At 33.0% G+C, this 72089-nt stretch overlaps 2 protein-coding genes across 2 annotated transcripts in view; both read right to left on the reverse strand.

Annotated features, from left to right (window-relative positions):
• LOC129219438 (rhoGEF domain-containing protein gxcJ-like) overlaps window positions 1-9808 on the reverse strand; it is a 108584-nt gene extending 98776 nt beyond the window's left edge. Inside the window, exon 1 of the mRNA XM_054853834.1 lies at window positions 9396-9808. Coding sequence (XP_054709809.1) covers window positions 9396-9512 — 117 coding nt within the window. The 5' untranslated portion in view covers window positions 9513-9808. The remainder of the gene's footprint in view (window positions 1-9395) is intronic.
• Window positions 9809-16662: 6854 nt separating this feature from the next.
• LOC129218747 (dentin sialophosphoprotein-like) lies at window positions 16663-47648 on the reverse strand. Its single transcript, XM_054853071.1, has 3 exons — window positions 47198-47648; window positions 41098-42711; window positions 16663-16736 (listed from the first exon to the last, which is right to left on the reverse strand). The coding sequence occupies exons 1-3, from the start codon at window positions 47646-47648 to the stop codon at window positions 16663-16665; spliced, it is 2139 nt and encodes a 712-aa protein (XP_054709046.1).
• Window positions 47649-72089: the final 24441 nt, after the last annotated feature.

Genomic DNA, 72089 nt, shown 5'->3' on the forward strand with positions numbered 1-72089 from the left:
TTTTCATCTCAGTAAAATTAGGAGAAATATAGAAGGAATACGATGCAGGAGAAACTCGCATACAACACGTAATCCGCTCATCTTAAATTAGCACATGACTGCAGCATTTAGTGAAGAGTTTTATGGGGTAGGGGTAAGGTGCCTCCTACACAAACTAAGCCCGAATGTAAAGAAGCCGTTGTTAAGGGGAGGGGGGGGGGCAACCATCCTGACATTCAAGGTCGTAGCCAGGACATTTTTTCTGGGAGAGACATGGCTGGAGGCAAAATTGGTGCCAGACATGTAATGGGAAAAAATAGCGTTTAAAAATTATGTTCATTATATTGTTTGCAAAAATTAAACTGCAATGTAATTAAAAAATTAGTTTTTAATAATTATTTTGATTAACTACTTCAAAAATTTCGTAATATATTTAGACTCGACAAAATAAAAGAACTAACTGCCTTATACGGTCTATAATACATGATACAGTGTTTATTACATGTCTACAATAAAAAAACTCCCTTAATGGCTGATCTACAAAATTACGCATTTAATCAAAAGTATGATTAGATTAAAAATGGTAGTTTTGATCATGTAAATCTGGTGAGTATTGTTGAAGTATACAGGGCCCGATCAAGGCAAACTAGTGTCCAGGTCCTGAGTAGATGTTGGTGCTTCCCCCCCCCCCCTTGAGAAAACCCACGCAATTTTAAAGTCAATGTTTCATACTAGAAACCAAATTACTAGAAACTACATTTTAAAGGAGCATTACTACATTTGAAAGGAAATCTGGGATTTGAAAACCAAACACTTGATAGTCACCAAACTAATCACAGTTAAAATTGCCTCTTAAGGCAAAAAAGAGTTAAAAAACAATTTAAAACTGCAAAAAAAAAAAAAAAAAAAATCTTACTAATTCTGACATCAAGCTTTCAAAAAGCTTCTTTCTGGCTTTAACAGAGACAAGTGTGTCAATCAAATAATTGAAATCTATGTTTGATGTCACAGAAATTTTAATGGTCAATAAGGAAAACACCTGTAAATTATCCTGAGAAACGCAGCTTCTCAAATGATTTTTTATTCTTTTCAAAAATGAAAAGGAACGTTCACTGGAACAGCTGCTGATAGGCAAGGTAAGAAGAAGCTGCAGGGGTGAATCCACATTCGGAAATGTATATGTAATATTTAGTGATCTTATCCTTTTAAAACATTCTCCAGGAAAAGGGTTACCTTTTGCAAAAATTTGAAAGTGTGTTAATTCTTCTGGTAAATGTCCATCTATGTCATCCGAGTAATTATTTTGAAATTCCAGAGCTAAGGGATAACGACTTCTTTATGCGAAATGTTTTTAACTTTATGAGGTTTTGAGCTGATTTTTTAAAAAAATTGAGCTTCCTCTCCCTTAAAGTTGAGAAAAAGTAAAATGAGCTTTAAAAAAAAGGAAGTAAGTAAGTGAATTTAGGCTAGGCTATTTCGGTGCCCCTAAATTTGTGGTGCCCAGGTCCGCGGACCCGTCGGACCATGCGTTAATCAGGCCCTGAAAGTATATATAAAAAAGAATGTTCTTAAAATGTTATTTTGTAATAAAAGTCATTAACATTCTGGGAAAGAACCAAGGTGTAAAAAAGTTAGGACGTTTTGAATTTTTTTTTTTAATGTGTATGTGAGTGTGGAGGCGGTGAGAAGGAGAAAGGGTCTGACTGGAAAGAAGATTTGTATAACAAGGTCAAGTGAAGGAGGAGTAGAGGGAAGAATTTTGATCAGATAGTCTTCGTTTCTTTATTTTTTAGAGAAAGGTTAAAATTTCGGGGGAGGATTTATCCCGACGGTCCCGACCCTGTCTACGGCCCTGCTGACATTTGTATAGAACAACCGCACCCACCGTTACTGGAGAAAAATGAAAAATAAAGTATCTGTTAGAAAGGGCTTAATCACTCAGAGATGAATTCCATCTTCATCCAGAATAATAAAAATGTAGTATGCTGAAACACTCAGTTTCATACAAAAATTTCAGTTATTGATGACAATTATTTACTTAATTCCAAACATCTGGTGTTCTTCCTAAAATATTTTACTATAATCAGTGCTGTATTATTGTAAGGCATACTTTCTGCTTCGTTTCAAAAAATAGCGTATAGAGTAGACCGGGGCACGTTTACGCAGATTTTTTTCAATGAATTTTCTAAAATTTTATGTTTTAACTTAGGAAATGTTAGACATTGCGGTTATATGAAGCAGTTAATAGAGTCAAAATTGGTATCTTCGGTTGTTGCTCAGTTTGTGTGTTTAACCGTTAAAAAAATTATTTTTGGGTCCAAATCGTTTGTGCAAACCTGCCCCAGACACGGGCACGTTTACACGTACTATTTCTTTTGACACCTAACGTGGTTATGTTAGTGTTTTGAACATAATATCTTACCATCGTTAAAATGTAGCAAATTTATTACAGACTGAATAGTGTATAAAAGTAAAAGCTGAACGAGCATGACGACAGCACTACATGATTGTAAGCTATATGATACGAATTTATAACTCAATTAAAAATTAAATGGTGATTTTCAAAACTAAATTGCTTGAAAATACTAAAAAGTTTTGAGACAGTTCGGAGCAAAAAAAAGCGTCAGTGCACGTTTGGAAGTAAGACACAGTAAGAACATGCGTGAAGGTGCTCAGACGTCAACGCGTAAACTTGCCCCGTCTCCAAGTTATGATTTTTTTTAACGTGCAAAAATATTTAATAACATTTCAGTTCATACAAATACTATTTTTAAAAAAAGGATAAAATTCTACTAATTTTTACATATTTGTTCTTTCTTAACTATGTATTATTTATTCACAATAAGCCTCAAAACGTTCAACTCAAAATTTACTCGGTAGAAAAGAGATTATTTTTTCTGCATGCTATACCGAAGCTCGACTGATGCTCAAAAACTTGTGAGGATATTTACTGGAGAGCAGCATCAATCTGTTAGGACAGTTGGCTCTCTAGTTATAATTCGTCGTGGAAAGGACTAAATCACTGAACGAGTAGGGCTAAATCATTCAATGCGTAGAACTTAATCACTCAGTGACGAGTTCCACCCATAGCACTCAGTTTCACACGAAACTTTCGATTTTGAATGCCATACCAATTTTTCATTTAATTCCAAAAATTTGATGTTCTCCCTATATTTACCGTTTTGAAAAATAGCGTACACCTTCTGTTTTTTAAACTAATTTAATGTTTTACTTTCACGATATTTTGAATAATATTAACGTAAAAAATATCGCCTAGCATATTTAAGAGACATAAATGTCAATTCTTCTAATTTAACACAGCATTTACTGTTCATTACTTATTAAGTTTATTACAGTTCCTAGATGAATATGCATCTCTCCTTGCTATATGTGATCCCTAAAAGTAAAAATTCTTAACACCAATTCTTTACATTTTAATCTACGCCAATATGCAAATGCGCTGCCAGTAGTAACCAGCGCATATGAATCTAACTATGAAACAGGGCTGTGGAGTCGAAGAGTCGGAGTCGGACTGATTTTGCGGTAAAGGAGTCGGAGTTGTTAGAAAACATGCCGACTCCGACTCCGGGCTTATTTTTTTTCTTTCCTTTTCCTTGACTCTCTTTGTATTTTTTAAAAACTGACTACCAATTAGTTCGATTACATGTATAAAAAGATACTAATGAAAAATAATTGCCATTATGGCAATCAGCTAGCTTGAGTGCTTACCGAACTTTCTGTAGCCGTCTCCTAGTTTGCTTGCTTTTTAACTTAACTAATAGCAACTGTCAGCAAACGGTTTTGTTGCCAAACATTTTCAAGTAATCATTTTCAAATAGAAATGGAAATATAGTGTTTCGTTCGATCTCAGTTATAAAATAGTAAAAGCAACGTAACAAATTAGTAAGTCGAGTCCCGTAGCTAAGGTTGAAACGTTTAAAGGTGATCGGCAAATTCAAAAAAGTTCTGGCGCGAAAGCACGAATCCAAAAGATCCGATGAAGTAATCTAAATGTTTTTTTCTTGATTAAGACTATTTCTATAAGCTTGGTTCTCACTAAAAAGTATGGAACAAAATAAACGAAATGCTTTCTTGATTACGACACTCAATAATCGCAGTTAATTTTAAAATCTTCATATTAAGGTTAATTCTAAAGCAGCCAATAAAATTTCAATTAAAAATTTAGCGAAGAAGAAATATAGGTATGGTAAAATCTATTCGTACAAATTTGTATACCGCCGCATTTTGTGTAAAATTAGCTCCTGACGTATATGTTCCCTATTTTCGTTGAAATTTTATTGATGAAATATAATTTAAAATATAATCGCGAAAATTTTCAGAATTAAAATATTTATATTTTTTATAAACTCTGAAATTAACTTTGGGTGTCATCTACTAGATGGGTGTCACCTGGGGCAAACCACTCCTTCTCAAGAACTTTGATTAAGAAAAAAAGCATTTTTTCTCTCAAGTTACAGCTTTCAAAAATTGAAAGCACACGATTTGATCAATATCTATTTGTTAAACATTAAAAGGGGGCAAATTACACATAATCCTTTTCAAATTTTTTAAAAGATTTTTAAGTCATCTCTCTTTTTAACTCCTAACTATTAAAAAAATTGATTTTTAAATTGAATTTCTAACGTTGTATGCGTCTTGGGTTTACAATAAAAAACAAAATGCGAAATTTTCATAAAAAGTAATTAATATTTCAATCTCTGTTTAGAGGTTTTCCCCCTTCCCCTGAAGGGAGAGAGGGAGTTGAAAAAATACAACTTTAAAAAAAATTTAAAAAATCAGGAGTCGGAGGTTTCAAAAATCCAGGAATCTGAGTCGGGGTCGGACATTTTCCTTCCGACTCCGCAGCCCTGCTATGAAACGCCGTTTCACAGCATCTTAAAACTGAACTGACAAACGCTCCACAATTCAATCTGTTTTCCTCTCGGGATTCGGATCCTCTACCGTTCCGCTCTTTGCATGGCAGATTAGTTCAATTCACTAACCAAGATACTCTTCACTTTTGTTGTGCAGTGAATCCCGTTACAACGAACTTCAAGGGGCTGAAAATTTTGCTCGTTGTATCGGGAATTCAGTTGTAGTGGAATTCAAGCAATGTAATGGAAATTAAATCGAAGCTGAAAATTTATTTCGGTGAATCAGACATTTCGTTGCATTGGTATTCGCTGTGACTTGAGTTCGCGTTGTTTATTTTACGTTCTGTAAATTAATTTCAAATTCAAATAGTATATTTTTAGCATCTACTTTGTTTTTACTGCTTAGTATTAATTTACGTACTGCATACCTTCTGCTGTTTCTGCAACTTGGGTATTAGCTACAGCATTCGGAACAAATTACAACCTTGGCGCCCCGACCTTAATTTTTTGGGAGGGCAAAAATTCTCAATCTGCCGAATGGAACTCCAAATTTTGTCGAAAGAAACTCGAAATTTTGCCGAACAGAACATTAAACATCGCCAAATGATGATAATTTTGCCGAATCATCGGACAAAAGTTGCCGAACAAGGAAATATTTGGGAAGTCACATTGACCTCCCATTGCTGCACCCGATAACAACACGAAATTAACTTAAAATGAAAGTGAAATCTTCGTAAACACCTCAAATAATAGGCAACATAAACAAGCATCATAAGTACTTTTCCATGTCACTTTCGTACCCTCCGAGGTTATGGGGAACGAAATTAAATAAAACATTCACCCCAGTGATGGCGGAACCCCTACAGATTTTTTCGCTCGCAGCTGGAATGGCGGATACGCTCATAGAGTAGTCACGCCAGGAGAACCGAAAACGAAACCAGCAGGACGTTTCTAAGTCATGTAATTATCGGATTCACTCGGCAATTTCTCACGTGCATAACATCTCGGCGATACTGTGATCTGATTTATGAGTGTTAGAAAGTGCATTTCTTTTTAACATGTAAGACCTTAAAGATGCAATTCTTAATCTTCACGTTAAATAAGGAAATTAAAGTGCAGCAAAAAAGAAATCATTATCTCTTCGTATTATGTTTATCCTTACAAAAACCTTCACAAAAGAAAATCCACGGGGGATTTTATTATGAAGTGTTCCTGTTGAGAGGAGTGGAACTGTTTTCTTATGTACTGTCAGAATTAATCAAAAGTCTTTAAAGAGTTCTTGGGGCAGCGGGTTATAATGACATTTGTGAACAGCAAAAATTCACCAAACTCAAGCTGTGGTAACTGTTAAACATAGCAACTACGAATCAACAAAAAGGTAACTATAAAATGGCAAAATAGTTACTACAAAACTGCGTAACACTAGCTATAAAACTGCAAAATAATAACTATCAAACTGCAGAAAAGAAACCATAAAACTGAAAAATATTAACTATGAAACTTCAAAATAGTAACTTAGACTGACTGCAAAATAGTAACCATAATCTGCGAAATTTAACTATGAAACAGCAAAAATATTAACCATAAAAGTATAAAATATTAACTAAAACTACAAAATAGTAGCCATAAAACTTCAAAATAGTAACTATAAAACGGCAGAATATTAACTATGAAATTGCAGACACAAGAATCGTGACTTAAGCGGTATTGTAGTATAGTTTAATCACTATATGAACATTTAAGCACTACCTTATATTCAGAAATTTATCATCGTCAAAAGCTATGACATTTCCTACAGGACGTTAAACCACTTTTAGGAAGAGAAGGAAAAAAAGAAAAAGAAACCTGTGAGAAATTTTATGTTTTTGCTTCAGGTTTTTGAGGGTTTAAATGAAAATTGGTGCAGCGAAAAATCCAGTGAATGAACACAGACAATAAACTATTTATTCACTCAGTTGTGGTTATTGATTGGTCAGGAACCCCTGCCAGCCACAATCGTATTTATTTGACCAAAAATGAAAAAATAGTTAAAATATGTTCAAAATAGATTCAAAAAACAGTGGGAATTACCTTTTTACTCAAATTATCTTCAACAAAAAATGATTGGTAAGCGATATTAGATTGCTGAAACTAAATATTTAATCCTTCGAACGGACCATCCCCGTCTATGATGGTTATGGACAGCACTATGAGCAAAAACTTCGTCAGTTTAAACACTTGGCGCACATACAAAATGTAATAAAAATGTTCTCGATATAATAGGGAGAGGAAAGTTAAATTTTCAATGCATAAAGGGTGCTTATAAATCTCGCACCGATGAAAAGAATGCATTAAAAAGGAGAACAACTTTCAAATTTAAATATATTTCTTTTCTTATTTTAACCCTTAACTCATTTTTTTTTCTCACAATGTTAATACCGGTGCATCTTTCGTAATTCTGAGAAGATTTGGATCATTTTCAACTTCGTGCCTGGCGCTAACGCAAGCAGAATTTAACTTCTGGGAGTAAGGGCTTGGTCATAGCAGTCCTTATGAGGATATAAACTGTCACATTATTACTGGCTGTATGCGTTAAAACCAAAGGTTCTGGGGAGCTTACCCCCAAAACCTTAACGCAGCGTCCCTGGGAGTTTTTTCGTACAAAGATACCATTTCCAGTTTTCAATATTAGCACCATTTACATGCTTTTAGCTAATATTTTACCAATTGGGAAAATTAATTAATGAAATAAGGATTTAAAAGAAATAAACTAAAATTATTTTCTTACAAATTAAAAGTTTTTGCAATCAAGAATTGCAGCCAAGTGCTTACTCAGTGTTTCTAATACTTGTAATGTTACGCAAATTTCAGTTTATCTTTTCGTAATCTTTTATTCGTTTTAAATATCATAATAAATATTTTATATTTCAAAGACTTCGTAGGAACCAATTAATATTTATCGTCTGCAGCTTTAATTGTTTAAAATTAATTTAAATTTTTTCTTTCAGCTGCCATTTCTTTAGAGGTCAAACTTGGTTTTGTTTATTATAGTTTGCTTATAACATTTATTAGTTTACTCTATTCTAAGAAATATTAACGCATGTAAAAATAATTGATAACGAATATTTTAATACAAGTTGAATAAAAATGGACTTCTTCACGACGACCTTATTTACTCTATGGCAGATTTTTTACATTTTAAAGCAACTTTTTAGGGTATCATCATAACTTGGAAAATGCCTAATTTGGGATAAATTTCCCATCCAGCATTCATTAAGATTTTTTAAAAGCACGAGAAGAAATGTATTATTAACGAAAAAAATAGTAATGAAGTAATAAAAGAATAGGACAAACATCTACGGTCAAGTGAGAACAATAATTTAGTGTTTGCTCAAAAAATAATTATGAATAAATCTGAAATAGTTTTTTTTTTATTTTTTTAAATAAGATTCATCATCAGTACAAGACTTAATAAACACCTCTATTCAGTCTCTATACCTCGTTAACTCTTCCAACTGAATTTAAAACAAAACTATATTCAGGTAAAATATACCGATACTTTCTTCCTATTCGTAACTTTTGCTGAAAAACGCGCAGACCAGTCCTGGATAAGCAAAGCGATGATAATAACCTCCACGAGATCACTGGTAGTTTGTAATTTCAAGAAGGGTAAATCAGGAATTGGCCGAGTGCATTGGTTTCCGCATATTTGGCTTCAGGGTTGAAAGTTTAGAATGCGAGCTGAACACGAGTCTTTCATTGCATGTTTGTAGTAAATCAAGCTGTTTTTCTCTTTTTTTTTTATTTTTTCTTGTTTGTAGTACGTAGTATCCGTAAAGTGGCAAGACTAGTGGTGGGTCAGTTTCTTACTATGATTGAATCGGTATTTACCTTCATAATAAATATTGAAAGGGAAACGCTAGTTCTGCAGGTATTCCTATGGATAGGAAGTATGAATGAAGTTTGAAAATTATGATGCATTTTTGGCACAAATATAAGTTTAATAAGTATACATATGTTAGAAAATAAACACAGTTTTTTATTTGTTAGCTAAGTGTTTCGTAAAAAACGAGTAGTAATTGACAAGCACGTTCAAGGCGTGAATTTGAGTTTAACAATGATTAAACAACAAAGAAATAGAAATAGGAGTTAAAAATAATAAATTTCTCAAAACCTTCTGAAACTTTTATTTTTAAAGGAATGTTAATTTTTTATTTGCATTTTATAACGACAGTATACTTTACAAACGGCTATGCTTTCTTTTTTCTTTATGTTTAGAGTCTCGGAAGAATTCAAGCGTTTTTGCTTTCGACCTGTAGTGACAGCGACAAAGTTCAGATGTGTCAACTCACGGAGTATAAAGAAAATGAACGCAGGGACGTACGCGCAGAACGGGAGTGACAGAATACTTGCCGCTGTTGCTCTCTATCTGCAGCCAACTTAGATGATGTGAAACCAGCCTTATTACAAAGTTCAATATGATTCATATAAAATTATTAAACATTAAAACATGAAAAGTTGGGCAAAAAAATTTTTGCACACAAAAAAGGTTATTATGCTTACTTTTTCTCTGGCGCCTTTTTCCAAGAAATCAAAACAGAAAGAGGGTACTTCATCAATTTCGCTAGGAGATTCTGGCAGAGAGCGGTGTGCCCTTTGAGTAGATACTGTCAGGGGCATATCATCACTGCTACCACCATTTCCACAAAACGAAGCTCTTGTAGGACACAAGAGGATGTGCAAATGCAAATCCGAAAACCGGCGCTTAGGAAGTGTAGTTCGCCTCCTGGAGCGACTGCTTTTATTCTTAATGTCAAGGCTTCCTTGATGCGCTCCTCTTACGTCTTCTAAAGACGAAGAAAGTCCTGGAGTAAGTTTGGTTGCCAAACTCAGTGGAAGACTAAGCCGCACATCATCTTCAGGGCAGTTGCTGTAGTTTCTATTTACACTAGTAGCTTTAGAATGATTCGCACCAAGTTGAGCCTTGCATTGCACAGAATTGTTTCCAATTTCATCTTCACCTAAAGGATTAACAAACATATAATTTCTTTACAAGAAACTTCATTCAAATACACAAATCGAATAAAGCAGAATATATGTTGAGAATCACGTTTTTGGAATCATCAAATTCAATGCATTTGCATGAATTGCATATTTATAAGCTTTATAATTGATTTCTGCATGTAAGCTACTGATTTTATCATCAGTTTAAAATTTAGCTTTTATATTTGACAGTTATATTAACAATTTAAAATGATATGTTAGTTTTTAAATATGTAAAACAACTGTTTATAATATTCATATAGTCTGCAACACATCAACGTATTTCCTTCTAAATTTCTTTGAAAATTCAACTCATTTTTAAGGATAATTGATAAAGATTCTTATTTTTATTAATTTTAATATTGCTGTACTTATTTTGCTAATAACACGATTGCAAACGCTTTTAGCCACAACATCATACTTTCATAAATTTGTTTTGAACTTAAATAAAAGAATTTAAATACTGTGAATAGTTTAATTTCACAAATAGCTCACATTTATCATGGAAACGCATATTTATACTTATTTAACGTTTAGATTTAATCACAATTGAAATACAACGGAAATATGTGGTTACTTTTTTATTTCAAACATAAAGCATAGATGAAAAAAAAGAAGGAATTAGAAAGTTTAGAACACATAACATTGGAGCTTTGATTTGTTTAAGTAATAGAAACTCTCCATATTTCACACACAAGCAAACCATTATAATAGTTCTGACAAAAGATCTAGGTAATAATAGGTATAAATATTATCAATTTCTAATATCTGCCAGATATTAGAAATTGATTATATTTATGAAAAATTGTGTAATTTTTATTTTTAGTCTAATACCAAAACTTTCAACCAAAAATTTGAAGAGTTTAGTACAAAAATAAAAAGGACCTACTATTTGCCATTTTACATTTCATCTCGTGGTGACACGAATTTACGCAAATTAATAACTGAAAATACTTTAAAAACATATTTGGCACCAAGACATCTTTTATTACGTTAGAAATGTACAGTTACTGTGCTCTATTATTATGCACGCATTTTGTCATACATGCATGAACTATCAATGCTCTGCCGGATGTAGATTTACTCCCCCAGCTATGCACTACTCTCATATCTCTTAAACATAGATTCGTAAAATGCTGAATATATTCTCTTAACACCATAAACAAGTTCACTCACATGGGTAAATTATCAGAATTCAAAATGTACTTAAATAAATACTCATAAAATTTCATGATGCCTCAATGCATATCATTATGAACAATATATGAAAGGTAATCTTGCATCGACAACATGCATCGCACCAAAAGAACAGAATAGCAGCACGCAAGTTCTGATGAACAAAACTTGAGCCCCGAATCAAGTGGAACAGAAAAAAAAGGAAAAAACCGAAAATTTCCAGTTTATTTACGGAACGTGAGGCTTCGTGATTGACGCGCGTGAGTTACGCGGACGTGTGAAGTTATTTGAGGTAAAAAAAAAATCTTTATTCCTGATCATGGCGTGAACTACTAATACGTCATGCATAAGGGAAATGCATAAGCTGACGAAATAGTGCAGTATGATTGACATTTATCTTCTTAGTTTTGTTTTTGGAATGGTTATAGAAAAGGTGTCATTAACACTTTTCGTGCAGATCATGAATTAAACGAGCTGATGTGTGTGCATCACATGACTTCCTTTTACTCCAATTTAATATCATTTCCCCATTACTGGCAATTTTAATGTAATTCAATAGTTTACTCTGTAAATATCACTAACAATGGCCAAATTGAAACAAAATTATAAAAAAAAAAAATCGCCAAATTTTTCGCCAATGGCGACCAAAAGACTGGCGATATATCGCCAAGTGTCCGCCAAATTATAATACCATTTGAGTTTACATTGAAATTTACAATGATTTTCCCCCAAAAAGGAGCAAAAGATCTCTTTAGAAACACCCGAATGCAACCAAAAGGAGAGGAGCACAATTAGACCCCACTAGGAGTCTACGTACCATATTTCAACTTTCTAAGACTTACCGTTCTTGAGTTATGCGACATACATACGCACATACACAGACGTGACGAGAAAATTCGTTGTAATTAACTCGGGAATCGTCATTATGGATATTTCGCGTGTCTATACGTTCTTAGGCACTTATCAACGTGTGGTCGAGTCGAAAAAAAAAAAAAAAAAAAAACTCAACATTCATTTGGGGGTGAGTAAAATGGAAATTAAGGTCGATTTTTGAGTGAAAATTTTTTCGCGAATACAATTCATCCTTTTTGTAAAAGGAAGTAAAAAGTATGATCTTTCTTGGATGTCCTTGATGGACTGCGTTATCTGGTGACATTTTAGGCAATCTTTGCTGTTCAAAATGATAAGAGTTTTGTACAAAAATAGTCGCTGTTTGTTTGAGGGTAAAAGATGGTACAAAAATAAAATAAAATCTAAGGTATTTTGACTTTCTTAACCGGTGTCCGATTGACATCAAAAATTGGATTCCATAAACTGACGTTTTGAGCAACCATTGATTTAAAATCTTACAATTACATTTTTTCAATACGATCTAGTTTAGGAAAATCGAAAACAGTTTCAATAGATAGTACACATAAGAAGCCTTTTTCTAGTTTACTGAACCTTTTTTAATGGATACTTATGTGGGTGTTATATTTAACGTTTTTACCAGTCAAATGCATTCAAATGACAATATATGACTGATATCAGAATCGCTACACTTGCTTTCCGTCTGATGAAGGGAAGCATAATTGTTTTTATATGTGAACCCTACCCACTTATGTTATCTATTGACAAAAAGCAAGTTGTTATCGGCCAAAACAGTAGTGTATTAAGTCAGTATCAGAACTGTTCCGATCAAAAAATTATGGAAGAAATTAACATGGTTGTCAGTACTCAATGGATCAGTACTCAATTATCATTACAATTATTTGCTGAAAGAAAAAAAAAAGACTGTTGTAGGTCTCCACCAGGGGTTCCCAAACTTTTTTTTTTAACCGAACATCAAACTAAGTTGAGAGCCGAACCTCAAAGTAAGATGATTCATGCGGGGCAGAGCACATATAAAATCTTTGAAATATTTTGATTTCTTCTAGATAGCAAAGGAAAACATGGAAAAGGAAAGACAGTTACAAGATGATAATTGTTATAATCAATACTTGGCGCTGATGTTATTGATGCGAACTTTGCATCTGTTTTCCAAAAACCAACTTCTGAGCATTTGTGTCTAAATACTGTGACATTATGACTAATCATGGTTTAATTTTTTTTAATATTGAACAAAACAACTGGTCAGCTTAGCAACCTTATGTCGTCCGTGTGACTTAGGTTGGGCACAATTATTTCTACTCAAATTTTCAAAATTTTGAGCAACAACACTAAAATATTCAACAATTTTAGTTGCAGTAAAATGTAATATTTTTGCGATAGGAGATTTCAACTGTGATGAAATTTGATGTTCAAACCTCAAAAGGTCGGTAAAGTATTCTTGGGAAGGAGGAAAATGCTTCTTGAAGCTTGAAATGGGGCGTAAATTCAGTACTATAAGTAGATGTTTTAGATTTTTGACATTTGGATTGTAAGTGATATCAGGGTCAAAGGTCAGTTAAGTCGATCGCTCATGACTTATCTTCAAACGTCAAAAGTTCAGTTCAAATTTCATCCCAGTTGTCACCTCCTAACGCAAAAGTATTATATTTTTACACTGTAACTAAAATTAATGAACGTTTTTAGTGCTTTTTACTCAAAATTTTCAAATCACACTCACAGAGGATATTATTTGATTTGAAAAGAAAAAAACAAAACCGTAACATCGCTAATTTCTACAGGTAACTCGTATATGCCTCTGAAAAACGTAAAATTATGTGTATTAACTAAATATTTCCTTATTTACTATCAACTAAACACGGGGAAGGTGGGTACAACTTTATGACAGATCACATTGGAAAACTAACTCCCAATTGTTGCTTAACCCACAGGTATTCAGTTTTTCATTAGAAAACAGTTCAGTAACAAAATCATCTGTTCAAATAGAGACGACGGAAAAGGATATTACTAAAGTGGTATATTGGTACAGCCGATGTTTTCCCACAACTCCATCACTTTGATTTCCGTTTCAATGTAGATTTAATCCATCCACTACAAAAATTTGTATTTTACTGTTAATAAAGCTGAGATTCATTGTTCCGAAAAAACCTGCATACGTTTGTTTATCGTATGCTTACTGGGAGCGAAAATTTATAGGGGAAACAGCGCTTGACGATTTCATAGTCATTCTTCGATCGTATTTTTAATAGTTAATCGATCCGATAGCGACAAACGAATTTTGTTTATGAAAATTATTTATTTATTTATTTATTATTTATTTATTAAAATTATTGCACACTACAGAAAGAACCCAGTTACAGTAGCGACAATAATATAAAAATATCAATTAAAACAAATTATACATTTAAAATATTAAAACATAAAGACTTAAAATTGTAAAATGACAAGTTAAAAATATCTAAATCACGACAATGAATGTTAAAGAGTTTGTAAAATTGAAAAAGAAATAAATTATCAACATAGTTCCGTCTGGTAAAAAATAAAATAAAAGACCGATTCCTAAGAGGGGGCTTGACTTGGGACAGCAAGTTGTGTTGAATTAACGATATCGGATCAGTCAATTAAATTATGTAAACCTTATAGAAAAAAAGAAGACACAAAAGTTCATGGCGTTATTTAAGAGTGGGAACATTATAAATAATACATAAATGAGTGTAAGAATAAGGTAAAAAATCTTGATTATTAGTTCTGTAACATAGGTAATAAACAAGTTTGGATTGAATCTGCTCAAAAGTTTTAGCTTTATTATTGTAGTAGGGATCCTGAATAAAACTGTATTGATCCCAAATAAGATTCTTTATGCATTAGAACTCTCAACAACACTTTGCACATCCAGTTCAATGCCGCCATAGGTGCACAATTTTAATATTTGATTTTATGGCGGTATTGCAGTTGTAACATATTGGCAAAAGTCCAGCGCTAACATGTGGTGGTGATAACATGTTGTTGGCTAAAGTCCAACATGTCAGCACCGCTATGCCTCAAAAATTAAAAAAATTGCACTCATGGTGATAGTGAACTGGATGTACGACTTCCAGGGTAATAGGTTCAGGTGGGTTGGAATGATTTATGTATCATGAATTAAACAATTTCACTGCTTTCGTATTACAGAAAACATTTAAATTATCCTTAAAAAATGAAAACAATCCTGCTCTTTATTTTTGGTTTGAAATTTCTAGTAGGGGAGATAGCGACAGTTTTTAATACATTATTTATATAAGGCTAGAATTTTTTTAAATATTAGATTAGTTTACTTAAAAGAAGAAGACGCGAGTCTACCAAAAAGTTATCGTTGCAATAATTAATAAAAAATTTTGCAATATGTTGCAAAAACTTGTGAAATTGTCTTATATATATATATATATAAGGCTGAAACTCGGTAATATTATTGATAACGAATAAACATAACAAAAAATATATGTCTACCGCGTCCGAAGCGTTGCCGTGCCGTGTCTACCACCCACGAAAAATGCGAAAAAATCAGTCAATTTTGACTTAAATATATAAGCCTAAAAATTTTTTTAATAACTGTTTATAATGTATAAAATATAAAAACAAAAGTCTACCAGTTGTGTTATGTTGCAAAGGCATGATAGACGCCACGGAATGTCGACCTCGTACCTCTATGTACCGTTTATCGGGCCGCTAGCGCTCGCTCGAAAAAGTTTGCTTGTCGTCGCGAAATTTCAATAAATAAAGCTGATTTATTTTTTAATAAATAGTTTAAATCCTGTTTTTATTAAAATTTTTAGTCTACCGTGACTAAGAGGTTGCTTAGTCTTTGGTAGACGTCGCTTAAATTATAAAGTAGTTGGAAAAGTATCAATGATTTAAGCATATTAAAAAAATAATTTTAACATTGAAACGAAATTTAAAAATATTTTATTAAAATTAAAATTAAGTACAAAATTATAGTGAAGTTTATTTTTCATTAATAATATCTTGACCTTTTAAATTATGCCTCTTTTATTTATTTATTTTTTTATGATCAAGTACTTATGAAATAAAATTTTTTGCATCGATCTTACATAACAATAAATAACTAAAAATAATTAAATAAACAGTTCTTTATTATTAGTTATAATAGTTAATCTTTACTAATAATAAAGCTGAAAGTCTCTCTGTCTGGATGTCCGGAGGATGTCTGTAGGATGTCTGGATCTCTGTGGCGCGCATAGTGCCTAGACCGTTCGGCCGATTTTCATGAAATTTGGCACAAAGTTTTTAGCATGGGAGTGTGCTCCTCGAAGCGATTTTTCGAAAATTCGATGTGATTCTTTTTCTATTCCAATTTTAAGAACAAAATTATCATAAGATGGACGAGTAAATTACGAAGTTATCATAACATGGAACCGTAACATGGGCGCAAGCCAATTGGCGAGATACGAAATTATCATAACGTGGAACTGTAACATGGGTACAAGCCAATTGGCGAGAAAATTCACCATACATTCTTTGTAAATATACAGGGGAACCAAAAGACCTTTTAATTTTTCTATTACGGGCAAATCCGTGCGGTTACCACTTGTAACCTATAAAACTGTAGCAAAGAACATAATTTTATTTAAACGAACTATTCATCAGGTGCACCGCCGCTCACGTCTGATTCGCCCAAATAATTTTCGTTTTCGCTGTTGAATTTATATTCAAAATGTCTTATGTTCAATTTAACATCATTGTCAGTTCAATAATCATCATCACTGTGAATGTCGGAACTATTATTAGCTGTCTCGGTAAAATCGGTAAAATCATCAATATCTGTAATAGAAAACAATTGATAAAAAAAAAAGAAAGAATTTTATTAAAAGCCAAGTCTGGTTGAAAAAAAAAAAAAATGATTACCTGAGGCAGAAGGCTGTGCTTCGAATGTAACATCTTTTATTGCTTGCGGTAATTGTTTTCAGTAAACCATTTAAAAACTTTTCAGTTGTCCTCAATTTTCCACCCACAATCAAGAGGTGATAAGCTTGTCGGTTTTTTTAATGAAAATTTGTCCGAATTTGCGAAATGCAAGCTGTTCTGAGGAAATGTTCACGAAGTTCAGACTAACATAGGGTTAAGGATGACGGATCAAAATTCTTCACGTTTTCGAGAATTACTTGATCTTTTTTCAAAATTTTTATAAACTTTTAAAAACGAAATAGTTCTTGCATCATTAATTCTTTCCATTTTATTTTCTCTGTACATTCGGTGCACAACTCTTCCGAAGTTTCGAGTTGTATTCGAATTTGTGACATGCATTTTACATTGTGCGATGGCTGATACTTAAATTTGTTAACGCTCCTGTGTATTCTCCGACTTTGTAAATAGAACGTAAGGCCGGACTTTCCTTTTCAGAAAAAAGCCGGATTTTGATCGCAACCAGTGATTGCGTGTAAAGCAACCAAGGCGGAACAAACGGTTTCTCCTAAATTCTTGTAAAGTTCAGAGACATTGATACATCTTAATGATTTTCCAACGCCAACTTCCATCCAGACCTTTATTTAAGAATTCAAAAACTTCATGTTAGCCAATATTATAACTAATACATCAGTATCTGAACATCGTAGGTGGACGTCATATGGAGGCTGCAGTTCTTCAAAAATTACAAAGATGGTAAATCATTTTTGTGTCGGATTCTTCGCGGTCTGGGGCACGATTGCGTATTATCTACTATTTTTACAACTTTTCTGTTGATGGTTTCAAATCTATAACACTGTTTGTAGTTAATATACACAAATTTATCTTCAAAATAAATCGCTTTGTTATTTCGTTCCCAGTTCTTTAGTAAATATTCTAGCAAATCTTTAAAAGTAATATTTTTTAATTGATTCAAAAAGTCAGAGGGACGTGTTGCAGAGTCTCCTATTTGAATATTTTAAACTCTGTGAGTTCCGCTTAATATATCGTCGCCTCAGAACAACAGTAAGATATCTTAGTGTTATTTCTGGGATTAGATATCTTACTGTTGCTCTGAGGCGATGATATGTTCATTATCTTTTATGGAAGGAAACGGGGTACGTGTCGAAAACAATTACTACGAATACTGCTGAACATATTTAATAATTTTCTCAATATCATAGCATAAGATGATGGAATTTCTTTCATTAGATATAATAAAAAGAATCCATCATAGATGAGAAATTTTGGTTGTTCAGAATTGATGTTTTTTTAAGCACTTTTATTACACTTGGCCTGATTGTCATGGAGTAATCTGAGGCGTGCTTTTGCTTATATTTCAGCAACTAGATTACTAAGAGACTTCTGGATTTTACTAAATGATTCGCTTAATCTTAAGGTACAACTTAAGGCTGAAAATTTAAAATTCTGAAGTAACATCATTATTTCGGTTAGGATGGAAAATAGCAAATTTGATGTAATTTCCCCATTAAATGTTTAAATATAAAATCCATTGTTACAAATTTTGTTGCCTTGCAAATGTAATGTTAATAGTAATCATAATGAAAATTTTGAATCAAGTCCTCTCTGGAGCAAGAATGAAATTTATTCACAGTCGTTGCTTTCTTAGAGTTTTTATCCTCATCTATGCATCTATGCCAATAATCGATAACGGGGCTAAGTAAAAACACGTATTAGGATCTTTATCCCAAGTTACTTATATGTTGTGAACCATTCTTTTGCGTATACTCAGCAACTAGACCACTTACAGACTTCAGAATTTTATTAAATGATTTGTTTAACCTTAAGGTACAACTTAACGCTAAAAAATCAAATTCTAAAGTAAAATTTTGTTTGAAAACGAAAAACTTTAAAATAATAGATTTAAAAAAAAAATAACAAGCACTTTTCATAATGCACTCAAAAGGACAAAATAACTTTTCTGGGTCAGAAAGGACAATTTAAGTGTTCCTGTATTTTTTAATTCTTTGAAGAAAAAGATTTCACAAACGAAGAAAAGTGCGCTCAAGTCATTTTAAACCAAACTTTCCAATTAAGAAAAAAAAATGCGTGTTTCAACATTCAAAACACTCAAATTTATGATTGAAAGCTAGATAATGGTAAAACATTCTCTACATGACTAGAACCGCACTTTTCTTCGTTTGTGGTGTCATTTTCTTGGAAATTTTTGAAAACTACAGGAATTCTTAAATTGTCCTTTCTGACCCAGAAAAGGTATTTTGTCCTTTTGAGTGCATTATAAAAAGTGCTTATTATTTTTAAAAAAATCTGTTATTTTCCAGTAAATGCAGTAAGGCAGATTTTTTAGTTCTGCAGATGGCTATTATCTGTTGACCCAATTTAACATATGCTAAAGAAATATAAACATCAGCAGCAATGCTATCGCCGCGAAGCACTGGATCAAGTTTGCTCCAAAATGGCGGATGCGTCGGCTCCTCCACTATCGGGGCCTTACTCATTCCCAGGCCCCAGACCCAAGGTTATTAAAGGTGTGTCTTTCCCCTCTTCTTTCTTCGCAGTAGATGAATAAACAGCTTTACTTTCCCTATTTACGAAATGTATTTGAAAAGGTGGTGATTCAAAATATTTTTGAAGAATTTAAAATATATATATATATATATATATATATATATATATATATATATATAATGTAACAAATGTATGAATATCAATTTAAATATGATAGAAAATTGTAATCATAAAAAAATAATAATAATTGAAAAATTTCCATTTATAAAGAATGAAAAGATAAAATAATCATAATTTTCCAACTACTTTATAATTTAAGCAACGTCTACCAAAGACTAAGCAACCTCTTAGTCACGGTAGACTAAAAATTTTAATAAAAACAGGATTTAAATTATTTATTAAAAAATAAATCAGCTTTATTTATTGAAATTTTGCGACGACAAGCAAACTTTTTCGAGCGAGCGCTAGCGGCCCGATAAACGGTACATAGAGGGACGAGGTCGACATTCCGTGGCGTTTAACATGCCTTTGCAACATAACACAACTGGTAGACTTTTGTTTTTATATTTTATACATTATAAACAGTTATTTAAAAAAATCAAAATTGACTTATTTTTTCGCACCTTGCGTGGGTGGTAGACACGGCACGGCAACGCTTCGGACGCGGTAGACATATATTTTTCGTTATGTTTATACGTAATCAATAATATTACCGAGTTTCAGCCTTATATATGTATAAGACAATTTCACAAGTTTTTGCAACATATGGCAAAATTTTTTTATCAATTATTGCAACGATAACTTTTTGGTAGACTCGCGTTTTCTTCTTTTAAGTAAACTAATCTAATATTTAAAAAAATTCTGGCCTTATATATATTGTCGTAAAATTTCGGTCGCTATCTCCCCTACACTGTTAGAACTACAGGAGCCGTTGAAAGGTCTTTTGGCACCCTGGGGTGAAAGCAAGGTGCATTCGGGTGAAAACGGAGGTTGGAGATGTCCTTGCGGTTCTTTTGGCTCCTTTAAAAAGGGTGCCCAACTGTCACGTGATCTGTCACATGATATTTATGATTTTAATGGCGGCGTTCATGAAATGATAAAAGTCATTTTCACGCATTTTGTATTATTACGTTTATTTTTCAAATTTATTCTTCGTGATTACAGTAGTAGATGCCTTCTTCTGACGACTCGATTTTACTAAAAGGAGCTTGTAACCCTGTAACCGCTGTTCCATGCTTGTTTACAAGTCAATGAAGTGAAACTGCACCGTTACTTCGTTAAGTTTTTTTGTTCTTATATTTATTTCACGTATGATTATTTTGTTTCGCTCGCTATTCTTTTGAACGATGAGAAAATTATATAGTTTCGCTCACAATTCTGTAAATATCTTTGACTTTTTTTCGTTTTAATGAATCTACATCGCGTTTTTTGACTTTGAGATATTTACCCACGTGATTTCATGCTGTCAATTGTTTCGAAAGCTGAATTGCTAGCATTTTTATTTTGTTTCAAACTATTTGGGTCGTTGTACAGTCAGAGATGTTTTAAGAAAATTTTCTGCCTTGCGAACGATCCTATTGGTTTGAAACGCTGCTTCTCCTTGAACGAATGAAGTTGAAATTTCTGAAGATTTGTTTACTTCTCATCAAAAAAGTTTTAAGACTAAAATTTAAGGTTTGTGTAGTAAATTAAATCTTGACTAACATGCTTCACTATAAATAATGATGTGAAACACCTCTTAGCTGCTGCATAGGTTTTAAATTCAAATTTGGTAGGTTGTGGCAAATAGAAAAACATGCTTTGCTCTGGCAACGGAGCAATTGATATTTTTTGTATCCCCACTGACCAAAATTGTGGAAGGATCCTGATTGAGGAAGCAGTCTTGAATTTACAGTCAAACCCTGACTTAAGGCCCACCCTTTAAAGCACCAATCCTATTATACCACCATAATTGTGTCGCTTGTTATGACGCAGACCAATACCATGCTCCAAAAAAATGCTTTTTCAAAAAATTTTCTGATGTTTGCAGTAAGTTGAAAATTATTTAATTAAAAATACTGTTTATTCCCTTCTGTATCTATAGTGTAATAAGCACTCCCACCCCGGTTATTCAAAAGTAGAGTACACCAAAATGTTTCCAGGCAAAAACGCTTTGTGGAGAGCTCGTTTTAAATAAACTTGTGGTCTACTCTCTACTGAAAAACACTATCAGTGGTTGAACAGGAAAGTGGGGCTTCGTTAACATGTGCCTGCATTTTTTACACCAGGGCTTAAATTTTACACAACCTTTACGACGCTTTTAGCTAACTGGGTTTATGGGATGAAATTACACCAGAAACTTGTCAATAGCTGTAGATATGGGGATTTAGTTGAAGGTGAAAAAAACAGAGTGCAGAGTAATGTTGAAATGAGAGATTCAGAATAACATCAACATGTAGATTTTTTTGCAAAATCTTCCACAGTAAATGAATACATAGATGCCGAAAAATCAGTTTCAACTTTTGAAAATATGGCTCTCGAGGAAATTATTAAGTTAGCGATTCCGATTCATCTGAAGGAGAACTTGAGAATGTAGAAGGGAATTTTAAGTCAGAAACTGTAAAACGAACGTCGCATTTAGAAACTAACAAAATTCTTAAAGGAATATGCGACTGATAGAAAAATGTTGAACAGCCTTCTTGCATTAAAAAAGAACAGAGCTGTCTATTTTGAGCAAAAAAAAAAAAAAAAGTCAAACTGAAACTAAAAAATATTAATATTTTGGACCAGAAAACAGGTAGTTTAGATAAACTAATTAATGTTGGAGCCTGAAATCTATTAATTTTTTTAACTTAAAGAAGTAAAATCGTGCTTTAATTTTATCACATTTCTTAACATTATTTGTAATCTTACACTTTATATTTCGATATATTGCCAAAATCGATATAACGTCACTATAAGATGGGATTTGACAGTGGAGTTATATCGGAGTTTTACTGTTACTATCAAACGGTCATATTAACATGATGACAGACTGCAGTGCTTTGTCGAAGCAGAAAGTGGCTCAATCACATAGGCATGATCTTACAGCATTGTATCCCAAGATGTCACGAAATAGTGCTCAAAGAACAACTCCATAACTTGAAGGTGAAAATTCTGGTTTTTAAAAGCAAAAGCATTAGGCTCAGAGCTGAAACATTAGGAGTATTATTTAGTAATTGTGGGTACTAATAATGCAATATATTCATTAGGTTTTTAGTTGTTGCTTTGTAGGAATTGAACATTTTTGTATTCTGTCACTTTTTTTTTACCTGGGTGCAATGTGCTGTCAGATAATAGTACCAGGCTTGATGGTGCACTGATTTAGTGCAAGTAAAAAACACCATAACAAGATTAAAAAATAACTTTATAAAGTGCACAAGAAAGATGTTGAAAAAAAAAAAAAAAAAAACATTGTCTAGCGTGCATCATATACAGGGCCCTTGCTAGGGATTTCAAATTGTTAGCCAACAAATTAGTCAAATTTCAATTGCATTAGCCAAAGACCTAACTTTAGTTAATTTTAATTCTGAATTTTAAAAATGTCTAGAAAATTTCAATTGGAAAACAAAGGAGTAATTTTATAAAATAGACAATGCAAGTGCTAATATTTTAAATATGCAGTATACACTAACATTTTACTAAGCACTTAATAACAATGCATACGACATGGAAATCCCAATTTGTTGTTTTTTTTTCTTGCAGATTTTCTAATTATAATTTTGAGGGTGGAGGGAAAAATCTTTTTTCTATTTTTTATGAAAATTTCCGAAAATTTTCCGTTTGCCAAGAATTTTAGCAAATCGGCTTCTTTTGTTGAATTTACAATTTTATCACTTTTGGCGCAGTGGCGAATCTTTAGCGCGGGCCCTGACATTTGTAAGTAAGTTTTCATTTATTCTATAATTCTGCATACATTATTTTCTTAAAAATTACCGCAATGATGTACAATAACTTTGTTATATTCAGTTGGACTAAGCAATGTAGAAATTTCTACATCGTGATGCATCGCCAACCTTACATGGCAATGTCACAATACATCACAATGTAAATTTTTTTTTTAAAAGATACAGTGAAATCTTGTCACAACAAATACCAATACAACTAAATATCGGTTTCAACAAAGGAAATTTTCTGCATATTTCATTTCCATTACTTTGCTCTAATTCAATTGCAGCGAAAATTCCGTTACAGTGAGCAAAATTTACGGTCCCTTGAAGTTCGTTGTAACGAGATTTCACTGTAAACTGCTTGTTTAAATTTTACAAAATATATTCCAGATGAAAAAATATAAATTATCCCAGATACTACAAACAGATTCTAACGCTAGCAGGAAGTTGCCAAAAAAAAAAAAAAAACTTTTAAAGGGACAAGATAGCAATAAATATTACAGGTGTTCTGGTATTACAATGAATCTATTTTCCTAATGCAAAAAGATGTGAGCAGTCTTTTAGCATTTAAAAAGGGGTTCATCAAAACACCAAAATATGTATATGCAATCTTAGTAGCTATTTTACACTTTAAGCGTTTTTTTTTCTTTTGTTGTTGAATGATTATAAGATATATATAAACTTTGTTCATCAATATTTTTTCTGTCAAGAGCTTAAAAAACTGCATTTCCTGCAAGTTTTGGGAAAAGTGAAGGTCTTCGTTCGCTTATGATACTTCCACGCAGAGATAAGAGAACTTAAATTTTTAATTGGGAAATTTTTTTAATTTGCTGAATTGTACTGCATAAGCTATAAGTATGAATTCATCTTATGAGAAGAGACATTAAACTTCATTATTTTTTTAAAAGGTAAGTTCAAAAAGTAATTGTTAAATTTTATGAATCATCTGAAAAAAAATTGTGGAATAAGGGCATTTTTGTAGGTCACAGTAACCTCCCATCAGGGTGCCCCTGCTTCTACAGAATTTTGAAACAATTAAGATATTGAAACGGTAACGATTGTGGAATGGTTTCTGAATATTGGTGGTAGGATTTGTAGCCAGTGCTATATTGATGAATTGGTTTAGAGAAAAATTCTGATCTGATTTAAAGATGTAGGATGTACAACAGTTTTTTGCGATGCATTGCCCAACCCTAATGTCCAGTAATATTCTATTGATGTTAATTGAGATGCACTAAGTAAAAAAATATTCAGTTGAATACCTGGTTAATTTTTTTTATCTGAAAAATTTAATTTTTATTTTATGCCAATTTGAAATATTTTGCAGTAAGATACCGCTTCTAAGCCAAGGCTAAGGCCCCAGAACAAGATGTAATGTACCAAACAGCCTGATCACATCCTGAGACTGCAGTTTGGATCTTTTTAGAACTCCTCGGTCAGAATTGGTGAATAACTGAGCAGATGGCAGATGATATTTCAATTGAAGCTGAGAGTGCCTACAAACTGGTAGATAAAGTGAATTCACCAGCGAGTGTTCGCAGCATGGTATGGTTCCACTTGTGAGTTGAAGACAAAGTATGGGTGTTTAGCAGTAAGTTACTACCCCTAAGCCAGGGCTAAGTCGGAACTGAATTGAGATGACATCCGAAACCAGCTCTGTTATTCACTATTCCTGACTGAGGAGTTCTAGTAAGAACGAAACTACAGTCTCAGTATGTGATGACCGGGCTGTCGGGGTATATAGCATTCAATTTGAAGTAGTTTATCTAATTTGTGTCTTATGTGAAATTTAAATGCACTTCCATCAAAAATCCTAATTTTATTTCCTTAAAAGCATAGTTATTAACTTAAAATAAATAAAAAATAAAATAAATTATTCCAAAAATAACTTAATGTAGTACAACTAATCTTGGCTATGTTTATCAGTAGAGACGTACCAAGTATTCGGTAACTATTGGGTACTCGGCTTGCTCGGACAATTTGCCGAGTACTCAGTACTCGAGCAAATTTTGATCAGGTACTTGGCCAATACCGAGTAGTTGTAAAAAATTGAATAATGTTCAACGCAGATGTTACAATTAATAAAAAAAGTGCAAGCATATAAATAATATACTGCAATCATTTACAATTCAAATTTACAAGTCAAATTCAAATTCTGAGAATAATGAAGTTTGTTATGCCTCAATGGAGTAAATCTTATATTTTAATGCCCCAAAATTAATGAAACTTATATATTAAAAATGGGGCAAAAAGGCAAGTACAGAAAATATGAAATTTTTATACTATTAAATGGATTTTTGCCACTAACAAAATTATTTATAAGAAGCATAAAAATACCCTTTCTTAAAAAATAAAACGATGTTAAAATCACAAATGTGCAGGAACACTGTAAACACGTGTTTTGGCATTTCAAAGAATGCTTTTTATAATGCACAAAATGTGAGCTTATGGATTTAAAGACATCCGACAAAAGTCAGATTTTTTTACGTTCATTTGCTCACATTTTATGCACTGAAAAAGATGTTCCTTGTAATGCAGAAGAATGTGTCTGCAGTGCTCCTGCACATTTGTACTTTTAACATTGTTTCATTTGCTTTAAAAAAATATTTACATTTGTCTGACTAGAAGTATAGATTGATATAATTTGTTTTAATTCCAACTTGATAATCCTACCTTTTATGTATTTGTTTATTTTTACTTTAAAAAATAACTTATTTGTAAAATTATTGACACAAACAAAATCTTTTAAATAATACATAATTAAATTTCAGCTGGAATTTTGTTTTAAAAACTATTTTTTTTTATATGGAGGTCTATACTACTATTCCAATGAGTTCACAATTTGTCACGTGTGTGTCCGTGGTTCTTCTTAAAATATAATTGGAACTCGGTACTCGACTGAGTAGCGAAAGGCCAAGTACTTGACTACTCGGCCAAAGTGCTGCTCGGTACGTCTCTATTGATCAGAAATTCTGCATAAACTGATTAGTTTCTTTTCTGGGGATATAGGGTTTCATAACTGACAATCATGATAACTGGTTATGTTGTAAGGTATAATAACTATGTTTATGTTTTACAGCCTGTACATTGTAAATTTTCATCTTTTCACGAGGTTACTTTGGGACTGAGAAATTTTCAAAGTTAAAGGGCTATAAGTTTACAGCCTTATTTTGGCTTTGGTTGACAAAAACTAAACTTTATAAAGTGTTTAAATAGTATTAGTTACACTATCTTTTTTTTAATTTCATAGCAGTTTAAAATAATATCGTAATCTTTTACTTAATAGTTAGAATGCATTGTTCTTAATTATCTATTTAATATATAATATTCTAGGATTGATATAAACTCATTTCCTTTGTTGTTCCTAGTGTAGATCAGGCACCTATGGTACAATGGTTCGAAGTCATGTTTCCTACTGTTATGAATTGGGATAAAGCACTGTTCCAATGTTATCCCAATCAATGGGGTAAGATTAGGACAAATTTAGATTTTTTTAAATAAAATATCACTATAACTAGAGTTATTCTTTTGCCATATCTTGTAAGAGGAATACTCAATTGACATATTTGTGATTATTTAGCTTTTTTCTTTGAAAATAAAGATAGGAACAGTTAAACTTTGAAAAATGTTCCAAAGTTATCCCATCCTACAGTACTTTTAATAAAAGGTAGTTTATAATGCTTAACTTTATTTACAAATTCTGGAATACAAAAATCAAGTTGAACAGACAGAAAACAATTGTTACAACAAAACGATTAGAATTCAAAATTGAAATGTGAAGTTGTTTTAACTGATGCAATTTTAATGTATTGGGTTTAATGGTTGATATCTAGAGTAGAATGTTAGGATCAGCATTTAGACAGCTTCAGTATATAGTTTTCGTTACTGCATAAGTTAAATTCAGATTTGCATATATAAGTTATGACAGTTGGAAGGACAGGCTTTGTGTTTTCAACAGCTGGGGTTTTTTAGTGTCCAGCCAAAACCAAAAATGGGTAAGCACAGACTGACAAAAATTGTAAAATCTTTGGAGGCAAGGAAAATTGGTGGACTCCTGACAAATTGTTTTTAGAATTTGTGAGGAAATTCATAATAACATGGTTTGTAGAATAATATTGTTCTGAAATAACTAATTGCCAAGGTATTTCTTTTTTAGTCAGACCTTCAAGTGAAGTATCTGTAAGGTAGATTTAAAGGTGCAGTTTGAAGTTATGTCTATCAAGCATTCATATTCACATGACGACAGACTACAGGGTTTTCTCAAAGCAAATAACGGTTCAACCACCTACGCATGATCTCGCCACACTGCCAGTGGCCAAGGGCGAATTCAGGGGAGGGTCAAAAGGTGACCCCCCCCCCCCTGTGGTGAAAAATATTTTTTCATTAGTTACAAAGTCTTTAGCATTACGTAAGAGAAGGTATAGTGGGAAAATGTTTCTATAAAATAAATTTAAAATCTTTTTTCCTTACTTAGTGTTATTATTGTTGAACTTCACTTTTATAGAAACTGTAAGCTTAAGTGATGATTGACTTTTCAGGCCTAACTGAAGAAAATATAAAGAAATTCTATTGAAATATTGCCAATAAAAACTTAAGTTCAAATTTGACTGGAAAATTTTTTTGGGGTACAAGCACGCATAAAAAAGGGGGAAACTTGCTGTTTACAATCCTGCTCTCCTTAAGTTCACATCTTGATTGCATTGCAAAAGAGTTTTATTTTTAATGTGTGTCTACATGAAGTTGTTGTACAACATTTTAATGCCACATTGTTGTGCCTTTCTTGTTTCTTGTTTTCATGGAACAAAAGTTTTCTCGACACATTGACTAAAAAAAATGTATAGAAATATGTTGTTTGGAAAATTAACTTTAACCATGAAGAGTGTAGCAATTAATGAATTTAAATTAACATTTTTTATGTGAATGATATTTTTTTAGAATACATATGTTTGTAATTTAATAGAATAACATAAAAATATTAATTGAAATGGCAATACAGTGGAACTGCAATTTTCCGTTTCAATTGAAACTGAACCCCATTCGGATGATTGGATTTTCATTAGTCAATATTTGTGTTGAAAAGGGGAGAAAAGAACATTTTTAGAGAAAAAGTCTTTGATTAATTGAAAGGAAAGTCAACACATTAACTTGTGTGTGTGCTGAGTATATTTACTTGTGCTGTACATTAGAAGCTTCTGCACTATGACACTGACTCTTCATCCCAATAATGTTTGTGCTGCACCTACACTAGGTTTGTAGTCTAATCTTTTTAAAAATTTATTTTACTTTTATCATCCCATTAACGTTTATGCTGCGCCTACATTAGATTGGTAGTCTAATCTTTTAAAATTTATCTTATACAGTGAAACCTGTGTAAGTTGACCACTTGCGGTGCACTACTTTATTGATCAATTTAAACAGATGGTCAAATTATAGAGGTTGATTTATACGATAAAGGCTAATTACGTTCCTGAAAAAAGGCGGTCAACTTACAAGGGTGATCAACTTTACAGGTTTTACTGTATTTTTGTTTCAGAAATTCTGAAAGTGATTCGGAAAGTTGGAGTTTGGATAATTGAAGTTCTACTGTAAGAGATATTCTAAAATCTGAAAAATTGATATGGCTTTCAAAAAACACAGTAGAACTCAGAGTTTACATATTGTATCAGATAAGGGTCTGCAGGGCTTAAAAATCTAAGCATATTATGAGGAGATAACATTTCCGGGCTTATTGGCCGTGGTCTAGTTGGAGTAGAAATTCCAGACGTTTTGGCTTGCTTTGCTGCAGCCATCATGAGCCCGGAAATGTTATCTCCTCATATTGACGCCGGCCGTGAAAGCCTTAAACAGTATCTAAGCATATTGTTTAAAAATTCGATTCTTTACCACTCGTCGCTCTAGGGTAAAGAATCGAATCTGTACCTGCCACTATTTGTAGTTTAACCAGTTGGATGTGACCCTGAAGATAGCTCTGATTTTCTGATTCAGACCAGAAAATGAGCAATCCCTGGTCCAGCACCCCCAGAGGTATCGTTTCACTTGGAGGAGTGTGTGTAACATCCCCCCCTCAACTCTTTACCAGTGGGCTATTGGAAGAAATCTGTAACACTTGCTTGTTTTTTGTTTATATGTATAATTTTATTTACAGCACATTCTGTACTAGCAACTTTTTACAAATTTGCTCCTTGGCTTGTATTTGCAATAAAATTTTTTATGCATTGACTAGCATTCAGAACCATTGGTGGTCTGTTGTACCGAGACGAGTAAAAATTGTTTCAGACCACCATTAAGTGGAATTCAGTATACTGTAGTGCCAGTGGTTGATCACAGTCAATTAAGAAATTTCCTGTTACAGTCAAACCACATTAATGAGTTGAGCGAGTGGCGCAGACTTCATATTTTTAAGGTTTGTTTTTAAGAAATTTTAATTTTTATAAGATTTCAGTTTTTGTGGTGATTTTCTTTCTTTTTTCGGGGGGGGGGAATTGACCCCCCTCGTTTTACTTAAGGGGGTTAACTTTTACTTTCAGGGAAGCACCCCCTTCCCGAAAGTAAATGCAATATGGAACAGGCATCGGCCTTTTGGATAAAAGAAATTCAAGCAATTTATTGCAATAAGATCAAAAGCAGTGGGTCCTACGGGGGGGGGGGTTGCAGCGAATCATGGCACAAGCTTCAAAATTTTAAAGTTTTTCCTTTAAAAATTTTAGTTTTTTGATGGTTTTAATTTTTTTTTCTAAGGACGGGGGGGGGGGGGGTATGCCCTAGACCCCCTAATACCTGAGGGGGTGAAATCCTACTTTAGGGGGAACATCTTCTACAAGTGACTGATATAGGGAAAAGCCATCGACCTTCTGGATTAAAAAAAAAATCAAGCTTATTATTTGAATAAGACCAAAAGGTAGTAGGGCCTACGGGGGGGGGGGGAGTGATGGAGCGGATCATGGCGCAGACTTCAAATTTTTAAGGTTTATTTCTTAAAAAATTCAGTTTTTATGGTGATTTTCTTTTTTTTTGGGGGGGGGGTTGACCACCCCACCCCCCGTTTTACCTAAGGGGGTTAACTTTTACTTTCAGAGAAGCACCCCCTTCCCGAAAGTAAACGCAATATGGAACAAGCATCGGTCTTTTGAATAAAAGAAATTCAAGCAATTTATTGCAATAAGATCAAAAGCAGTGGGTCCTACGACGGGGGGGGGGGGGGGGGGGGTGGAGCGGGTCATGGCGCAAGCTTCAAAATTTTAAAGTTTTTCCTTTAAAAACTTTAGTTTTTTGATAGTTATGTTTTTTTTCCGAAGGAGGGGGGGATGCCCCAGACCCCCCCCCTAATACCTAAGAGGGGTCCCCTAATCCTATTTTAGGGGAACATCTCCTTTTACAAGTGACTCTGCAATAGGGAACAGCCATCGATCGGCCCTCTGGATAAAAGAACGTTCAAGCTATTTTTGTTCCATTAAGACCAAAAGCAGTGTGGCCTACGGGGGGGGGGGGGGGGATAGTTGAACGGGTGGCGCAAACTTCAGATTTTTACGGTTGGTTTTTGAAAATTTTTAATTTTCATATTTTTTTGGGGGGAGGGAGGGGGGCCCCCACCCCCCACCCCCATCACCTGAGTAGGGAAAATTTCTATTTAGGGGGCATCCCCTTACGCCCTGTAACTCTGCAATAGGGAACTGGCATCGACCATCTGGATAAAAAATTTAAGCATTTAATTCGAATAAGGACAAAAGCAGTGTGGCTTGCGATGGGGGGGGGAGGGGTAGTTGGAGCGGGTGGCGCAGACTTAATATTTAAGGTTGGTTTTTGAAAAAATTTAGTTTTTTTTATTACTTCTTTTTTTGTGTGGGGGGGGGGGAATCGCCCCCCCCCACCCCCCATGAAGGGGGGGAGAATTACTATGTAGGAGGAACATCTCCTTCCGCAAGTAACTGCAATAGGGAACAGCCATCGGCCATCTAGATAGTAAAAAGTCTATTCCAATAAGATTAAAAACAGCGGGGTGTACCAAATGGGGGGGGGGGCGGAGTGGGTCATAGCGCAGACTGCTTCAGTCAAAAAAGGGGATGTTTTTTAAAAACTATCGATTTTTTAAGATATTGTATTGGGGAACAGCCCCCTGACCCCCCCCCCCCAAAAAAAAAACCCTCCCCCTTCCTGTACCACATGAGGGGCTACCTATTTTCCATTGGGGGAGGGGTAGCGCCCTTTCCGCAAGAACTGAATATTAAAACCTGCAATAGGGAAAAGTAAGGGTGCCATTTCTCACTCCTAGTATGCCATCACCTACGGTGATGGCATACTACTTTTCACCTACGGTTACCACTTTTCACCTACGGTGCACGCTGGGGTTAAGGGTGCCAGTTTTTCACCCATTTTAAGGGTGATATTTCGGCACCGAATAGGGTGTCGCTGGTGAACAAGCTTTACACCCTTGAAAGGTGCCAATCGCAACCTGTAGTTTTAACAGTGTACTATTCGTTTTGATTCAAGGGCTTAATAGTATTGAGTGGTCTTAATAATATATTTCTAAAATTAGGCACTAAGATTACGCTATTTATTGATAATGAATCTTTTCTACTACAATGTGACGTTATTTAAGGAGATTCATTGCCTGACAATAAAATAAAATGGTGAGTCTATAACCAAAATTGAAGATGTGTTGGAATGCACTCGGCGTAGGTTGAAGTTTGCCTCCAATAATTTTTAAAAGGATAACCTATATCGTGAGTTAGTAATAAAAGTTTCAATCCCAATATGTTGTCGGATGTTACGTTTTTAGAGGCGGAAGGTGTATTTTATATCAAAGTTTAGTTTCGGATGGCTACTTTCATGATATCTACATTTCTCGAGTTGGCCCAATTCTGTTGCTTAATCAGAACGACCCGAGGAAGTTTAAACTCAATGGAATCACAAAAAGGCTGTTTAAAGAAAGGTGTGACCCATCGCGTAATGGGCAAAATAAGATCAATGCGGTAACTTAAGTCACGACGAAGGAACTGTACTTGACCATTTCGTGACTTTCAAAAACAAGCGATTTCCGATGGCAATATGATCGCTGGTAAATTTTTGTTAATTAACAGTTTCATGCTCGCGTTTTTAGTTACCAAAATAAAATTACTCTCTTTTTTCTGACCAGATTAGAATCATTAGGAATTACATTAACTCATGCGTTCAGTCAATTTCGTTTATATCTTTATTTTCTCTATAAAAGGAAAAGACGCATTTATATATAGCAAAGCGTGAATTCGAAGGAAATATTTGATTTTTCGCAAAATTTTTCATTTTTACGTGGATTAAAAATGAAAAACAGTTGATACAATAATTGAATTTTGGATGAGATGAGGTACTCGGCGAAAGCAAACAAAATGTTATTAAAGTCAAATGATGGGGCAAATCTATTAAAAGAATTACTACTCGACCTCCCGCTTTGTCCGAAAATATCTATCCCTTCTAAGTCATTAGTTCTAGTATCAACTCAAAAGACATTGGGTCCAAGTTCCTGATAGGGAACTTCAATCTCGAAAGACAATCCTTTAAAATATTTCTTAAACTAATTCAGGAAAGATTTAGGAGCTGATTTGAAGACACATTTTAAGGTGATCTCTTAATAATTAGATTATTGATTTCAGTATGAACGACTGAAGTTAAGAATTACCGAGTATTTCTAATGGGTGCTTTAAACTTTTAAATCAGATTTAATGTAAGGAAGGCTTTTACTGAAGTCAGGTGCTGATGTGTACAGGACAGATTAACACTTAAATTCAGTAACAATAAATAAGTATATAAGACATAGTAAGAAAGACACATAGAAAGTAAGAAAGACAGAACTAGAGACACATCGATATGAGTCTGGAAATATAAAATGTATTCAACAATTACCAACTTACGAAACGTTCACATTGTTTATTTTTTGCATGGGTAGACAATTTTGTAATGCAGACTATTAACTAGTTTAAATACACTTAAGAAAAAAAAGAAGTGATGACATGTATCCTGGATTTTGCATCTGTTTTATGGGTAACAGTAAGCCCTCATTGATTCGGACCTTATTAAATCGGACTTCGCTTAATCCAGACAGCCATTTAGATGTACATACTGTATAAAAAAGGCGGGCTAGAGTAGTGATGTATATTTTCAGACCGTATTTTGTAGTTTCGTAATTTTCTCTGATGCAGTTTTATATTTCATTCGCTTGAATTTAAGCTACGATTTTTACTGTGTACAGTAGTTTGTTTGGCTCAATTTACAGATCATTTTGCTCAATCAGTAGTTTTATTAATTCGGATGCCCGGGATCCCCGGGTCGTCCGGGATTTTTTTTTTACCAGAAATCAGTAAACGATGATTTCTAACTAATACATGCGTAAATTTTGTCGATGCTGCTATTGATCCAAAGCTTCTAATTCAAAGCTACAGGCTTCAATTATGGAGAAAAGAAAACAGTACATACACCTTTGGTACAAATATTTCTTTGTTAATTATTTGAAAAAGTAACATTTCTCTCTATCTCACTCACACATACATGTATTTTAAGAGGCCGTAGCCTGTCCATTTCATTCAATTCTTTCATAAGTAAATACAAGCATGTTTTCATTTCATGGGCATGCTTTTATTGCACCACTATCTTTTAGAGAACAAAATATGAAAAATATTTGCGAAACTATCTAGTACCGTACAACCTCGCTAATTCGGATTAATAGGGGATACAGGTCGTCCACATTAATGAAAGTGCGGATTAGACAAAATAATCTGTAAATTGAGCCAAGGTACAAAACCTTCTACTATACACAGTAAAAATTGTATTTTGAATTTCAGAGAATGAAATATAAAAATACATAAGAGACAATTAAGCATAGTTTGTAATACATCATTGCTCTAACTCGCTTTTTGTTTATATAGTAACTGCATCTAAATGGCTGTTCGGATTAAATGAAGTCTGGTTTAATAAGATTCGGATCAATGAGGGTTTACTGTAATACTTTCCAATTCCACATAATCTAAAGAAGCTAAGAGGTACTTACATTAATAAACTAATGACTTTTTAATGAAATTAAGTCATGAGTGTACACCTTTTGAAAGAGCTGATTAGTTTGCTGAAATTTTCCGATTATTTAAAGAATGTACGACTCGTTTAATAAGATATTCCGCAATCCTGAGATTCACAAGTATAAAATCATAGAGTGATAAAGCATCAAGACATTTTATGGATTTACCAAGTTACACAAGTTACAGACATTTAAACATTAATTCAAATAAAGCATTATTTGCCACTAGGGCAATTCCATGGTAACAGACGTATCATTGTTGTACACAGGAGTGCCCACCTAGGGGGAGAGAAGGGGCGGGTCATGATGGAGATTGCGCTATTGAAATTTTTAGGAGGGTGTTTTAAGGGGTCTTTTTTATGGGGGGTATTTAGGGTAGGGGTGTGCCCTTGCTCTTGGGGGATTTAGGCATCCTTCATGGTACAAAACACTTTACCGAAGACCACTAGTATTCTTGTTTCATTGCATGAGCTTTATAAAGAACATGAACTCTACTTCTATGCAATACAATTAAACTTTGAATATTTCCATAAAAAATATTTAAATATTTTTTGGCTTAGTAATGGACGTATCTCCTGAAGCTAAAAAATATTTTCCTAATGTTTCTGGAAATCTTCAAAATTGAATTGCGTTGTGTAAACGTAGAGCCCATGTTCTCCATAAAATTCAAAAATTTAAGCAAAGAAGAGAGAATCTAACATATTAGGAGTCTTTGCAGGGGTTTTTGTGTGATAAATGACAAATTTATTAAAATGAAATTGCCTTCTAATTTCTACTCGACTATATTGCAATGGGTTAAGAGAGTGTGGAACATGACCCTAAAGCAGTTCAGGAAAAGAAAGTTTTAAATCTCTTTTGCTTAAGAAGTGGCCATTTCTTAGAAAAACAGGACGAAAAGCATTCCGAACTCATTTGTAATCTATAGAACTCCCTCTAATCACTTTTAAATTACGTTACCTTTTGCTTCATAAAAAGGGTTATTTTCGCTTGACTTGCTTCAGGGATTCCACCTACCATTTGGGCCACCATTGAAACTTTTTTACTACATCGAAACTGTGTCCTAGGAATATGAAGTAGATCCGCAGTGATCCCAATCAGATTTTAACTCTTTAAGGACGATGGCTCATCCACTGATCTTACCCCTAAAGACGGAGGTCACTTTCGGAACAGCATCTCAAAATCGACTCTTCCGAAGTAGAAAAGCCATTCGGTTTTACGCGGGAAAAGCTGTGCTCCTCTATTGTGAGCTAATTGGGAGGGAAGAGAATTCCCCTTATGGCAAGATTGCTTATCTCATCCGACGCTTTGCTCAAGAATGGGCAGAGCTTGCAGCGAAATTTCTTTTTCTGTTTTTTTTTTTTTTCACTTCCTTTCTTTTCTTTCTTTCTTTCTTTTTTTTTTTTTTAATTTCACCACTTTAATATGATTAAAAAACTATTTTGTAGTTTTAAAATGAGGAATTTTCCTTTTTAGGAGGAACTAGTTGAACAGATTTTTATGCTCTTGTTGTGCAGTAATTGACATTAAAAATAAATTCAAAATTAGACAAAAGACGCTTCCAATCAAAGAGATTTGAATAGTCGCGCAAAGGTTGCGGTCCAATTTTCATTCTCGTCTTACTTTCATTTTGAGAAATATGTAGTATTTACTTATATACTTACTCTTTTTTTGCTAATTCATTATTTAATGCTGCTAATCGCAATCTTTAATAATTAAGTATTATTTTTAAATTAAAGAGCTTTGTTTTCATTAGCAGATGAATAAAATCTTTTAACTAGGACTATTTAGGAATGCTATGCACACACACACACACACGATTACTGAAATTCTGCAGCAAATGTAGAGTATTTTTTAGCATATTAATCCAAAATACTAAAGAAACATACACATGGACGTTTTTAAAACTTTTTATTCCCGCTCTTCTCCATCTTTTATTCCGAAGATCTGCAAAATCAAAGATTAGCACTTTTCAAACAAAACTGACTGACGTTTTTGTATTAATTTACCGGCACTGCTGCTATAATCCAAATGTACGTATTATATATTAGAAAATAACATGTCATTGTATGACGGAGACTAATTGCCTTTTTATCAGGGACATTGAACTTAAAATTTGACGTGTTAAACTAACTGAAAGATGCTCACAGTAACGTAAGTCAATTTCCCTACTTTGCAAGAGAGTGTAAAAACGTTTCTTTACTCTACTGCATACAAAGGTTGGGAATCGCGCTCTTATAAAACTGGTTTTTTTTTTTTTTTTTTTTTTTTTTTTTTTTTTTTACAAAATTACGCTGTTATGGCTTAATGTTAGGACAGTTTTTTACCGTTGTAAAAAAATACCGAAGGAGTTCCTATAATGACACAATGCCCTACCGCTAATCATTTATAATCTACCGAACAAAAAGGGGCATAAGTATTCATTTTATCGCGAGTTTCATCATTGGTGACATCAGTATGTTACTTGATCAGAGATTTTAGCTTATATATATATATATATATATATATATATATATATATATATATATATATGTATGTATGTATGTATGTATGTACACAAGGTGTTTCAGTTAAACGTTTCACTTCTTTTAAATCCTGACTACTCGAAATCATATAGCAATGTAGGGTCGGAAATGCTTTCCAGAAGCGGGAAAAAAAAAATCTTTTAAAGACTTTCATTATTCGTAAATAAAAGAAATGCATTGTTTTGTTTATCAAAAATTTTAAAGAATAGAAATGACAAAACAGCAAATCTATTGCGGAAAAAAAAAAAAGACGACTAAAGTTTCCCACCATACAATTTTGCAGCTAATCACATTAAAGATTGACACGAAATTATATAACATCGCAAGCATGTATGGAGAAAGCTCTCTCCATAATAAAAGTATAGGAAACGCAATTAAACTAAAACATTTATTTGATCCCGACCCGAACAAAGATACTAAACGCTTCTACTCCTTCGCCATTCTTTCCGATTTGTATGTGATAGGGAATAGTACTTGTATTGTACATAAACAAAAAAGAAGAAGGGAGTTTTAGGTTTGTGCGAAACATTTTACCGAAGAAAAATAAAAGAAAACATAAGACTTTTGTAGAAATCGCGAAAGCAGGAGTGAATTCAAAGAAAATCGCCGCGGTCATTAGCGGATCGCTGATAAAGATCTCCCGCGAAAGTTTCCCGCCCTGGTGGTCCCGACTATGTCCCTTCCTTTTATGCGATCCACCCCCTGAAGATACTTCTACCGGCCGTGATCCTCAAAGGACGTTCATCTGACCCGCCCGAAATCGGCCGTGTCGTCCTTAAAGTGTTAATAACGGTTTTGCCAAAGTGACATTAAAAATTCATGTTTGTGAACCACTTGACTGAAAGCAGATGATTGATTGCTCGACACCTGCACTTATTTCAAGATAATGAATCCTCCAAGCAATAAGAACGGCTTTTGAGCAGCATGAGAAAAAAAAGTGACCGTTTTGAGAGCCCTACAGTAACACGCTAGGGCTGAAGGGTCACACGAATAAGTTACATGACCAGTAAATGGCCTAACTTAAATCGCAATCAGATCAGTTTTCTCTTCCGTGTCGTTGGTGTCGAAATTCAGCTGTCAGAAAATAGACTTTGCTGAGGAATGGGACGGATTTCAGAGAATCGTGCAAAATAGGTCGGTCTTGTTTGAGATTTCCTTTTTGCTTCGTTTAAATCGGCAATTTCTAAGAAAGACCGCGCCACGATGTATTTGTCAGTGACTGATGATAATTTATAATATATGTTCTTTTCGTTGATTGAAGACAATTATAACCAATGTACTTTCACTGGCAGATGACAATTTATAGCCTAAAGCTTTTGAATAAAATTTACTTAAATTAAAAGAAAAAACTGATTTCCTTCGAAAATCATGATTTGTTGCACACTCTGAATGCATGAAAGCAAAGAAGTTGTGTTGCATTATTTTTAAAAAAAGATTTCTGTATTTAATAGAACTACTCATTGGAATCAGTAATTTTTACGTTGAAGTAGGGAAATGTGAGGACAAGTGAAATAGTGGGGCAAAATCAAATGGTAAAATATTTTTAGTTTGCTGCGCCACCTATCTAGCAATATTTTAACTATTTTCTTATACGTATAGTTGATTGATTCTATTTGAAAAATAAATACCTCTAAAGCTCGAGGAAACTAATAGTATAACTCATTTTCAAAGTTTGATAAAAGACGTGCGGCAAAGTGAAAAAGTTCGTCTTGTTTATACATTCATTTAATAATAAAATTACTGACATATTTCTTCATTAATACCCTTACACCCCTTCATTTCTTAATTCACTTATTTATTAATTTATTCACAGAAATTTTATCCCCTCATTTATTTTTTCTCATATTATTTTTTCATTATTCGTTTATTGTTTCATTATTTATTCATTTATTCATTCGCTTCTTTATTTATTCGTTCGATGAAAAATATTTTTAATAAGCAAATATAAAATATTACCACAGAAAAACATATTTTCTCTTTGCCCCATACAAAAAAGGGAAACATTTTCCTTTTTTCGAAGGTACAAATTTACTGCCAAAAAATCAAAAATCAATATTTCAATGCAAGTTTTCTGATAAAATACATTGTTCTTTCCTTATGTACTGTGATTTTCAAACAAATGTCCACTTCGTCCATTTTGAAAAAGGTAAGTTAACTATCATGAATCTATTTCACTTTGCCCCACATTCCCCAACAACGTTTTGGTGCATTGCTAAACGAGAAATAGAAGTATTCATTTCGGAACGTTAAAAACTTCATATTTTATATTTGCAAAACTACCAAAATTACAATATTGATTTATGTAACTCTGCTTATTAAACTGGAAAATGAAGATTATATTTGTTCCTGATTAAGACAAGTATATCCCTACTATTTCATTTACGTCCAAAATGTCATAGCTAATGTAACAAATCTTCATGTTTAGTATTTGAATTATGCAGCCCAACCATTAAAATATCAACTGTACAATTTATTACAGCTCTTGCTTATTTGTCAGCTATTGATTACGTATTTATTATTTTATATACGACGCTATTTCAAAGTATAAAATAGTTATATTTTAAAAGAAAATCATAAGCATAATATACTAACAACTTTAAAAAATCCAACTTTTTGTACAGGGTCATTTTCAAATAGTGAAGACGCCTACACAATTAGTTGTAAACACGTAGAATTTTCAAAATTTCTTTGATATGTTTCTTAGTCTTCAGTCTTCACTCACCAACAATTAAGTTAAAAAAAATTACCATAATTGAAGCAGTGAGAAGCAAAGGGGTGCAAGTGGACTTTTTCATGTTTCGAGTAAAACGCGTTTAAAGTTCTGTTCCTAGGTAGATTTTCACTGAAATTTTTTCTAAATGATGCTGTATAGCTGCATCCACTAGACTTACAAGTACCATCTCTTGCTCTAAAACAGAGGTGAGGTTCTCCTACCATTTGTACTGATTATATATACCTAATTTTTTAATTTTGGCACTTACATCCCTTTTGCTTTTCACTGCCTCAATTGTAGTTATAAAATTTGTTTCCCTTTACCTCTTATTTCTTTTTACCCCAACAGACCCTAATTTATGAATGAACTATGGGAGGAAAAGGTGCCTATTTATATTAATTTTGTTGTTAAAAGAGTTGGGACTTATCGCTTTAATCGGCACGCTAATCGGAATTATAATCTGCAACATAACCATTTCAATAATCTAGTCACGCTGTGAGCATGACTGTCCTCTCAGTTTTTGCTCAGCTTTTCCCCCAGGGATTTTTATCTTCATTAGAATATGATAAAGGACACCATGTTGGAATTTCCAATGGCTCTTCATACCAGGAGCTCCATGAAGCAGAACACAGTGCTCTAAAATGGGGGCCAAACGCTATAAAATGCTGCGGACGAAGTATCATTAATGGTATACGGTTTTGTGCACTTAGGGTTGTCATTTTCTTTGAGTACCGTGGTTGTTGTAGACTTGGTTTTGGGCTTCTATCTCCTATCAGAAAAATATTCTTTGCTAATACCAAGCTAAAAATCTCGGAAACCCCCCTCTTTTTGTACATTGTTAGCTTTTTGTACATTGTTAGATTTAATATCTTAACTTTATGCTAAAAATTCGTATTATTTTTCTACGCAATTACTAGTAAAGGAGGTGAGCTTTTTAGTTATTTCTTTACTAAATGCTACACAAAATACTGTAAAGACATCCTCATATATATAATAGCAAATGTTCGAGTAACGCTAAAGACGTCATCAACAATAAAACTCGCGCCACGGCACGATAATTTGATCATATTTTTTGGTAATTTTTGACATGCAGGGAAACGCTTTATTTGGGCGAGACTGAACTGGATCCGTTACTTTAACTGTTCTATTCGTCTACTGTCAACTGTTCTAAATTATTTTATGAGAATGAAGAAACGAAAAAAAGAGGTCAACAATGAACGCTATCTACTGGAGTTTATGGTTACTCCACTGGAGTTAGGGTTGAAATGTCAACTATCGAAATATCACCAACAGGCAATTGCTTCGTTCAAATGTTAAAGCAAATTTTACCCGTCATACCTTGACGGGCGATTTTCTAGTATATTAATAATAATTGAATCATGTAATACATATTAACAAGAAATATAATACTCTGGTTCATATAACGACTAAATAAATCATCGCCGAGAATCATATCTACCAGTGGTTGACTTAAAAAACTATGAAATAAACTCGAAGCCCCAATATTTTTTAAATAAAAAGTTCATTACGCTGTAAACCACAAGAGATAAAGCAAAATTTCCCTTACCATTAGTCTTCAAAATGTCTTGGGACTCAGTTGAGCAATTTCTATCGTTCGATGCTTCAGCAATTGTTTCATAAGTATCATTTATCACAGTACTATTATTAGAATCCGTATAATTCGTATTCTCATCAATATCACGCGTATCACTATCATAAGCATCGTCACCAAGACTATCAGTACGTATAGATTTCTCCCATCCTGGACGAAATTGAACTTGTTTCTTTCGTTGAGCCTCCTTAGCGTCCAATTTTTCACGTTCTACACGGTTTGTATCCTCCAGCTCAAAAATTGCACTTTCGCGTCGTTTTTTCTTCTTCAAAATTGATTTTAGCTCGTTAGAAGACGAAGAAGTCCACGTTGGATAATCCGAAGACAATGTACCCCCACTACTACTACAGTCACTGGAAGATTCATATTTAGTTTCTTGCTTTAAGCTCTGCATTTGCTTTCCATTTGAAGTTGAAGGTGAATAATCATCTTCGTCGTCATACAAGTTCTCATGGGAGCCATTGGATATGGAAAAGTTTGCTCTTCCAACCAAATCATTATCACAGTCAAATTGCTCTGCAGCTATTTCAGGTGTGTAAGATCGATCACAGTTATTTAAATTAATACTGGGAACATAGGTATCATCTGAGAGTAAAGATGACATAGATTTTGAAAGTTCACGAGAGTTTTGCCCTAAGTTAGGACGTAAATCATCAAAGGATTTTCGAATTGGAGGAGGAGAATAAGTAAACTTTGGATCCATACAACTAGCATTAATAACAGTTTCATCATCACTTTCGTCACTAAAATCATAATCAGGATCCGGTATACATACCGATTCTTCTGATGCTGACATTCTTCTCCATCTAGCACCATTTGAATCTTCAGCATAATGTTGTCCAATTTCTGATGAATCATGATTAAATAATAAATCCGGTGATTTTGGACGATGATTATCGGTAAAAATGCGTTGTCCTCCTACTAAAACACTATGAGAGTCACTATAAATACAATTTTCGCTCTGTGCCTTTTTAACTTTAGCTGAAAGTTTTTTATTCGCAATCTGACGAGGCGTTCCACTCGTAGGCGAAGAAATCTTGCATTTACTTTGAAATTTGAGCAACCTAGATTGATTCATTCTAGCAATTGCATTATCACTGAGGTTGTCATCAACATCACTATCATCTATTTCAGTAACAGATGGCGTCTTCGACACTTTTTTGATCAAATCATACGCTGTTACGTCACATTCCAGAATAGATTTTCTGGATATCATACCAGGCTCTTTGGTGGATGCTCCTTTGTTATACGCTAAGCTATATTTGGAAGCTCCTGGAATACATTTCCTATATCCAGACATCCTGCTAGTTGCTTCAGGCTTATTGTCACTGTTCTCGGAAGTTACGGCAGGCTTCAGTTTATCAGGAACTACCATGGTTCTTTTAGCGTTAGGGGGAACACCATTGGAAGATCCATTTTTAGGTAAAGCTGAAGTACAGTTTTTACATCTAGGATGATGATGTCGAGAAGACTTTCCACGTGATGATGGCCCATCATTAGAAGGTCTTCTTCGTCCCATGCATCCACAAGGTAGACGAGGCATCATTTCCCTCGGAGGTAAAGCATAAGCTACAAAACAAAACATTAAATCAAAAGCAAAATCATTAAAAGTTTTTAGATGAAAAGATGTAAATAGAACTATTGATTTTCAGCTAAAATAATTTAAACCTAAAATAAAGTTAGTTTTACATAATTTATCTAAAATATGGTTCGGGAAGTCGAGTATGAATAAATCATTCGGATTTTAATCGATAAAATTTAACTTGAAAAAACTGTCATTAACCGTGATTGATAATTTAATCCCATTTTAAATAGGTCAATTATTTCTAATGTTCATGTTGTTTTTGTTTTGAGGTATTTTACTGGAATTTTAACTTCATAGTCCATTAACAATTTACTTTAAGCGATTTATTCAAGAAACATTTTTGACTTAAAAAGATTTTTTGTATGCACTGACTTTTAATTTTCATACAGTAGATTAGTTTCATGTAACATGGAGCTCTGAAACCTAGCTTAAATTTCATACTGTCTCTTGTCCCGATTAACATTTTTTAGTAAAGCTGTAATAGTGATTTTATCCAATGGATACAAGCTCAATCTATTCTTTTTCAATTTCAAATGATTATTCATAATACAAAAAATAAATAAATAAATAAATAAAAATAAAAAATAAATAAATAAAATAGAAAATAAAAAATAAATAAATAGTTATTCTAAGGTTTTAATTAAATATACGCCTTAGCATAAGCCTACATAATGTAATAACTTAAGCATACTACTTATAAGAGGCTACGTACGCTGGATAATTACCTAATAAAATACCACTTTACCAAATTTGATTTAAATATGTATAAACAGACTGTAATTTTATACAAAAATTAGTTTTCAACTTTTATTTAATGCATTTAAAAAGCATAATTTTTCGCCAAAAACGAAGTTTTTTTACTTTGTATCAATGTCAAACAGTCACTGTTTTAAGAAATGTACCAAGGCCTCGAGTTTGGAAATATTTGCTTCTAAATTATTCTTTATTGCAAATTTCATTTTCTTCACTCGTTGAATCGATTGTAAAAATCCGTCAAATGTCATTTGAAGAACATTTGTTTTATAGCCGTCGTTATGAAATTTTCTTCAACGTATCTAAAAAAAGTGAGTTCAATTCGAAGTATTTTTAAAGCTAGTAAGAAGTTTCGGTATTTGTGAAGAGTAAAACGTGTTGTATTTGCTTTCTTATTTCGTACATTTTGTACTTTCTTTTCTTTTTTAATTTTTTTTAAAAGCTAATGATTTTTTTACCTATTTAGAAATTTCGCTTTTCTTCATGAAGTTTCCTTGAAACAGGACAAATTCTAGTGAATCCATTTCAGAAACGTAGGAATTCCCCATTCAACTTGACATATTAATCCCCAGATAATAATTAAAGCAACACAGTCAACTAGTTTACTACTTATCCGTTAAAAGGAAGTATATCATAACATACGAATACATCATTTTTCGGTTAAATATTTGATGAAAGCGAAAACGTGCCTAATTTTTGCTATTTTTGCTAAGCTACTAGCCATACTTGATGAATAAAATGTCATTAAATGAGGCATAAACGAGTGAACAAAGCGTAACATGCTCAGGTTTACTGACTTTTTACATTAAATACATTACATGCTTTAAGTAAATCAATGGACTGTTGAATCTTATGCACAGAAGAACTGCAGGAAGTTTGACTTGTGAATGTTGAAGCAATGCAATCTGGGTTTTAAATTATAATCAAGAACTATAAAAAAAAAGATCATATGTTTAACTTTTGGCATTATAAATCTATTCAAAGTAAAGATTAATAAAATGCATTGACCTTGTAATGCTTCCTATTTTTCTTCATCTACATGATTCAGGAGAGTCAGTGTTTTAAAAGTCAGTATCACACGAGTGATTCAATGAAGAGTCGACAAAAAAGCTTTTACATTTGAAGGGCTTGGGGCAGAAATGTGACAAGCCACAAGGAGTGACTTTTCGATCAAAATTTTGTTTCTCATAACTAAAATTGAAATAATCATGACAATGGATTATGTCATTCGGAAAAAAACAGATCTGGTTTTAGTATTGCAGAATATTGAATGAATGATACATTTAAAACGACTACAAATATTTTTTTATGAGGTGAAAATTGACCTACTGAAAATTCGTATCATGTGGCTTATCACATTCTAGCCCCGAGCCTTTCATTTGTTAACAGACATGTTTCGTCCATTAGTTAACTACGAAAAATTCAGTATAGCTCATGATAAAAAACAATTGCACAAAAATGGAATTGGAAATTGGAAGAGTTCATTTACAAATGTGTGATGGTATTCTTTAAGAAATACCTTAGTTTATTTATCCTGCATTTCTAGTCACATTGCTTACAACAAAATGCTAGATGTTGAGAATAATTCATAATAAATATTAAATTATTGAAACTTGTAGAGCTAGAAATATTTGGTACGTAAACTTTTAGAGTTGAACGATTAAACACGCATTTAAAAGTGGTCTTCGAATGTATGGGCGATGTTTAAAGATCTGGGAATTTCGCTACCGAAATTATCCCCCTTAGAATTTTAAACACTGTACTTAAATCCTCCTGTTTCTTTTGGACCTACGCATAGAATTGCTTAAAGATTCTCTTAAAAATATCGTTGCATGAAATCCTGATTCAACCTTTCCCTAAAATTTAGGTAGAAAAGATTGGCTTCCAATGTGACATTTCAAGTGCGCAAGCAAAATTAAATAATCTTATGAGAAAAGCTAAGAATCTCAAAGCCAACGTATACATGTATAAAAAATCTTCCAACATACTTAAAAAAAACTGAATATACTTTTTTTGAGGCTTTAAGAAATCTTCTTCTCGGGTGTAAAAGAATGAGCTATCTATAAACCGGTATTCGACAAAATCAACACAAAAGAGCAATGCATAGACGAACTAATAAAAACAAAGGATTAGCCAACAACAAGTGAAAAGTAAAAACGTCTAAATGAACAGCCCCAAAACGACCACAAATGAAAACAAGATAACTGATTCAGAACTAAACGAGCATATTTCATTTCTATCAGCTAAATCTCTACTTTAGGTAACTTAGGTCGCAAATAATTTCAAACATACCTTTTTCACCATTAAAACAATTTTCTGAAAACAAAATATGCCTTTTATGCAAAATATATTTCAATTAATTCCACCTGCTACGAGCTCCAGGATCGTACACAATGATACACTGAGTAAAAGTTAGTAAAGGGCAATTTATTCACCGATTTTTTACTCAAATAGAGAACTGTCTACGAAAGCAGTTGTTCGTGCCTTTTCAAAGTGAACCGAGCAAACACAACAGCTTTTAAATGTATAACTAGCCGACCCGTGTGGAACTCCACACTGTGCTTCAAATCGTTTCATGTGGCATTTCAATCTTTAAAAATTTCAAAGAAAGAACATTACGAAGAAGAATCGAATAAAGTAAACGTATTAAAGTAAACGGGAAAAAGGAAACGCACAAAAGAAGGCAGGTAATTTGAAGACATCAGCAACAAAACCTCGTTAAATACAATGCTGTGATAATGTGATCATCGCTCACTTTTTGGTTGTACGTATTTTCAATGCAAACATAAATATAAAGTCTGACTGAGTGACTCGTGAAAAAGCAGTAATTGTGCATGTGAAAAAATGGGGTGTGGCAAATACAATTCTGCCTATGAGAGTCTCCGACGAAAGAAAAGAAGATATATTTATTGGCACAGATTCGAACTGGAGCCATTCTGATTATCAGCATGACACTCCAACCAATTGAGCAATTTCGCTTTCGTTTTCGAATGCTATTCATTGAAGCAATGTAATAAAAAACAGCAAAAAAGTTTTTTGCCAAAAAAAAAAAAAGACCATGGGTCTATGTTTTGTCATTAACCAGCATGATACGCTTTGAAATTATTCGTAAAACATAGAATTTGATTAAGGAATAAGGAAGATTTCGCGCAGCGATTGAAACAAACATTCTAGAAATAATAAATAAGATTAAAAAGAAGTGTCATTATTTTTTGAGTTTTGACGAAACATCTTCTGTTTTAAAACACGTTTTACTTTATAGAATAAGAAATTGAAAAGGGAAAAAAAAGGGAATCTCGGTGTTGGTTTTGATCAATAAACGAGTGAAAGCTAAACAATACGATCAGTTTTGAACATTCTTTTCAGATGACTGTGTAACTACAAAATTAGCCACAAACAAATACTATTTCTTCGAAAAAGAGAGAATAAACATTTTTTTTTAAAGCGCATGAATATTTTTAGCCATTTCACGCAAGTAGAAATGTCTAATAGTCTTTAACCTATCTTTAATGCAGTTTGATCTACACGAATAAACCGGCACACAAACTTCAGATTAGCATATCGTTTTGGAGATTAAGTACTTAGATTATTACATCGTGATAGAAATCTGAAAAATTAAAAAAGAAGAAAGGGAAAACTTTTCCTTTTAATGAAATAAAGATAGAAATGCCATTGTCCTCTTGAAAGTATCAACGAACTCAAGAAAAGCATTCATACCTTCTTTAGGAACATCTTCATACAAGGTTTCCCGCCATTCATAAGCTTCAGCAGAGTATACAACATCCCGATGACACCCTCTATTGAGACTTCTCACCGATGCGTACCACATGTCAGAAACGCCATAAACAGCATGGTAATGGGGTACTCGTAGAGCCCCATAAATAGCACTTGTGGAATGAGCTGAGACTGATCCATACTTGTCCTTATAATGCTTAGCATACGTAGCGACATCGAAATTATCAGACTTTTTGGCGGAGTCTTTGCCTTTTCTTTTTGGAATAGCAGGCAAGTGCCGTTTGAAGCGATTGAGAGCCACAGCCTGCGTAGGGGGTTTTGACCAGTATTGATGGATGGCTTGCTCGTGGTGGAGACGCCGATAACGGTCCTCCATAATAGCTCCACGAGTTCTGGTCAGTGAAGCTTCAATTGGATGACGAATGGTATCCATCAGCTACGTTCTGAAAAATGAAAAAACTTTTTAATCATGGGTATTTTTAAGAAAAATGCTCATAAAATAAATCGACGCTCAACTCTTAATACGGGCGATAAGGCTTGCTGTAGAGAACTGATTTTGTTTTTTTGATAAAACTGTAAAATGGTGAACATAAAATAACATGCATTTCAAGTGTTGTGAAAATTGATTCAGTTGATTTTGTGTAAAATGGTGGGATACATGTTTAGATCTTAGAGCAGGAATTAGTAACTGAAGGAAGCAAGTCCAATCATTGCCTTAAGAAAAGCTGATACAAAGATCCCAAGTCACGTGATTCAACTACGACGAAGAGACGACACGTTTTGCGTATATCTAATGAAATAGATCTGATTTCTTACAATACTTTATTTCAAATGCTATCAAGTGACTTAGAATCTTTGCTTCAAGAATAAAAGATTTCACTCTTTCCACCTTTTATTGCTAGTTTATATGGTCCACAAGAGCTACAAAGCAAAATCTGTTTTCCAAAATTTGATAAACTTACTGTTCAAATCAAAAATATTTGGATAATTAATGACATTTGATCTTCAGTTTAAAAGCAGAAGCACGACACTATATCTACCTTGACGCAGAGTACCAAGCATACTAGGTAATCAAACAATGAGGGCTTCACGTTTGCTTTACCACCTAACCGGAACATCTGCCTTGCACCCCAGGCCCCTTTAGTGTCGTAAACGAGATGGGCTGAGTAGATCTTGGCCCTCATGGGTTGTTGTGCCACTGAGTTTAGTTTAGCTTATGACACTATGCGAATAAAGGTGTATTTATGATATTTTCGAAAAACAAAAAACAGTTTATCTTTTAAACAATAATTTGTTTTTGAGCAAATACAAAAATTCTGATGCCTCAATACGAGAGCAAATGTAGTTTACAAACTATTTGCATTCGATAGTTTATAAAATAAATTTCGAGCTAAAGCGTCATTAAAGGGTTAGAGTTATGAGTTCCGTTACTGACTGTAGAAAACTGCAAACAATCTTCATTGGTCGTTAGCAGATATAGAAAAATTGGTCGCTAATATGAAGTCAGAGATGTAGCTAAGGTCTTTTCCAAGGTATAGAAATACATCATGTCACGTTTTAGAGAACTGAAATTCATTTTGGAGGAGGGGAATATACGAAAACAGTACTAAAATACCTAATAGAGATTAATTCCATAAGAAAATAACTTTCTATGGATAAAATGGAAGATGACAGGAAGAGTTATGTACCTACTGTTTTGGATTTTTAACCTTTAGCATATTTGGTAATGTGTATTTAAAAAAGAAAATCTAAGCGTGTGTTTTAAAAAATGCTAATTGCATTTTTTCTTCTCATTTTCCACGACGTTTAATCTTTTCTCAAACCACAAAGCGGGAAACTCCGCTCGACTAAATTTTTGAGACGTATTTCCGATTTTTAACGCTTGAAATACGCTTATTGAAACGTTACAAATATCTCTGTATGAAGTATTGAAATTTGAACACGACGCACGATTTATGGAAATTTCAAACGATAATTAATTAAAGTTGTAACCTCAATACTACAGAATATAGGCAAAACAAAATAGCTTAGTCTAATGAACGAAAGTTTTACTGAATATTTCAGTTTTAAACTTTGAATTCTAGCTAAGTCTGATCAATAAGTCAAATCTAAGAATAAAATGAATAATCAGCGTAAGTAAAGAACAATTCGTTAAAAAAATTAACTAGTGCGTTACTGCACTGATTATTCATATTTTCAGCACAAAGCGTTATTCCATATAGGTCAAAACTAGATAACAAAAAATAAAACTTCTACCGATAACGAATTAGTAATAAAAAGAAAAACGTAGATCATAGTGCAGAGCTAAAGCTGGTAGTTCGGGTTTGCCAACCACGGAGAAACAAATTGAGGAGCTTCTGCGGTCATTTTAAGGAGCCTTTTGAAATTTTGCGCAGCAGCTCGGCATTTTGCATAAAATTCAGTAAAAAAAATAGATAAATAAAATCACCGACCTAAAATTGTTTTTGAGCTTTGATAATCATTTTAAACACTGGCATAAAAATAAAAAACAGCATATAAACACTATGTTATGCTTGAAAACGCTCGGCCGGGAAATGCGGAGCAAAATGACTTTTTTGCGGAGCTGCGGAGTTTCGCTATTTTTGCTTAGCAGTTAGCAACTCTAAGTATACCAAAGATTTCATTTTAAACCTTTAATTATTTCGTAAAAAATGCAGACTATTTTTTTGTCATTGAGTTTCGTTCAGCGTGGAAATGCACATTTATTTTAGTTTAACCGTTCACTGCTTTCTTAAGTTGCTTTTAACTTACAGCTTGCTTTTTTTTAACTGTTACGAATAAACTGCTCAGAAGAAGTCAAGTAATATTTTAAAATAACGAAATTTTCGTTTAAAAATGCAACTTTCAAAACTATTAACTAGTTTATAGTATTAAAACTCGTCACCCCCCCCCCCCCCCGTTTGTGTTATTTTTTGTTCAAAGTAAGAGCATTGAAAAGTGAGCACTACCGAAATAGAGTGCAATAATAACAAAATTATGGATCTTAGAGAATTAAGTGTATGTGATGCGATAAACTTTTGGGAATTTGAAATTTGTTTCGCACTATTCATATTTTAGTGTATTTGATAATGTGTAAGATCGAACGAGAATCAAGCCAGAAACTTGAAATGAAATTGATTATAATTGAAATGTCATCTACTGATGATGCTTATTCGACTGCCCATCAATTGATGAATTAAGAGTTTATAACATACTACTTCAATTTCCATGACCAAAAAGCCCTCTTTGAATAATGACACTGTTTTACTTCGATGAAATATTAAAATTTCTTTAGCAGAATTGAATCGTTTATTGCAGCATCCATTCAAACCTAAATTTTCTAATTATAAAGAAAAGGAAATATATCATCATATTAAGTTGTTCAAAACTGATACCTACAGCTTTTACCGAAAAAAAGTGTACCTAAACGTGCATTCTTTTTCCTTTTCAAGCTTAAAGCATTGTAACTCTTATCGAAAATTTTAATATGATCCTAAAAAATGCTTTCTCGAAATTTTAGAGCTTGGCGTTTGATCGGTTTTTGAAATAATAAGTTCAGTTAACAAGTTGCACATTTCAATGTTTGACTTAAAATAAAGTTGAATTGCAGTAAAAATTCAAAATATAATAAAAGACAAGCCTACATCTATTCATGAAGAGCCTACAAAAAACTGATCCATCTTCACTATTTTACAACTACTCTGAGTATTTTACTAAAGAAAAAATCAATTCAAAACTATTTGATCATGATTCTAAATTTAAACAAAAATTGCATTATGTAATTGTCAAAATATAATAACCCACTTATTCTAAAAGAACATCATTTGTCAAATGAAATGATTCAGAGTTTTGAAAAATCGCATTAACTTTGCCTTTAATTTTCAATTTATATCTATCTTCAAAGCCATTTCAGTTAATTAAATTATTAACCAAAATATTATTTTAATAATGTATTACCAAATAATTCTACCATAGAAAATTTTTGTATGAGCTAAACTTAACACACCTTTATATCAGCTGCTTTCCATGCAATCATAGAAATAAGAAAGTGAGAAGTTCCACTTTTCCTTCATCAACGTGATTTACGAATAATAAGCCGAGTATCTTCACGAAACCAGATCTTGCAAATAGTACCACATGCTGTTTATTCAACTTGGGCCACATAAAGAGGGGATCTCAAAACCTGCTATCCCAAAACTTGAATTAATATTCGACCAGTAATAGCTTGCTAACGCTGAGAATGCTGCTGCCAAAGTTGATTAGCCGTGGGGATAGGAAATCAAGACATATATATCTACGTGCTTGGCGAGTTGAGTTGACCAAGTTGGTGTTATGAAGAAAAAGGCCACAGTTTAAGGTGAGCAGACTTGGTGAATAAGGGAATACCTTAGTTAATTAAGGGGAAATTTTGCGCATCGTATTGCATACATCAGGGGTCAGTCAGTAATTTTAAGTGGGGTAAAAATACTTTTGTAATTTGTTTTATCAAAGTAGGGGGGGGGGACACATGTCTTGAAATTTTTAAATTTTAACTCATAAAATATTAAATGCAGTATATAGGCGTATTTGTATTCAAAAATTAACGGGAGTAACATGGAAATATAATAGCTAGCTAAATGGCTCAAATCAGTCACTTTTTAAAGTTAAAAAAATAGAAAAATGTTAAGGATGGAGTTCAAAGGTATTCCTGCGGCGGGCTGATAGAGAGCAGTAACTGCAAATTTTTCAATTGTCTTTTTTCTTTAAAAATTTTGTCATCTACTGTAAATTAGCTTTGTGGTACATACTTGCTTATTTGGTTCCCTCTGGAATAAAAAGCGTGTAAAAAGGCGTCTAATTCCGACGTTTCCCTACTATTAGTATTGAATCCAAAACGCGTTTCTTCAAATATCTCGAAAACACAGTTGCAGATACTGGGGTTATTTGTCCATGTCAGTATTATTATCGACAAAAGAATATTTTAAAAGTATTTTCTGTGTGCAAGTCATACTTTTTGGAAATAGCTTTGGCGGTCCAATTCTTGATCGATTGCGGTCTGAGCCAGGACAGCGGTTTACCAGTTGCTGAGTGGATATACAGTAAGATTTATTTTCAAAAGGCAGTCTAGTAATATGTAGATATTTTGAAGACATACATTATACCCGAAACAAAAGCATCTACAACACAATTTCACGAGGAAATTAAACTAAATGCATAATACGAAAAACAAAAAAGGTACCATAAACGCGGGCTACTTTGGCCCTAGGGTCCTTCTTTGGCCTACATCGAGAAAAAGATTTAACTTTCTCTGTCAACCTTCAGGGCGCTGTTCTCCGTTGGAAATTTCCGAGACAATAACTAGATATGCCCATACACATATTAAAAATATTTTTAATTTTCCTTTCTATATTATATCTGACCCAAATTTCTTGTAAAAAATGTATTTTTCTTTCAAATAAATAGTTTTTCATATGAACATACGTCATTCTATAACTCTAGTTAGTTCTACAGTGATTTTAAATAGGAAATTAAGAGGACTTTAGAAGTGTAAATTAAGTTTCCACAGCTTGGGAACATGAGTAGTTATAAAATTGAGAAAATAATGAGAAAAGTTCCAAAATGTGGGCCAAAGTAGGCAGCGTATATGAGTCATTTATTTTAAAAGTGGGGCAAGTAAGTGTTTGAGAAAAAAAGGATGGTTAATTGATTCATTTTAAGGCATAAAAATTTAGTTTCAGCTTTTATCTGCAAATAATTTAGGGTTCAAAAAAATTCAAGAGTACTAATATCTCGGAGACAGAAGTTTCCTCCACTAACAGTATTGTAAATTATGTTTAATTTGAAATTGGTGCAATTATCTATCTGAGGTTGAAATCATTCAACCGTAGGGCAAAATAAAACTGTAGTAGCTGTATGGTGAGACAAATGTGCTGGTTTAACAACATTTCTGAAAAGCTAGGTGCTATTCTCTTTGATACTGGTAATCACACACACACACATATATATATATATATATATATATATATATATATATATATATATATATATATATATATATATATATATATACCGTATTACCCCGCATTATCCGGTAGCCTCAAAATTCGGGGGTCACCAGATTTTCAATAACATTTGCCTGGTCCTTTCCGGCATGCCGGAAAAATCGAGGCCTTTGATAAAAAAAATAATAATAGTATGAAAAATATATGTTCAACTTTAAAATGAATATAAGTTCGATACATATCTTATTAGTAATTAATAAACAGTTTAATTTTGTAGAAATATTTACTAACAATGTCTTTTGTTATTTTAAGAAGAAATAAATTTTTTACGAAAGAAATGTTTTATAAAAATTGAATTAAAACTAAGTAAGCAAACAATTAAGCAGTAAGTTACCGCCCCTAAACCAGTGCTAAAGAATTTACTATAGTTATTCAATAAATAAAATTTAAACTTACCTCTCTAAAAATAACCTCAAATAGTTTATTTTTAAAAAATATGAACACATCGCAGTAACGATGATTGCTTCTATATTGATTACCTTATTGTCATAGAATTAAATCCATTAATAATGACGTACCATAAATAAAAAACCCATATTACATACAATACACTTTTTTTTTAAATGGTTACTTTCGGGATTTATTTATTTATTTTTCCTTACAGTGGTTTGCTTTCTGATTGGAACTGAATGGGGAAATTAACTTTTGTTTTGTTGCAAAATAAACCTCGAACTTTTCGGCTTTCCGGAAAATTTGAATTTCCTGGCATGCTGATCAACCTCGCTTTTTTTCCGGCATGCCGGATAATGCGGGGTAATACGGTAATCAGTTCATGCTATCAAGGCGGCTGCTATACCAAAAACGTGGGAGGTCAAAAGAGGTGTGACGGTTTAGGGGGCAGCACTCCTAAATCGTTTTTTTTTTTTTTTTTAAACTGGGATTGAATTATTACTGATTCAATGAACTCTATAAATCGTAGAATGTGGACTCAAAACTCGGGACGGATGACCACCGTATACTCCTCCCCCCTCCCTCCCAACTAAAACTTTCGTTTTCATGAAATAACATGAGAGTCTATTTATTTAGAATGTTTAATTTTATTTTCGTGAAATAAATCAATCCACAGTAAAAAAAAAAAAAAAAGCATTTTTAAATCGATTGTTAATTTTTTACTCTGAAAAGTGAGGGGAGGAAAATCCCTTTACTTTTAGAAGTGAGGGAGCAGTTGCCCCCCCCCCTTACCCCTCCGTTCTTATCTGCATATAGTTTACCTTTTAATTTCAAAAGTAGTGCACAGTGAACCTACGCTGTACTGAAAATAATGTCATTACTATGAATCGTCTACTTAACGAGATATTTTGTTTATGGCCTCCAAGCTCGTAAATAAGAATGTGTGCATTTGTAGCGCATACTGGTTTTCTCAATGATTCACAACAAGAGTGGTCTTTAATTTTAACGTCAAATACTTGGAGCATTTTCTATACACCAAAGCATAACATCTGTAAATAAGTTTATGGATATACCTGAAAAAACGTAACGTAGATAATTGACCCTTGAGCGTAGCAAAAAACAAAAAAATCTAGTTTGTAGTTCAGTCCATTAGTGTTCAGTATGCCGTAATAAAATGTAAAAAAAAAAAAAAAAAAGTATTTCTATGCTTTCCACTGAACACAAAAGACTTAAATCAAGGAAGAGTAATGTTGGACAAGCCAATTTTTCATCGTTTTTAGGCATAAACGCAGTTGCCCCATCCCTCGCACCTTCCCATTTCTCTCAGTTCTCTCCCATTATTCAAGATAGATATCTTTTAAAGTGATCTTCGACGATATTTTATGCTTTGGCTTTGAAACAATTTATCCAACTTTAATCTCGGTTTTTTTTCTCACCACATTTACCGTATAAGATGCCAGTATTAAAAAAACAACCTTTATTTCTTGTTTGTTACGAATTTTATCTTAGAGGCAATACGCATAACAGATTTTTAAACCGATTGTGTGGATATCCATAGCATAAATTTTCGATGTCGGTGGCAAACAATTGAAACAAATGCTTATTCTACTGACGCTGATAAAAACCCCTCTACACTCACCTACTCACCTGCCATGAATATTTTATCGTTCGTATTGTTCAGTCCAGCACTATTTTTTCATCATCAAAGTGCGGTAATTTTTGGATCGTATTGAATGGAACCTAGAAAAAACATTGGAACGAGGAATTGTCTGACGTTATGTCCGTGTGACCATGAACTGAATCGCGAGTGATATATACTGTTTAAGGATGAACATAAACAAACCAAGGTCGGATGGTCAATATAAGATCACTTGGACTCTTTTGTGAGATAAAAAATTAGCTAGTCCGTTTATATTTTTCCATTGTTTTCCGTTTATCAAAATTCGAGCATAGGATAGATACGAGAGTGAGGGTCATCCAAGGTTGGTGACTAGTAGTATCCCACGGACAGTTCCACATGGGTTGTTTTGGCTTCAGGTCAGCGGCTCTTTGGGTCAGATGCCACGGGTCACAGTTGCGTTGCCAGCACTAATTGTCTTTCAGATAGTGAGATGGACGGCAGTTTTGTGAATCTCTTTTGCGATGGCCAATTGCCGATAAGCTAGAAAAATTTACATAATGGCTCTGCGTGTAAAAAGATTGTTTCAAACTAGAATGCTCCTTTTCTCTTTACTAACTTAGATTGTAGTTTATTTCAGAAGAATTGATTCCATTATGTAGGCCGCTTATTGGCGTCTTTGAAGAAAAAGGAATGAAAGAGATGTATAGGATAATATTTCTGACCTTTCCTGCAAAGAATTTTACGTCGTTCAATATATTCGAGTGATTTTAGAGGAATGACTCAACTATTTTATGCTTAAAACGTTTTCTCTGAGCACAATATATTTGGTTCAGAACAATAACGTTTTTAGATTAGATGAAAATTCATGAAGTAAAAAATAATAACAAAAGACGAAAGATGCGATTAAATTAGATTGAAAAGTAAATGGATTACAAAAAAAAAGTAATAAAAAAATAAATAAAAATAATTTAATAAATAATTTAAAATAGTAGTTTCGAAATTTTATTTTTCAAAGATTGCTAACAAAGTAGTATTTTTAGTGCTAGAAGTAACGGTTTTTAATGATATTCAATGAAAAAATAAGACCAAAAGGATATTTGGCCTTTTAGCTCTCAAAACTATTCTTAAAACCATGCTTGCCACAGTTCTGCTCATAAAAATGAGTTTTTACTTACATAAACTGAACGATATCTCTTGTTTTCATGCATAAAAGGTAATTTAAATATTTTGGTCGTGGCAAAATCATCAATTTAACTATACATGACCCGAAAACTACACCACCATTTAAGTTTTATAGCCAGCTTATTTTATGCTTTATAAATAACATTTACAGATTTCTAAATGGCTAATCAATTTAAAATGCATGACAATAAAATATATTTTTTTTTTTTTTTTTTACAAAATAACTTCTAGAAGTAAGATATCTCTTTTAAAGAAATTTGTTAAAACATGAAAGCAATAGCTGATAACACTACTTAAGAAAACCACTTGTGTGTACTTCAAACAACTACGGAAAACTGAAATGTTCTATTTTGTACTATGATGCTCACAAAATTATCAATTTTCATTTTGAACTGTTTTGATAAACAATGATTGATTTTTTTTTTTCTGATTTTTCAATGATATTTTAAAAACGTTAAATATCAAGAGTTTTTCTGTCATGTTTTGTATTTTAGCCAGTTACAAATAGGAAAAAAAATATTCTGATACATTGAAAGCATTTTTTCCGAACATAGCGGAATGCAAAATATCATAAAAATTACGAATAATGCGTGCTAAATATTTATGAGATACTCCATCTATTCAATATTTCTACCAAAAATATGGAGATTAAATTTAACAGTCCACTATGAACACAAAGGAATAAAGGAATATTTTCTTGGTTGGGTTCTTTATTTTCTCCTTTGGAGAATGTAGGTCAGAAACTACGGTGGATTCCAGGCACAAAGAATAAAAGCTACTTAGTATGAATCTAGGAGAGCAAAATGAAAAATTATAATAGATTTTTTTTTTCTGTGAACATTTCGGTAATAGAAAAGCGTATCAAGAAGAGAAATAATCTGAAACATTGGCGCTTTTTGCTTAAAAGGAAAAAAAAAAGTTGCGCAATAGATTTCAGCAGATCCTTTGCATTTGTTGCTACGTTTTGTGATGCTTAAGCCTGATCTAATCTGTTTTTGCATAAAACAGATTAGATCTTCAAGCTTCGAAGCTGTTTTAGTGGGAGAAGCAATTAGTATTCAAAATACATTTAATGTTAAAAAAATAATGCTAAAATAGTAAAATGGATCTTATAAATGTTGTTCGGTAGCATAAGTGTTTTTTTAATGTGCTTGAAGTCTCATTTTTAACACTATTGCTGCTATTTTATGAATACGACATGCCGCGCTAAACTTATGATGAATGTTAAGCTCTGCTCCACTAAACCCCACATCGACATTTACTCTTGAATACTCTCATAAAAAATTATGGTCTTATAAATTATAATGCTACACTTAATAAACCGCAATTATTAGGGATTTTTTTTAATTTTTCCTTTCAACTGTGATAGCAACTTCACAGAAATAATAATAACCAGAGTCTGACAAACATTATACATTTTTAGGAGCCAGAAAAAAAAATGAAGAACCAAATTACTTTTTAGAGTACATATAACAAATTCAGAGCAACATGGCTTCTGAAAGATTGCTGTTCTGAAAAAAAAAAGTTGTTTGTTAGGTATTTGTTTAGTCACTCGAGCAACCTGGCTCTCGGGATTTGTCGGACCGCTATACTAAATAATATTTTGCTGTAGACTAACACTCTTGAGATGTACATAGCATGACCTCAAGAACAAATAAAAATCTTCAATAATTACTGCATGTTTTAAGTTACGTAAATCAAACTACATAATGTCACAAAAAATAACTAAAGAGCTTAAGTTACAAAAACATTTCTAACTGGAAAATCCCACAAGAATTATTTCTTGTTGACAATATTTATCTTCTTGCTTCTTATCTTATCCCAACGCTAGCTGAAAATGAGCCATACAGTCTTAATGAAAGCACGCAAACCTTTTTTTTTACATTAAAGGTTAAATGAAACGATTAAAATAATAGCGGCTTAAAGCAAAAACAAGTTTCTAACTTATAAAAAAAACATTTAATAGACAAAAAAAAAAAAAAGCCAGTGCAACCTAAACAAGGAAACTTTCGGTCAATCTCCTACTATTATAAAACCTTGATTTACAATCCGATACACAAATAACGCTATATTTAGGATCACCGACATCCTTATATGAAAATGACGGTTTTTAATACGGTATATAGCGATTAAAGGCTTTGAATTCGTGTTAGTTTTATTTGAAGGATCAGAAATGAAATAAACTGATATGAACAACCGGTTTCAGTGCCACAGAAAAGAGGCATCACTAGATTTTCCAAGCTGGTTTCTTTAAAAAGGACAAAAATATCTGGCCTGACTTCCGGTGAACTCGCCGTGTTGCCATCTCTAGCATTAGAAATAACGAAGACCTCATTAAGAGATTCGACGCACGATTTGTACTTCACAGATTTTTACAAGTCGAGTCATTAACTGATAATGTCATTTTGGGGCAGAAAAAAAAAGTGTCTAGCACTTTTAAGGATTGTCTTTTTTTTTTCTTTTACGGCAGGTGCTTTTTCCTGCGGTGGCAGCTTGTTTTTAAAACGACAAGTCATATCTTATCGAATAGAGTGGTATCATTTCTACAAGTGAGAAATGACATGAAATGAGCTCATTTATTTTCACCTAAATTTCAATTAATGAAAAATAATATGAACTATAGGGAAATTTTGAACATAAATCTGACTTAGGGTAATCCTAATGTTTCGCATGAATTAAAAAAGACCGACTCTTAGCTATTGATTTTTCAGTGGAGCTACTCAGTTTACGGAGATTGATTTTTCCAACTAGAACATTTCGTTAAGAATGGATAATGCAAGACAAACTTATATATATATATATATATATATATATATATATATATTGTCTATTTTTCATTCTATTATATGTGTTTCATACTTATTTCTCTAAGCTTCATGTAATACAGTGAAACCTTTCTTAACGGACACTCCCGAATAACGGACACCTCTAATTAACGGACATTTTTGCAAGTCCCAGTCCCTCAATATAGGCCATTCCATGTAATTCACTCTGAATAACGGACACTCCGAATAACGGACAGTTATTTCACAAAAAATTTCCCTTGCAATCGTAGCACTTCCGGTTTTTTTTCTTTTCACACAATATCTTAGTAACTGTTTGCCTTTTCATCCTCCACAACTGATATCCCCTCCTCCCGTCATTTCCTTATCACTGTTTCTTGGAATTAAAAGGGTGGTAATGGGCAGAGGCAGCGATTGGAGCTTAAAAGTTGGGGGCAGAAAAAAAAAGGAACGAAAACCGAAAAGACATGGTACTTTTTGCGGACAGCAAAAAATGAAAAAGAAAAAAAAAAGTCATAATTTTGTTACGGCTAGTTTTGAGAATATTGAGGTAGATAAGTGAAAACTGATGTCAGTTTAACAATCAACGTCGTTTTTCTTGAGATTTTAATGAAATTTGTACACAATAACTATTCAAAAGTTAAGATAAAAAAGAGGAAACTGGGCGCTTTTTCTAACTGGGGCTCTCGGGAGATGCAATTGAGCAGACCGGCGCCGGTAGTAGTCGGCTTTATGGCGCCGTGGTTTCGTTGGGTTGTTTAATTTTTGACATGAAAAAGATTTGCCCATATTCAAGGTCATATTGCCAACTGTCAATCATGCAATAGTGATACTCGAGATAAAATAAATAAATTAACCATAAAAAGTTTGCACTATTAGAGAATTTTCGGACCAAATGGGAAAACACCCAACTACAGTAAAGAATTGAAAAACTTTTTCCTGAGCAAAGGGGACACTGAAGGAATTGCTAAGGTAAATGATTTAAATATTTATATTGAGAACCAAGCTTGTAATGCAAAAAAGAGATGTCAAACTGTTTTAACTGATTACTTTAATTGATTAAATGCTTTTTAAGACAAGTGTGTGCTGTCAGTATACCTTTATTAAGAAAAAACATATTAATTGACGTAAAATGTAGCAAACCTTTCGCAATTGTTTCGATTGTGTTCTACAAAGGGAACAACAGCCCATTTTGAAAAAGGTAAATTAAGTTGTTCCTCCTAATAGCGGACACCTCCCAATAACGGACAAAACTTCTAGTCCCTTGACTGTCCGCTATTCGGAGGTTTCACTGTATTTAGTTGTTCGCCTAAATGTTTATATATTTTGTTTTAAAAATGCCCATAGGTAAATTTAAGGCTTCATATTAACAACAACTTTTAGAGAAAAGCTTGATTTTTCATGAAGTTAAAAATCTAGCGCACTATACAAGTGTCCTCTCGCATTCGGATATTTTCTGCATTGAATATATCTACGGATTAGAAATACTATTTGTAGAATTGACTCCTGAAGTTATGCAGGTTTCAGGTGAACATCAGAACGCACCTGAATCACGAACTTCAAGGAAATAAAGTAATAAGAAATACATATAAGAGTAGCTTTGTTATTAATTCTTGAGTTTAGAAGAGCGTTTACGTGGAGTAAATGTTTACTTTGCAAAACTATACAGTAAATTCAGTTTTTCTTATGCAAGAAGATTGCGCGGGTTTCACTATTTAAGGATTTTTATAGGACATATGTGCCCCCTAAGTTCAAAATCTATTTAAGAGATTAACAAAAGCATATATTTTTTTTTTCATTTAATTTAGACAGCAGAATCTTAATATTAGCAAAACAAAGTAATTGCTCAAAAAATGTACTGCTTTTTCTTTTTTTGCACTCTAAACTTCAACATGCTACTGCTAATTTTGTGACCCTCTAACGGTTGAGTAAATGCCTTTCACTCGTTTTACTATCGATATAGTAAAACCGGAGAAAATTTTCTTAGTAGCGAAGGGGGGAATTGAAATACGAAATGAGGAAGCAGAAACACTACAGATCCGCTTTATCAAAAACACACACATGCGCACAAAATATATATTTTTTTCACATCTGATATCGCCCATCTAGATTATTCTGATGGAAAAATTCACATAAAACTTATTTCGTTTCTCTAGTAGAAAAACTCATACAAAACTCATCTCACTTTTATTTCCAGTTGAATGCTGTCTACTTAAGCTTATTCCGTGATATGATTGTCTTTGAATTTTTTTTTTTTTTTTTTTTTGAAACTGAAATGCAATGTAGTGGTAAAACCTTGCATATCAAGCTACAACAATAGGGCTGAAGTAAACCCCACATTTGGTAAAATGGACATTTAAGCTGGAGTCGTGCTTTGCTATCAAGCGTGCATGTACGAAAATGCCAGCTACTCATGATGTGCAAAAAAATCGTGCCCTTCAAATGATGGAAAAGGGTCTAATTACACTTTGAACTGGGTAAAAAAAGGACTTAAGGAATTCGTTGTTTCATGTAAAATTTTTAAGATAACAATGTAAAAAGATAACCGAAAGTATAGCATGTGTCATATATTCGTGCTTAGCCCGTGGCGTTCGAAAGGGGAAAGTCCGTTTAAGGAATTAGGAAAATAGTTTTAATGTTAGAAAGGCAGTGAAAGAGGATCGTCAAGGTAGTCGATTATTTTTCTCCATCTTATGCTAAAATGGAAAGATGCGTTGAAGCAACTTTCTATACCGGGGAGGGTTGCAATACCGGTATACCGACTACTGGTATTACTAGCTAATTTGCAATATCATAATACCGGTACTAACTGACATAAAATATCGGTGTTTTCCGTATTAAGAGAAAATAGTAAACAGTTTTCAATTTAAATTATTAAATACCTACTGTCATTTTAAATGTGCATTTTATTTTATGATGAGATAGCACCACAATCAATCTATTGATTTAAAACTTTGGTAACAGAAGCACAGAATAATAGAATACCAAGAAATAAAAGTAGTAGAAAGAATTCAGAATGCTATTTTCATCAACGATGATGTGATTAATTGCATTTTTATTTCTTCTACTTTCTTCCACAACAGTTATTATTTTTGGAAATGAGGCGTGGTCTTTATCACAAGTGATGTACTTTTTGCGCGCTAAATGCTTACGCTTTGCAGCCAACCACGTTGACAGGAAATGATAATTTGCGCTGTGCGCTAGTGGCATCAGTGAATGGCATTTCATCACATGTGATGTCACGTGCATAAGCGTAAAAATAAATTTCAATCTGCTCACCGGTTAAAATAATCGTTAAAAAATATTAAACTTTGTCAAATTATTTAAAAAAAGATTAAATACTATTTTTTAAGCATGCTCTTTCAGAAAAAAATACTTTTAAATTTTCGGAAACAACCCAATTGCAGGAATACTTTAATTATGATTTAAATATGAAAAACCTGTTCTGTTAACAAATAGTCATTAGTTGCCAGAGGTACTGGTTTTCTATCCTGTGTCGCTATTTAGCTGTATATTTGGAAAGATAATATTTGGCAATTAGATAGTACCTTGAAAATTTGCATGGAGGAAAGGCATAGTGAAATGGAACACATTCTCAGATTTTTGCATTATTATGGGTCATTCCATGTCAAATCAACCAATCACTCAAAATGACCATCTCAGATTTTCATGAAACTTTCAGGGATTATACTGTTTGACATTCTTAATTCAGATCTACTTTTAAAAAAAAATCTATCTTTTTTAGTTAATGAGTTATTAATTTTTTAAATGTGTAAAAACTCACGTTTTTTTAATCATCTGTTGTGCTTACAAATGCTACAATTTTAGTTCTATGGAGTTAATACAGTTGGTTAACAGCTCATTTTAAACGAATTGCATGAGCTTTAATTTGACATACAACTTGCATATTTCTCTTAAATTTTTAATATATTTTTTTAATTTTAAAATTTAAAATTTAATTTTTTTTAAAGTTAGTGTCCTTTAAAAATTTTGAAAAAATATATGTTTTTTAATATGTTTTAATAAATACATCCTAAAAAATTCAGAGCGGGGACATGATGGGATCAGCAGTTATAGCAAATAATGCAATGACACTTTTTTTGTAATATATATATATATATATATATATATATATATATATATGTTTTTTATTAGACATTTCTTTAGATTATTTTCTTTTACTTTTTTTAAAATCATATTTTTTAAATTAATCTCTTACTTTTTAAAATTACTTTTATTTTAAATTTTCTTTAAAATTATTTTTTAATTTTATTTTTAACAAAGCAATTTCTCATTTGGCAACATTTTATTTCAAAATTATGATATAAATTAAAATACAATTAAAAATTGAAAATGAAATGCATTAAAACCATTTAAAGAACAGGCAGATCATGCAGCAGCTTGTTTACACACGTGTTGAAACACTCCCTAACATGCTCAAACAGGTGTGTGACGCATTAAGTCCAATATCTGAAGGAAGCTGTTCATTCTTATTCTGGCTTTCAAATAGTAAAGTAGGTTGTGTTTGATGTATTGATAATTGTGCTTTTTAAAATTTTTCTTAATTGTTTGTTTTTCAATAGATGTTCTCATATTTTAATAGTTATAAAAGTTGATTATTTAAAAACATTTTTGTGCAAATTTTCAAGAGTGCTTATTGGAATTTAATAATGATCTTTTAACCAAGCTTTAAAGAAAAAAACATGACTGAAGCAGGGAATTCAAAAATTATTTCTTTGTACTGCTGCAATCCATTTAAGAAGCCTAGACATGATTATTACAAGAAAAAATTAAGAACTGTGAGTAATAATGTATCAAAGCATCATAAGGAAGTAATTGAAGGCTATAAAATATGTGATACTTGCCGCAAAGCTGTACAAAAATTACCTTTAGTTACCTCAGATTATAAAGAAAGTTCAGATGAAGCTCTGAGTGAAACAGATCATGAGACTGAAATTTCAACTCCAGAAAAGTCTAAAGCTATTGAAATTTTAAATGAAAGTCTTGGAGTAATTGATGAATTTCCTATAAAAAAATTCGTCTTAGTGAAAAGAAGTACCCCAGACAAAATTAACTAAGATCACTGAAGTTTTAGGAACTCAACTATTTGCATAAAATACACCGCCAGCTCAGTCAATTCCAGCCGAGGACTGCAGTTTCGTGCTTATTAGCATTCATCAGCCCGGCATAGGAGTGACTGAGCTGGAGGTGGAAAACCTCTTAAAGAAGCCTAGAGTGCCAAACAAACTGGTTTGGCACTCTAGGCTTCTTTAGGTATTTTTATGTATCGAATTCTACTTTGTGTTAATACATTTCAAAATTACATCCTCGAAGTTTCTGTGCTAGTTATGTTTACTGAACTTCAAAGGAATAAAATATAACCAAAATTTAAGATTTTTTTGAAATTTAAAGGTTTTTTAATTAATTGAACTATTCATAGTTTTATTACAAAATGTTTATAATATTATTAAAAGAAACTAAAACATGTATATTTTGAAATAAATTTAAATTGTTAAAAATAGTTTTGTGCATTTAAAAAAGTATTTTTTATTTATTTATTGCTTTTTTAATTTTTAAACAAAAATGCTAAGTAGCACCATTGCATTATTTGCTATAACTGCTGATCCCATCATGTCCCCACTCTGAAATTTTTAGGATGTATTTATTAAAACATATTAAAAAACATATATTTTTTCAAAATTTTTAAAAAACACTAACTTTAAAAAATTTTTAATTTTAAAATTTAAAATAAATATTAAAAATTCAAGAGAAATATGCAAGTTTTATGTCAAATTAAAGCTCATACTATTCTCTTTAAAATGAGCTGTTAACCAACTGTATTGACCCCATAGAACTAAAATTGTAGCATTTTTAAGCACAACAGATGGGTAAAAAAAGTGAGTTTTTACACATTTAAAAAATTAAAAACTCATTAACCAAAAAAGATAGATTTTTTAAAAGTAGATCTGAATTTAGAATGTCAAACAGTATAATCCCTAAAATTTTCATGAAAATCTGAGATGGTAAATTTGAAAATAATTTTTTTTTTGGTTGATTTGACATGGAATGACCATTATAAGAAACTTGAAAGGAAACGAAAACGAATACATAGCTAACAAGATCAAATTTTATAAAGTCCAATGTTAGCCAAAAATTAAAAATTAATGTAAGTACAAATAACCCATGCTAATCAAGAGCAAGTCGATGAAGATGATGTTAATATTGGAAAAGAATCCTCTCTCGAAGCGAAATTACAACTAACAAAAAGTAAAAAACTAATAACTACGCATACATACAATGCAAAGAAACATAAAAATTATAATTCAAAACTGGCACGTAAGAGAATGAATTACTTGAAGATAAAAGATTTCGCTATCAGATGAAGTGTATTGCGCATTATTAGCAGTACCACTGAATAGCGTGACTTCAGAATAAGTACTTTCTATTGCAGGGAATTTTAGCTCTAAAACGATAGCTAGGTTTAGTGACAATTGAATAGATGCATTATGTTTCTTCTTATTTTTTTTATTATAACATTTGTTCTTTCATTTTATATTTGTTCATATTAAATTTCCATAACTAACAAACTTTTTACATAAAATTATGAAACATGATAACGTAACAAGTATGATTTAATCCTATTTTGGGAAATTTCGAATACCGGCAAACCGGTCTTACGTTAAAAAAAACTCCGAATTCCGGTATTACATTTTTGGTCCAGTATTCAATCATCAGTCCAGTATCAATCACCCTTTGCCTCCCACGGGAAGAATTTGAAATGTAGGACTTGTCTTTGTTAGAAACTGCCGTATTAAATGGCATAAATCTCAGATTTATAAAATCATAAATTTAGAATAATAAAGAGATAATAAAGAAGAAATAACAATTTCATGGAATTTGCATTCCAATCGATTTTACTTTCTTGGAAAATTTGTTAAAATTTTCGGGTATTTTTTAATTTAGTATTTTGATGCTTGTCTTGTGAAATATTATCTCGTAGCTCAAGAACTGTTTTTAGATATGAAAGTTTTATGGAGCAGTTACAGAAACAGCTTTTCAGGGAAAGAGAAAGTCGAAGAGGTTTAATTAAACTGATATAGATATGGGCATTAGAACTTCTTGCTGTTTGGTAATTTGTTTAAGATACTCATTTAACCGAAACGACACGTTTCAAAAACCCTCTTTCTTTCTACCGAACAAATATTTCGGAGTAGTTTGGTGGGAACATTCCATTAGTATTCTGATAACTTTAAGTGGCATCTGATTTGTGTTGAATTCAGTGTTGATAGTGAGACGTTTTATTTTCCAAATAAAACGTCCAAATTTCTTTATTTTAAAAATGCTTTTAGAAAGATTAGAAGGATGGAACTACCCATATCGTTAGCATGATGTGCACTACATCTTATGCATATTTTAAGTGTAGGAATTTCTGTCTCGTGTGTTTGTAACCCTATCTTCTCCGGACTGGTAATATTTACCATGTCTATACTGGTATCGTTGGATGCAGTACTACATCAGGGGAAGCCATTCCGCCCTCTTTCTAGGGAGAGCATTTTAACAATTTTTTCTGATCAAGGCTTCAGTTACATTTTTTTACTAAAGTATATAATTGTAAAAAGTTAAGTATAAATGTTTGAAAAAGGGATATCGTTCCTTCAACATTTCTAAGATTACAAAATTATTTTGAAAACATAGAAGGGAAACTAATTGAGTGCCAAACTATGGTCGCTGCACAGGTCAGGAGTTTAACACTCAAGATCAGTTTGCAGAAACTTTTTCCTTATGTTTACTTCCAGAGAAAAATAATTGCCTTCACACGCGACACTTAATGTAAGGAATGCGAAAAAAATGAAAATTAGAAAGAGAGAGAAAAAAAAGAAAAAACACGAAATTTTCGCACGCATTAGAGAGAGAGAAAGAACACGAAACCAGTAAATGCAAAAATCAATTTTCCTTGTATAGCATCGAAAAGCTTATTTGTTGAAACGTATCAGCAAAGTCGATGACAGATAATTAACTGATTTCGGCTGAATGCTTGAAATGTGTTCAAAAAAAGGCATCAGTTCAAACGATTTCATGTTTTTTGTCACTCGGAATTCTAAATCCGGTTTGATTTTCTGCGTGCATGAATGCATCTGTTCATGGCTGCGCTGGTTTACAGCGTTCCTATTTGTAATAAAGTAATTAACGAATATCGCTCACCGGCAACAATAGTGGCAATCTCGAGAGCGCGAAAGAAGTAATAACTTTTGATTTAAAATCGTGATTTAATGCTCTTTCTGGCCACAGAATTCGCGCACAGTTAGTTTAAAAACTGGTCCGTAATGTAGTATAAGAGGTGTGAAATCAATGGTGACGTATCATTGAAATTTTCTAACTTAAAAGAAACTTTTTCAAACTTCAATTATTAATTTCTAATATAAAAACAACCAGTAAACATATTTACCACAATTGTGTTGCGTGTTTTACAGCATTTGAAAATTAATCAGTTAAGATTATAGTATTGATTAAAACAGGGGTCTCCAACCTTTTTTGCTCAAGAGCCACATTGTAAAATTTCGGAGGCAAGGTGGACCAACAATCTAACAATATTTCAATTCAGATGATTTAGAGTTAACACTAGCTCTCCCCTCCCTATCCCCCTCAACGACATTATTTTTTTTAATACTTGCTCAGTGTCATTAGTATATCCAGGATTTACGTTAGGGACAGGCAAGTCAAGGTACAACAAGATGGTGGTTTTAAGCTGCCCCTTCGCCCCAGTACCAATTTTCGAGGCCAGGCAATAACTTGATGCTGCCGCCCTTACCCATTTTGCTTCAATTTCTTATACTAAAGTTTATTTTACATAAAAGAACTAAGTGAATTTATAAAATGTGTTTAACATTGAGATATTTTTTATGTGTAATTTGTTACTTTGAAAAAAAGAAAGGTACCAAAAGTTATAAGTCCTTAAGAGGGCCGAATTTAGCTCCGTGCCACCCTTAGGCAGATTTGAAATCTGCCTAACCCTCTCCCTAAAATAATCAAAATTTCCTTGACTCAAAAACACGAAAAAAAAAAAGAGTTTCCGAAATTTAAACTGTCAAGCTTATGAAGAAATGATGACGTTTCACTTTCAGAGGTGCCCCGATGGGAGGCCACAGTGATCTCCCCCAAAACTCTGCAAATTTTGCACACGATTCGGCAAATTTGGAGATAATATTGCAACATAGAAATTCTTTTTTCTTTTTAAAATTTTTAAAATTGTTTTTTCAATGATAGCTAACGTTCCTTCTCAATAGATGTTATGTACGTATGTTTGATACGCGTGTAAGCTCGTGTTTTATCATTCGGTAAAATTGAATAAATTAAACAAAATCATTCCAAAGTACCATTTTTCATGAGAATGTGAAAAACAGAACGTGACCCCTTTTACACCCACAAATGACTTGTTCGTGCCTTAAGCCGACTTACACGACTCACATCCATGCTCTCAAGGTTGAAGTTAGCAGAGGCAAACAATTGCCTTAAAAATAATGATTCGGGACTGCCCTTGCAGTTGCTGCAAAAGACCATTTTCATGTCTTCACCCCTTTTTTATGAGAATTACGGTGGTCTTCAGATAATCTAAAGTATAATCATGTCTAATAACTGCTCAGCTTCAGCGAGCATCACCGTCATACCGGCGCTACGCTTCAGTGCAATAGCCGGTGAAACAAAAGGTTTCAAAGAGATTTTTCACATGGCATTGAATACTTACTAGAACAATATGAAGTCATTTTATATGAGCATTAACAGTAGTTGAACGCCTTTCTGGTACTTTGAAACTATCCATGTTATCTGTATTGAAAGATGCTGCCATTGACACCCTTAACTGTATCGAGAGATCTGAAAGTGCTTCGACCTCTGCAACAGGTGTTGATAGTTCAGTACCTCTTCAGAAGGGTCATTCCATAGCCAATAATGTCTAGCGATATGATGGGAAATATTTGAGGGTACTGGGAATCAAGTCATAAAATATATCACTATAACCTGTTATCAAATTTTTCTTCAGACTACAATGGAGAAGCTTTTAACGATGTAATTCTTATCGGTTATTAGACGTAAAGGGAACTCAATAGTTCAAGTAATAAAGTAAACAAAAGGGTAAAAAGTCACACACATTTAAAATAAGAACTGCTTTTTTTCTTTCCTCGAAAACTTGAAAAATACAAAAAAGAGCTAATTTATGATGCTGTCTTTGTCTTCAGTGACAAAAATGACCTTTAACATTAAAAATCAAATATTTAGCAAAGAGGTTGTTTTTCCTCAACGCATATGCTGAATCTGTAGGCAATTATTCGTGCATCATGCCTTTATTTGAGTAATAATGCAGTGATTGAGGGCACATCTGTAAGAGTGGTATGAAGTTGTCGTCGAATGTAATCTTTCAGTAGGGGATAGTTAGGAGAAATGGGACCGGTGGAAGGAAAAGGAGAGCTCTGGATATCTGCCGAAATTCTTTCTAGCTTGTTCAGTGGATGTAGCAGCAATGGTCTATGGCTGTTACATCTCCTGAACAGGTTGGAAATAATTTTTCATTTTATTTCGGCATAGATACAGCTCTTTTCCACTCCTCCCGACTCTTCGTTACCCCAAATGAACTGTGGGACAATTTTCGCTGCCATTTTAAAATTTTTCAGGAAACTCTATATAATTTTAAGAGGGAGTATCAATTTTCGTTCTACGCACACTATTTGTGAGTTATTAAGCTCTTGACCTTTGTTTTTACTGACATTCAAATCATGAGATATTTACTCTAGTGTTTTGGAATTACCAACAAACTTCGAACTAGAAGTACCAAATAGCTTCACTAGCAATAATTACACTGACTTTACAGCGAACAGGACGAAAGCATGTATTTAAGAACAAATATAGAATGATGGCTACTGGAAGGTAACAGCAAACTTATTATAAGCTAATTTCAAATCGTTTCCGATCACACTAGCTTTCAAAATTGGGGACTAATCAACTGAATGACTGCTATATCTTGAAAGTTTAAATTTTCTTTCACACGGAATCAAGTATGATAAGGTAAACTTTATGCACATAAGAGTGGTTTTTATAGAAACTAATCGAGGCCATTGTTTTGGAAAGTTACCATGGAACGTCATTGCAATCAGAATGGAGCTTTAAGTTCATTAAAACAGTCTCCAGTAGTTACTGCATAAAATTTACAGATTCTAGTTGCAGTGTCTTCTGTAGCTTGATTCCTGATGTGGATTAAGAAAAAGAACTGCCATGACCCAATTGAAGCACACAAATCAAACATTTATAAAATATGCATATATAAAAGGAAAAGTCGTTTTTCCAATATCAAAGTGCATATTGCAGTACGCTTGAATATGAGTAAAAAAGCTTTAAGGTTCACTTCGTTTAAAAATTTTATGAAATTTGTACAGTACGAACCAACCACGCTTTCTGTGATATGAAGAAAACTCAAATGACAAAAAAAAAAAAAAAAAAAGCGATTGCATTGAAATGCGTCAAACCTCGATGACAGTAACAATATAGATTCTAGTTGACGTCATTTCTAAAAATTTTAGAGATTTCGAAGTTATTTAATTTGGAGTGAATTGTATTGCCTACAAAATAAAATCAGAATTACGAGTTAGGGTCTGGTGGGGTAAAGTGGTCATAAAATCGTACGTTTTCAACTTAGGTGGATAATAAATACAAAAAATTCTTTAAACACTTCAACTTTTTTTGTTGTTATTTTACATCGCATTATTAAAGAACAGGGTACATTGAATTTTAGGAAGAAAAATATTGATTTTAGTAGTTTTATAGCACTTTCGTCTCCCTATGTTTTTATGACCACTTTACCCCATGGGGTGGGGGAAAGTGGTCATAGCATGGGGTAAAGTGGTCATAGTTAAAAATAGATGCAAAACCATTATAAATAACCCTAATACTTGTATATTTTGGTTGTTTTTATAGTTACAAGTATATTTACGAGTACATGCGTGTATACATCAATATATACGTGTCGTGTTATACACGAGTAAACACGTTCCTATATGAGTAAATACTTTTTTTACATCAGATACATTCATGCATGTGCCTACTCAAGTATATACGTGTATATACGATTACATAAGCATATATACGAGTATATAAGCATGTATACGTGATTAGTGTACATGTCTACATGAGTACATACGTGTCGCGTGTATACATATGTCACGTGTATATACGAGTATATACGCGTATAAACAAACATCATATGCGCGTATGCACTTTTATCTCTAGAAAATACGTGCGTACTTGAGTATATATGTGTATAGTAGACGTATATATGCATATATTATACATACATACATATACGGGTATACACGAGTTAATTCGTGGATACATCCTGTGTGTCTTTGTACGTATCTACACAAGTATATATGATATGGACGCACGAGTATATACGCATGTATACGTGTAAACACGATTATATACCTGTATAGACGTATATACGTACATTTACGTGTATACACCAGTACATGTATGTATCAGGGGGTCATGACACACTAACGAGGTACGGGGAGATATACCGTATCTCACGGTGAGCAAGACCCACACATTAAGGGGTAAACACCCAGCTGAGCGGAAGCTCAGTATGGTGACCTTCCCCGGCGCAATAAGCACCAAGCCCGTCCGTAGCACAGACGACTATCGACCGCCACACTCAGTCCCGCGGGGGGCCCGCTGCGCAGACCCCCCGTGAGATGGAACCTAAGGTCCACGGCTAAGAGGTGGGGTGCGTGCGGAGAAAAGTACATGTATGTATACACGAGAATATACGCTTATATACATGTCGGCCTACAGAGTGAATCTTAGCTTTTGGG

Source organism: Uloborus diversus, chromosome 3, assembly GCF_026930045.1.
Source record: "Uloborus diversus isolate 005 chromosome 3, Udiv.v.3.1, whole genome shotgun sequence".
Classification (NCBI taxonomy): domain Eukaryota; kingdom Metazoa; phylum Arthropoda; class Arachnida; order Araneae; family Uloboridae; genus Uloborus; species Uloborus diversus.

Coding starts and splice junctions, on each gene's coding strand:
- LOC129218747 (XM_054853071.1), bottom strand. CDS start 47,648: ATGGATACCATTCGTCATCCAATTGAAGCTTCACTGACCAGAACTCGT. Junction 42,712..47,197: donor TGAAGATGTTCCTAAAGAAG/GTATGAATGCTT, acceptor TTTGTTTTGTAG/CTTATGCTTTACCTCCGAGG. Junction 16,737..41,097: donor AGACATTTTGAAGACTAATG/GTAAGGGAAATT, acceptor TTTCTATTACAG/ATATTGATGATTTTACCGAT.